This window comes from Pimephales promelas, chromosome 12 (genome assembly GCF_988280905.1).
Source record: "Pimephales promelas chromosome 12, fPimPro1.hap1.1, whole genome shotgun sequence".
Classification (NCBI taxonomy): Eukaryota; Metazoa; Chordata; class Actinopteri; order Cypriniformes; family Leuciscidae; genus Pimephales; species Pimephales promelas.
In genome coordinates this window covers 3841459-3913547 of record NC_142780.1, presented here as the reverse complement: position 1 = coordinate 3913547, position 72089 = coordinate 3841459, and the positions used below count along the sequence as shown (strand labels likewise).

The window sequence follows — 72089 nt, the reverse complement described above, 5'->3', positions numbered from 1 at the left end:
TTAAAAGATGCATGATGTCCTTTCTTCTTCATAGCAGCATGTTTTAGGGTGTAGCTGCTGACTCATGGAGCAAAGGAGGGGGTAAACTCTTGTGTCGTCTCTACCCGCCTGCACTTGTACTTTCAGATTTTCAGACAACTATGTCCAACTTCGGCGCCAGTCTTTTTGGAGCTACTCATTTTCTCTCTGTGCACCATTTCAGCTGGATCAGCACATCCTCTGCATCTCTGTCATAAAGTTTTTTGTGTCCCATGGAGAAATCCCCCAAAAAATCCAAAAGTTGCTCACATTAACAACTGTGTGAAATATATTTAAAAACCTTCTGCACAGCTGTATTGTCTAAGTTTAGGGTCAGTTCTGGAAGGATTGTGAAGGACATCTACAACACGCATTGATTTCTGTAAAAATGTGGGTAATATTTACAAATATAGTATTCATAAGGATATTTATATGATCTATCATTTTGGTAGTAGGGCACTTAGGCCTCGTTCAGACTGTCAGTCCAAGTCCGATTATTTGTAAATCCGAGTGAAAACTGATCTAAAATAATTGACGTCCACATTGTTTATCAAAAATGTTCAAATCCTTTATACATATATATATATATATATATATATATATATATATTCTTATATGTGGAGAGTTTTCATCTGTTTGTATATAGTTCAGTGAGCCTTGATTTGTATCTGATATGTTAACGTAAAATAAAAAATATTGATCACAAAAAAAAATGTTCAAATCTGATTTTTTATGTCGATGCAGCTTTTTCGTTTTCGAATATCTCCATTGGTTTCTATGGCAATGACATTGCGTTGGTAGGCATACACCAAAAACAACAACCGCAACATGGAGGCGTTTGCAATAAAGATGCTGTCTCATTTACAACATCACAATGTGAACTACTGTGTCTTGAGGCATCGGAAGAAACGTAGGAGAATGGCTTTATTCTGTGCTGTCGTTTCCGCCAGTTTCAAAATATTTCTCAGATATATTGTCATTTTCTGCTCGTCCGGCACTTTGCAACAACACAGCATTGTTTCTACAGCGACTTTCATGTTACCAATAACATGGATGTAGCTTGAAATGGATTTGTAAAAAGTCAACTTTCTGAAGTCTTAGTCTTACGCCTCGCTTCCAGATGTGAAATCTATAAATTGCAAATAATCTTGAAATTGTACGCAGCTGAATGGTTTCAGATTGCCGCCTTGTAAACACTGCCTAATAAATATCATATAAAAGACCACCAGTCTTGGAACTCACGAGCCATTAACAAATTCAGCAATATTGTTCAGTTTGAAATTCTTTCAGACAACTGTGTTTGACTAGTTGGGAAAACATTTGACTGATTCTGTTGGTGTAACATGGTATTTGTATTTGTGACTTAGACAGTCATGTGATCTTTAAAATATGTAGTTGCTTTTTTACAGTGTGAGTAAGAAAACCTGTTTAATTAAAAATAGACTTAGAATAATGAGGTTAAATTTGGCGGTATGTCACAACAGAAGGAACTCTCTTTATAAGAGAGCAGGGCTGATGACATCGCACCCAAAAGTTGCTTGTCAGAATAATACATGCATGCACACACTAAATGAGGTTTCGGGAACAGCGCCTGGGTTCATTATTTATGACATATTTCACTCCTTTCTTTGCGGGTGCTTGCTTCACTGAAGATTTCCATGGGTGGAAACATTAGTGTGCATGTACTAACGTCAAGTAATTCTAATCAGTGATCACCCTTTACACCCCCCCCCCCCCCCCCAATCCAGATGACGGTGATTAGACCTAAGACTTCTCTAAGCTACGATTAAAACATTCCAAATGTTCATAGTTCAAATGTCGATTTGTGGCTGTTCACATCATTCACATCTGATCGCCTTCTGCTTGAATAAACGCTAATCTGGCTCCATCTCAGAGTAAGAGTAAAGGTTATCAGAGGAAACCTTAACATGGAAAGTGAACCAAGTCCCAGAAGCTCTGAGAATGTCCAAAGGAATTTAAAGGGATAATGACATAAGAAATGTTCCTTAATCTTTTGACATATAGAGGTATTTGTACCATTAAAACATCATACAAGTTTCAGAGCTTAAAACATCCCACTCATTGTAAACAAAGCTTTAAAAACGGCTCGTTTTGATATTGTGGGATTTGTGACGTCACATAGGGAAATACAGTACATTGTCAGTGTCTTGCTCTGGAGGCAGTCATATGCTAAACAGTTTTGCATCATCATTACTGTACAGGCTTCAGAAGGATACCATCATCAGGAATAGATGACTGATTTATTTTGAATGGCATCCCGAATCGCATCAGATGATTATATGTTTGTTAGAGCTTTTTGTTTTGTAAAAGAGGCAGTGTGACTTGTTGAAAGATGAAGCAGCCAACCGCATTGGATCTGACTGCAGCCGTATCACAAGTTAACAATTATATAATGCTTTGTCTGTAAATTATGTTTTTTTTATGGATAATGTTTCCAAAACACTTACTCAAGTGCAAAAGTGAGTGGGCGTTGATACTGTTTCCTGTGCAAATCATAACAGCGTCCGTTTACTGACAAGCCTTAAAGAAACCGCCCCTTAAACATGGGTTATTTTAGATACAGCGTCAGAATAAAAGTTGGAAAAAAATACAGAATATACACAGAGGAGGGAGAGGGCTTAGGTGGAGGATAGGTGGAGCAAGAGAGAGATGTAACCAATCAGGAGCAGGTAGAAAAGTCCATGGGGAAGTGGAGCCAGGAGCAGGAAAAGTCCTGACGCAGGACCCAAATCGGAACTAAGACAATGGCCCACGGCGGACTCAAGGGGGGGAGAAGCCATGGTGGAGATTTGACTGATGACACTAGGGGGACGACTAAAGGAGATGGAGCCGATGGAAGAGGAGACCATGTTGCAGGTGGATAGCTGACAAGATAGGGCGACAACGATGGTCCTAGAGACCGAGGCGTAGCAGCAGTAATGAGTGTCTGAAGTGGAGCCAGGATGCCAGAGGACGGAGGTTGAGCCGGTAGAACTGAGGATCAAGGTAGAGCCAGAGGGAAGGCACAGGCTGATGGAGCTGAAGGGGTGGAGGGACAAAGCATAGCTGAAGGCCTGAGAGTCCATGGTGCAGGTAGAGCAACGTCTGACCATGGAGGAGCCAGAGGGATGAGGGAGTCTGGTGGAGCTGTAAGGATGATGGTCCCAGGTGGAGCCGAGGGAGGTTTCAACCAAGGCGGAGCTAACAGTTTGACGGGCCGAAGTGCAGTAACAGGATTGACTACAGGAGGTGGAGCCAGTGGATCGTCTTGACTGGGCTGAGCTGGAGACTGGAAGACCCACAACAGATCCACAGAACAGAGTGGCATTAGTGGAGAAGTCGAGGGAAGGGAACCAGTGGAGGTGGGGTGGAGGAACTGGCTGGTTTTGGAAGAGGAGGCAGGAGAGGGATGCTGAGTGGGGACTGTGGGGGCACAAGAGACTTCCTCCTGAAAATATACTCTTCCAAATCAAAATAAGTGGTGGGAGTGCGGGCGGGGTCTTCCTCCATTCCCTTAAACTCCAGTAGTATTTCCACGGATACTATGTGCTGGATCACGCACCTGGTCAGACTCAAAGATGGGCTCAGGCTCCAGGGTGATAGTTGGTTCTGTTCTTTTATTGGTGTTGGCATTTTCATCAAGGCAGAATCAAGCTTTAAATCTGCGGTGGGCTCTGGCATCATCTCAGTGCAGCGGGGAGATGGCTGGCTGTGCTCTGGGTCTGCAGTGGGGCTGGTGATGTCCTCCGCTGGGCCGATGGTGAATGCAGATCTTTTATTCCCCAGCACCCACTCCACAAACCCTCTCGATGACCACTCCCTGGGAGGTGTCCTTTGGATGTGTGTTTTGAGGTGATGTAAAAATCGCAGAGCAAGTGGTCCTCATATTGGGTTGGGAGCAGATAATAAAATGACCTCGTGTAGTCCTCCAGGGAACAGTCCTTCTGCTCAAGGCAGAGTGGTTGGCTAGGACCATTTGTGAGGGGGAGAAGGATAAAAATAAAAGAAAAAGCAACAAAAATCCACCCTTACAGTAGGTCTGGTATTTTGTCATGCTGGCTATAATGAATGCACACAATGTAGATAGATAGACAGACAGACAGGCATCTCTACAGTAAGTACATAAGCAGAAACCCTTACCCCTAAAATCCACTGGATCTGTTTACGACGTGTAACGTCAGCGCCACATTTTTGATGCGTCTCTAGCTCAGCGTCAAAGTCCACTGGAAGCATCTCAGATGCGTTTCAGCAGCGGAGCATTGGTGACTTCTTCAGTCTCCACAGGGTGTTTTAGTTTGAAAATCTACCAGATCCTCTATGCCTTTCTGTGTCTGACTTCCTGCCCGGTACGATGTGTTCTGTGTTGCTTGACGTGGCAAAAGGCGAAAATAGACCTGCTACCTATTCTCTTTGGAGCGGAGAGACGCTTCTGGGATGCTTCTGGGATGCTTCTGAGATGCGCTGCGTCCACAGCTGGTGGACTTAAGAGCATTGACTATATTGGCCGTGATTAACTCCGGCATACGCAACGCTGACTTTCCGCGCCGTAGACGGATCCAGTGGATTTTAGGGGTGAACATTTATTCAACAATTCCTTTAATTTTTTTTCACATTTTACCTTTTCCGAAATAATGCAACATTTAAAATATTGTTAATGGTTAGTTCCCGTAAAATTAAGAAAAGTTTATATGTATGTTGTACTTCAAAATACGTTTTCAAGGTATTAAATGCATGGAAATCCTTCAGTTCAAAGCTTGTGTTGCAAGTGAACAGATCCTGCTGTAATAGTTCCCAGGCATTATAATCTTTACTTGGTAACTTTTTTTTTTTCAACCATGTGTTTTATAAATTCCAAAGCCTCTGAGGAGCCAGATTGTTGCCATAGAGACGTAACATTTCTTTTGTCATAGTATGTTACTTGATGGAATGTTTTGAAAGATTGTCAAAATGTGTCTTGAAATACATAGTGTAGAGAAAACTCAACAACTGTGAAAACCTGATAAGAGCAAGATGATAAAAAAAGTCAAAATGTAACAAAACACAGTTGCATTTTCTACTCCACAATATCTGTCATAAAAGGTTGTTTTTTCCCCCCGACAATATTTATATTTGATTATAAAAAAACTTTTGATTCTTGCACCTATAATTCATTTCTGTAATATGCTGTTGACCCTATCTCCAACCCACCCTTAAACCTATATATATATATATATATTTACTCAAGTACATCGAAGTTACTGCCAACTATTATAAGTTTTATATAAGTACTAAATAAGTTACTATTTAAGTTTTAATGACTCACAAAAAAGTTACACAATTTGTACATACAATATTATTATACTATATTTTAATAAAGGCTTACAATGCGATTTTAATTTCAAAAGTTTGTTCTACTAAACAGACAATGAGAAACACAACAACAGTAGTACAAAAGACTTATCTCTTGTCTCTTATTCTTCTTCTGTAATGTCTTCTGTTGCACTCTTTCTCCACATTAAAATCTGTGAATCTGCGAGACTCTGTACTCAGTTGGACAGATAAGAATATCAGAGTTACATCAAGTCTATAGGAGTCTTTCAGATCCGATAGCAGCATCGCTGACTCTGCGCCCACACTTCACCTTATCTCTGAGGACTCCATCCATCCGTCCAAGCAAAGAGCAGACATTTAGTCACAGTCTCCCTGATTCATGCACAGCACACCCCACTAATGTCTCACGGACTATGATAACCAGCAAATGCAGACAGACTCAGGTAATGACACAGATAGAGAGTACAGAAGTTTTCAGGTTACTTTCCTCTCAACACATGTAACATATTGTTCCATACCATGCAGGTTACAGCGGGTTTGTTGTTTTCTCTGGCTATCAGACATGATAAGCCACTGTTGACACAGCATAATTGTTTTTTTTTTTCATTCGCACTGTTCTTTGTCCCGATTTAAAGGGTCTTTATGTAATGGAAGTCTCCATCAGCTCAGCTGTTCAAAGTGACATAAACAAAGTGGACCAGAGCTTTGCATGAACACACTCCAAAATTATACATAACTCCAACCATAAATCTTGGAATGCTTAAACCTGTCTTGTCGTACAAAAAGTGAAATTGAGTGAGTTACAAATTGCCGTGAGATTTTGTTGGAATGTTGAGTGACATTTGTGTGACAGTAAAGACAAAATATAATTCTTTGTAACATGAAGCAGATTAAAAATAAGCTTCTTTACTGGGATTTAAGTTCCATGAATGGATAATTGACTAAATCTCCAAAGTAAACGAAAAATATGTGGCTAATGTGGCTACTGGTCTTTTTTTTTTTTTTTTTTTGCTTTGAGCGTGAATCAAGTTATGAATACTGAAGAATTTCAGTTTTAGAGATGTTGGTTATTCATCATTTTGAATGTTAATCAATCAAGCATAGTATATTTAATACATTTGAACCCTTTGCTATTTGTGAATTTATGATACATTCATCAAAAACATTTCTTAGTTGCAATATATAATCAACGGATTAGTCCTGTTAACTGAATAAATATCTTCAAAGTCATTAAAGTAATGGTTTATGCTTTCAGATCCTGTTTGATTAGATTTTAAATCCATACTAATATGTGAACCTGCAATACAATTTAATCCACAAACAGATGACTGGTATATCATTTCACCGGCAGCGAACTGCGTCATTCACACACATTGTAAAATGAGTAGGTAGTGTTTTTCAAAGGGTTACATCAGGATAAAAAAGACATGTTGCTTCTTGACTTTCTATTGATATTTTCCCAGGAGAACTGTTGTAAGACACTCAGGAAACTCTTTCTTGAAGGAACTGCCATAATTCATTGGAACAGAGATCAAAAGAATTCAAATCATGTTTTCTTGGGTATGTTGATACTATCAGAAAGAGAGAGAGAGAGAGAGAGACACTGAATGTCTGCTGAACATACAACTGAAGTGTAGTTTAAACACGTCAAAGTGGTCCAAATACAAAGCTAGAATCATTTGTAATGTTTTATATTAAGATAACACCTGAGCAGTGAAATATATCATTATCTCAGGAGTCACCATGTTTTGTAGGGCACAATGTCCCCTGGGCACAATGTCTTGTAGGCCAAATGTATAGTTTGTCCAATTTTAATTTGGCATATAACAGTTATACTGATTTAAACAAAATTTGTTTTGGCAGTAAAGCTCATAAATTATTGTTGTTTCCCATATGATTTTGTAAAAATATGTTGAGACATCTGTCCCTCTATGGGGGTTCGGAGGCATGCTCCCCCGCAAAATTTTTTTTGTACATTTTAAGGTTAAATGCATCAATCTGGTGCACTTTAAGAGCTCAAAATTGAGAGCTCAAAATTAAGAGCTTTAACCGGCTTCAACCCATGAACTGTGACATTGAACAAAGGAAAAGCCTTGACTTGTACCTGGACATTAAAGAGGGATCAACCATCTTTTTAGTTATGATATAATCCTCTGTTTTAGGATGCCAAACGATTATTATAATAATGTAATAATGATTTATATAATTATTCCTATTACGAAAAATCCATATAGGCCTAGCCAATAAATGTACTGTATAAATGAAAATTAATATTTCAAAAGTATATTTTACTTACACTACTGTATAGGAAAATTACAATAGTTTTGTCCTAATTTCTTCACTTGCAAGAAATAAACCCTTGAGCTTTTATTTTGGAGAAAACACATCACCATGCTCACGCAGCACAAACAGAATGGCTACTTAATTACAGTCTTGTGCTGTTTTATAAAGGCACAATGTCATATCACGGTTTCGGTGTTGGGAAAAGGGAGAAGAGAGAGTTCGGCAAAAGGTGGATTCGAACTCGGGTCGAACGCGTCAAAACACTGCTTTTATGCACCTCACGCCCTCGCCCTACGCCACTGTAAATATTTAGAGAAGGGTAGCTTTTTTGCTAACAAGACAGGCACGTAGTGTAAAATGTACGCTCTCAACTCACGTTCAACTCAAAGTCATAGGCAGCGCAGCGTCTCTCTGTGCATCGCAAAAGCCCGTGTTGACAGTTTGTTTAATATAAATTGGGAGATTACCAGATACAGTATTTTGCTCGTGTCCTGTGGTTGTTGTAGCCTAGGCAACTGTATCACGTGCCGTTTGAACTGACGCGCTACTGCGATCAGTCACATTTAAAAGCGCCAGAATGTTCCATATCAAGAGAACATCATATCAACTCTGGCAGGCGTGATGCAAACAGTCTCTGGATCAGCAGGCATGTCGTGAACAGTCTTTGGATTGGCAGGCGTGTCGCGAACAGTCTCTGGATCGACAGGCGTAATGCGAACAATCTCTGGATCGGAAGGCGTGTCGGCTATAGGGTTACGGGCAGGAACAGACACCAGCTTGGGAACAGACACCTGCCATGGCTCTGGATAGGCAGGTGTGTCGCAAACAGTCTCTGGATTGGCAGGCGTGACGCAAACAGTCTCTGGATCGGCAGGCGTGATGCGAACAGTCTTTGGATCGGCAGGCGTGATGTGAACAGTCTCTGGATCAGCAGGCATGATGCGAACAGTCTCTGGATCGGCAGGCGTGATGCGAACAGTCTTTGGATCGGCAGGCATGATGTGAACAGTCTCTGGATCGGCAGGCGTGATGCGAACAGTCTTTGGATCGGCAGGCATGATGTGAACAGTCTCTGGATCGGCAGGCGTGATGCGAACAGTCTCTGGATCGGCAGGCATGATGCGAACAGTCTCTGGATCGGCAGGCGTGATGTGAACAGTCTCTGGATCGGCAGGCGTGACGCGAACAGTCTCTGGATCGGCAGGCATGATGCGAACAGTCTCTGGATCGGCAGGCGTGACGCAAACAGTCTCTGGATCGGCAGGCATGATGCGAACAGTCTCTGGATCGGCAGGCGTGATGCGAACAGTCTCTGGATCGGCAGGCATGATGCGAACAGTCTCTGGATCGGCAGGCGTGACGCAAACAGTCTCTGGATCGGCAGGCATGATGCGAACAGTCTCTGGATCGGCAGGCGTGATGTGAACAGTCTCTGGATCGGCAGGCGTGATGCGAACAGTCTCTGGATCGGCAGGCATGATGCGAACAGTCTCTGGATCGGCAGGCGTGACGCAAACAGTCTCTGGATCGGCAGGCGTGATGCGAACAGTCTTTGGATCGGCAGGCGTGATGTGAACAGTCTCTGAATTGGTAGACGTGACGCAAACAGTCTCTGGATCGGCAGGCGTGACGCGAACAGTCTTTGGATCGGCAGGCGTGATGCGAACAGTCTCTGGATTGGCAGGTATGTCGTGAACAGTCTCTGGATCGGCAGGCGTGACGCAAAAAGTCTCTGGATCGGCAGGCGTGATGCGAATAGTCTCTGGATTGGCAGGTATGTCGCGAACAGTCTCTGGATCGGCAGGCGTGACGCAAAAAGTCTCTGGATCGGCAGGCGTGACGCGAATAGTCTCTGGATTGGCAGGCGTGATGCGAATAGTCTCTGGATTGGCAGGTATGTCGCGAACAGTCTCTGGATCGGCAGGCGTGACGCGAACAGTCTCTGGATCAGCAGGCGTGATATGAACAGTCTCTGGATCGGCAGGCGTGACGCGAACAGTCTCTGGATCAGCAGGCGTGTCGTGAACAGTCTCTGCATCGGTAGGCGTGATGCGAACAGTCTCTGGATCGGCAGACGTGACAAAGGGTAAGGGGGTGGGGCTAATTAGAAACACTTGGAGAGACTTATAAACAAGAAAAATTACAAAGGACTACAAAACATGGCACAGAACTGGAAATAAAAAAAAGTCCACACAAGACAAGGAGAACACAAGACAGGAATCATGACAATGACGGACATTTTGCTTCCTGTACTGACGTCCACGCTGTGTTTGTATCCTTTATCACAGACGCAGTGGATTAAATGCAATATTGCAATAAATCAAACATACAGACATTTCAGATTTATTTTTAGGTACTGCTTAATAAAGTACCTGTAATTCAAGAATAAAGTTCAACATAATCTATTCTAAACCAATAAAGTGGGTCTATATTTTTAATAGTTTAATTTCGAAAAATATGACAATTATGATTACATGAAAAGAGTTTTTACTGTTATATAAACACCGAGTGAGCATTAGCGAAACTGAGGGTGTCAGAGTAAACATGAAGCACATGTGATCGCTGTCATCAGTAATCCTGGCTAATCCGGAAACAGCTGTGTCGTCATCAGAGCTCATGGAGCCGCTGTGGAGAAACTACACCATCGGAATTATATGCACACGTCTCAGTGCCATCTTAACATTTCTGGCATACACTGTTTCAATTAGTCTGCAGTGCATGAAGTCAAACACACCTAATATCTGGCGAATGAAAACACCTGAAAAATCTGGTTTCCACCGGCTGAATGACAATCGCCTGGGGTCAGGATATTCAGGTAAAGAGATGACTCAGCTCACACATTATCATCGTTATGCAGAAATCCTTTTTATGGAGGAATGGCCAAAGAGAAGAGCGGTTAGCCCCACCCATACATAAACCAGGTCTTAATTTTCAAAGAAATTAAAAGGGCTTGCGAGTCAGATCACATTTACTCAACTTTAATAAGCACGTGTGAACCTTCTTAGACAACTGGATGCAGCCTACCTAACTGTGAGTCAGAAGGTCAGAATAAGATTGATCTCATTCTTTGAAATGAATGTTATATTGTCCTATTGTTATATTACAAAATACTTGTAATTAGGTGTGTGTGTGTGGATGGCCTAAAGGACTGTTCCAGGTTTCAGCAATCAGATATCAATATAACATGTAAGGTAAATGTCTAAAGGTATTGGGAGTAGAAATATATTTTCACAATTCTTCTATTTTTTCATTAAAGTGTCTGTGTTATAGTCATCTGTGATGTATTTAAACATGGGATAGGCATAATTAGTGGTATCAAAGAGTGCTGGAACCAAAAGTGGAGAACAGTATGTGCTGATCTCTTGTTAATGGTTAGACAGGATCAGCACGACCTGCATTCTTATTTCAAAGGGATTTATTAATTTCCCGACAGACATAGTTTTACTAATGAGACAATCAATCATGGCAAACAAAGGGTGACGAAATCTGAAATGTCAGGCAATGGAATAGCAAGACTGAATGCTAAATAACTGTTCAATAAGGTCACAACACCGCCACACGATAAGGAATGTCTGTAAATCGAACTGCTATGAAGATTAATGTGGAACAAAATAGAGCAAATGTTACTGGCAAGGAAAAAAATCAATAAGCTTAAGCTCGGATGGGGCTAGAAGTTTGTAGTAAAGGGAAACAGGCGGCTTTTTTCATGTACTATTTTTTTACAAATTCTACCTTTCTAAATTTCCACAGATCTCTGAACAGAGGTTCATTCCAACCCCACTTGTGAGTCAAATCCAAACAGGAAAAACTGCACAAACCTCAGAATCATCTGAATTATGAAGTGTAATAATTACATCTGAACAATACAAAATATGAATTCATGTTGATTTAAATTCAGCCCCCCAAAAATAAAAATCTGTCATCATTTACTCACCATCATGTCATTCCAAAACCATAAGTTTTTCGTTCAACTGATTCTTTTATCAATTTTGTCCATTCACTGAACGTCCATGCAACTAAGCTTCAAAAAGTTAATAAAGATATGGTAAAAGTTATCTATATGCTTGAGTGGTTTAATCCAATGGCTTTATTTGATGCACTGATCTAATTAAACAGAAAATGAACTAAATGGAGGTTCAATCATAATGAGTTTAAGGGGGGGTTGATTGCGATTTCACTTTTTTCATTTTATATAGTGTGTAATGTTGCTGTTGGTGCATGAACAGTATGTGCAAAAAGTTGCAGCACTGAAAGTTCAGTGTAAGCAGAGATATCGTCTTTTAAAAAATCAGGAAGTATATTGCCTACAAAAACGACTCGATTGGGACTACAGCTGGGTTTTAGGCGTCACTAACCTACACATTTGGATCAACCCCTCCCTCCGGAAATGCAAAAAAGGGCATGCGCATATTTCTGCGGCTCGTTGAGTGTGTTGTTCACCCAGCTGTCAGGTCTTCTGTGTTCAGGCTTCCCACTGCTGTACTTCATCAACAATGAATACAATTTATGTTCGATTATGTTCCTGAAAATGACGATCGTAATTTAGCTCTCTGTGCTGCGCATTTACGGAAGACAGCTCCACGAATTCAACACCGGATTCAACAAGAAACTTTTACTAAAACATGAAGCAGTTCCAACTTTAAATCCAGAGGCAGCAGTTGTTGGGCCACAACCTGTAAGTAGGCTAAGACTTCATCATTTTAAATGTATTTGCATGTATAATTCCAGACGTAGCCTTGTGTTTTGTTTTTGTTTTTTCAAATGCCAACGCTGGCTTTATAGCCACTAGGCTACTAGTTATGCTATTTTGTGTCTATGACAAACACGTACAAACATTATGGACCTGAATTTTGTATAAGTACTAATGTTTTAAACTTATTTTTCATGTATATGCTTTATGACGTTATTTTCGATTTGATCAAGAACGTAAACTAATGCCACTGCTGTTTGCTGTTGTTGCCAGTCAGATGCTATTGTGTTAAACAAATGTGTATAAAGTTAAAAAATGTAGCAAATTATCATTCAGAAACGTTTAGTAAGAGCCGTGTGTGGTGAGGTTCTGCTTGACTCTCTTCATCGCCGCTTTCTCGGTCTGATTCTGCCTCAAACTGACACTGCAGTTCGACACCATTATTTACATGAATGGACTGGAACGCAGGCACGTTTCGCCCATAAAGGTAATGGGCGTTAACCTTCCAGACAACCTGAGCGACAGTTTAGCCAATCACCACACACCAGGCCAAACTAACCAATCTGAGCCCAATGCCTGTTTCTGAAGAAGTGGTTTCATAGACTCAGGAAGTCAACCAGTCGTTCAAGGGAAAGAGGAGAGCGCGGCTTACAATAAGGTGAAATTTATGAAAAATAAGACTTTTTAAAAGAAAAACCATGAATACATGTTATATTGCACCCCATAAACAGAATCATGCAAAGAAAAAAGCAGTAACCCAGTAAGATTCTTTACTCTTGGCTACTTATTATTTTCCATATTTGCTAAAAAAGTTTGTTTAAAAAAAAATCTGCTGCACTGTTGTCCTAAAAAAAATACTATCAAGCCAAATACCAATTATCTAATTTAAATGTAAGTCTGAACTAATGACAGCATAGCTCAGCATGAAATAATGGCATTGCTTTAAGATTCCCACGGGTATTGACGTACCAAGACATCTGTTAGATAGCTTCTCTGTTGTAATAAGTTCCAAGATTTGATGCTTGCCTGACATACATGACAAAAACCTCTTAAATCTTAAAAAACAAAGATTAAATATTTTGACTAGTAGAAGTTTAGAGGGTGAATGTTTGAATCTTAAAGGAGAGCAAAAGATAATAAATACACAAAACAACTGCACTTCACATTTTTCTGTGACGTCTTTGTAAATGACCTTTCACTAGTCAGATCAAGCACAGCTGGAATAGTATGTAGTATGCACACAGCTTTTTTGACTTTTTTGCAGAAAGAGCATTGAATTCGTTCTCCCTCTCACACACATACACCCTTTCTTTACGTCCACTAATTCTGCACCAGCACATCTCACCCTTCTCATGGAAATGTGAGAGGATCCAGGAGGAGAACTGTGCACTCATTGACACTCTATCACGGTTCTCCTCTATTTCATCTAAATTAAGACTAGCACAGTGGAAAACGTCTTATTATAAATATAGTGTGCCTTCACCTGGCAACACTTAAAGAGCACTGGTCATAAGACCTTGTGTCTGTTAACTAGGTCTTTCAGGGGGTTCTCAGGACTGTTTTGCTGATCAAATATTATATAATCAAATGTTATACCATGGTGCACAAAGCGTAACCTGACTAATTCCATGGACTGAATGAATTATATGACACAAAAATCTGTATTTTATGACAAAACATAGTTAGACTTTGTTGCATTTGTTACACAAAGATTAGGGGTTTGCAGTGAAGCAGCATCTTTATCTGTATGATTTATTTATGTAATTTTTGCCTAAAGAGAACTAATAGGCAACAAACCAAGAGAGAGAGAGTAGAATGTGATCAGGAAACCAGGTACCCAAGCTAGGACTCAAACTCCGGTCGCCCGAATCACAGCTGCATGTAATGAGGAGGTTGAAGCCTTGTTATGGCGCTTTTCCACTACACAGTACCAGCTCGACTCAACTCGGCACGGCTTTGTTTGGTTTAAAAGTTGTACCTGTACCTGCTTTCGGGTACTTTTTTTGTATCACCTCTGCCGAGGTTCTGAGTGAGCTAAGGCGGTACTAAAACGTGACGCGAAAACAATGCCGACTGCTGATTGGTCAGAGAGAATCGTCACTATTCACTGCGTCATCATTGCACGCACCAGATGGAGTTTCCAGAATAACCCCACCATTTTTAAATAGTTTGGCCTGAGATAGTTACTAAACTTACTATTATTATTATTGCAACTCGAAAGAATACGCCATGGTCAGACGAAGAAGTGCAGACTTTCCTTTGTTTGGTTGTCAAAGAGAGGATCCAGCGAGAGCTTGATAGGGCAACGAGGAACGAAAGGCGTCACTATGACGACCGGGTACTATTCGTGGCAGTATTGTCTGGAGCAAAACGCGAGTCGAGGCGAGTCGAGTCAAGCTGGTACTGGTAATGGAAAAGCGCCATAAGCATCCATGTGCCAAAGTTTAATAATAACAGTCCAAAAAGGAACGTGAAGCCAGGCAAAGGGTCAAAATCTCATTGAATGGCCTAAAAAGCAAACAGACAAAGGGAAAATGCAAAGGCAGGTGTTGAGTAGGCAGGCAGATGATCAATCACACTAAACAATCCAAACAGCCAGCAAAATCAAAAAAGTAATTCAATAGACAGAAATCAAAGCAAGCAGGCAAATGATCATTCACAAGGCGCAGACAATAGATAGAGAACGCAGCTTGAGGTCCCTTGTGAAGAGCCAGACTCTCTTTCCAGGTTGGTAGAGATGTCGTCTGTTGGCCTGAAACTCTCTGTAGATGGGCGTTGTCCCACACTTTCTCACTATGCCTGATCCAGTCGTCCACCGCAGGGACTGACGAGGGATCGCCAGACCACGGGAACAAGGAGTGTTGGTATCTCAAGATGCATTACAAGGGAGTCATGCCAGTGGATGAGCGAGTCGGGGAGTTTAGGTGTTCTACTTGTCCATTAGATTCTGGGTGAGGGCTTTCCAGACCTGAGATGTGAATTGGGTTCCTTTGTTAGTGATGTTATCTGGTACACCATAGACCTGAAAGACATGACGGAATAGGGCTTGTGCTGTCTCCATGGCTGTGAGAAGACATTTCAAGGGAACCAGCTAACAGGATTTAGAAAAGCGATCAATGATTACCAGAATAGCTTTGAAACCATTTGAGAGGGGCAGGTCAGTGACGAAGTCTATGGACAAATGTGACCAAGGAAATTGTGGAATTGGCAGTGGTTGGAGGAGGCCCAAGACTCCTTGGGGTCTTGGTTTGTGCACAGACATGGCAGGACTTAACATCTTTAGGCCACCAGAAGGAGTTTTGTGACTGACGGAGGGTACGGGAAATTCTAGGTTGACTGATGGAGAGAGAATAGAGTCAGGTGAGATCATTTCAGCATGATGTCTGGACAGGGCATCAGCCTTACTGTTCTTGCTGCCTGGTCTGTAGGTAATATGAAAGCGAGTGAAGAACAGGGATAAACGAGCTTGACGAGGGTTCAGGGATTTGGTACACTCAATGTGCTCCAGGTTTGTGTGATCTGTGATGACCTAAATGGATGAATAGGCCCCTCAAGCAAATATCTCCACTGTTCAATGGCTGCCTTCATTGACAACAATTTCCAAGTTCTTAATTTTCCAAATTATAGTTATGCTTGGCTGAAGAAAATGCAAAGATGTTTTTTTTAACATGGAACATCGCACTTCTCAGCCTTGACAAAAATCGCAGTGGCATTGGAAACTCCACAAGACATGACCAGCTATTCGTAGTGGTGAGGAAGTTTGTCTTCCATTCATCCCCTTCGTGAATTCGGATCAAGTTATAAGCACTTCTGAGATCAAGTTTTGTGTAGATCTTGGCTTCAAGTAGTTGTTCTAGGGATCCAGGAACCAGTGGAAGGGTGTAACGGAATTTGACTGTGACGTTCTTCAATTTCCTGTCATCGATAAATGGGCATAAGCCTCCATCCTTCTTCTCTACGGAGAAATGCTCTGCAGCAGATGCTGAAGTGGAAGGGTGGGTAAACGCAGAGTTCATGGTCTGTTCTATATACTCCTCCATAGCTAGAGTTTCACTACGTGACACAGGATACACTTTGCTTTTAGGGGGCATGGCATTGCGCAATAGGTCAATGGCAGTTTGCGTAGCCTTTGTTTTACTAAACACTTCGGTGAGGTCATTATAACAGGCTGAAATCTTTGTGGTTTGCTTGGTGTCTGGGATTTCAATGCTTGTAGTGAAACACGGCTGTACTATGGTGGAGTGCATGCAATGGACTAGGCAAAATTGAGACCAATGAGTCAGCTCACCATGATGCCAGGAGATAACTGGGTCGTGGACGGATAACATATGCCTCTGACACCGGCGCAATCAAGCAGCTGAGATTTCCCTTAGCATCAAGCCATTACAGCGTCTTGTTGCCTTCTCAGGAACCCGAGTTACATACGTAACCTGAGATGTTCGATTCCCAGGGTATGAAATGAATATATATATATATATATATATATATATATATAAAGTTTGAACACAGTGTATGTTTCTTTGGGTAAATGTGAATATCTCTGTAAATGGGATATGATGCAGGTGTAACCTTCTCTCTTTTTTCCTTTACTTAAAAGGAGGTAATTCCCTCAGCAATCTTTCCCAACTCCCATGCTGTTCCCCCTCCGTCAAAAGAAAATATCACCACCATATTAGATTCTCATGATGTATCTCTCCATGTTATCAATTTACTTGCTCTCCATAAATGGCAGATCTTCTTTTGGCTGACCTCTTAGAACATAGGCATGCCCTTGCAAAGGCCATGCCTATGTTCTGATCCAATGGCAGCCACGTATACTTTGAGTGTGGACGGGGTAAGACCAGCCGAGAAGCGATCTTGGAAGAGCTCCAGCACTGAATCCACCCGGGCAGTTAACTAGGTCCACCTCACACTCTCTACACCAAATGGAAACACCTCAGAGGGATCTGCCAAGGCTGGCCTGACAGGATGATGTCTAAAAACCATACCAGGGCAGGCCAGGACAGGGCTACTAGAAGTAAGCTGATATAAGCTAATATATTGAAAAAAAATGGCCTGGTGACCTTCGTTTTATGTGCTCATCTAATCCTACCTTGTCTTCTATGTGGCATTAGCGGGTGTTGTGGCCCATCAAGGCCTTGTCTCTGTGGTCTATAATGGCTGTGTGGCTCATCAAGGCTTCATCTCCGTGGTCGATTATGACCGTCATACAATGAGGCCTGTCTATATATGGCCCTAGGTGGCCTGCTCCATATGGTCCAATGTCTCTGTGTGTCCTTAGGAGTGGAACTGGTAGTCATTGGATAAAATCCCCTGATAAATTAATGAATGAATAAATACAGGAGAAAAGAAAAAGCTAAAGGCCTATGAGGTATCCACATCCATGGTTTATCATGCTATTTTATGATAAATGCTTTTGTTATTTTTCAGAATCCTCGACCGGTGGGTATACTTTCCGTTACCATTTTTTGGGGGTGGGCGGGCCCCATCCTGGTGTATCCATAGTCCACCAACTTTTCGGGGTCGGCTGCGCCCCTGCCTTCATCTTCAGGAAATGCAGATCATGTAGATAAATGAATGCTTTGTAAATTATTCTATCTCCCGAGTTTTTCTGGTAGAACTTATCTCACAAGAGCTTATAATGATAGCAACAGATTATTTTGAAAAGGAGTGATGCATACTTTATTAAGGAGACATCCTTGTTAATTCCTATGGTTACATATTCATTCTCTGTCTGAAATGCCTGCGGCGGCAGTGAGTTTTTGTACTGGGGAACGCCTCTCCGTTGTCCAATATGCAACGTGGCTCCTGTCTGTTTATTTGTAGACGTCAGAGATTCTCAGTGTGGTCAAGTGACTGCTGACTTCATGGACCGTGTGAGTTCTCCGTAGCTCTGAGAAGGTGACCTTGCCCTCATTGTCTATAAACATCTCCTGGAGGTCAGCCAGCAGTCAGACCACACCAAGGAACATTTCCCGACTGGACTGCCACCACGGCACCCTGCTCTCTCAACTGTTGACTGAAACCTTAAGGATCTACTTTATCCATCTGTAAAGAGCATACAGATTTGAACATTTACAGAAGCAAATGTCAAATATCAAGAGCCTTCCATGACATTATCCCTTAATGGGTTTAGGTGTACCAATACGTCATGAGTTGAAGAATGTTTTCCATCATCTTGTGACTGAGCCAACACCAAATATAACCTGGAAAGTAATTAACACCTTGTAAAGCAGTAAATATGGATTCATCAGATGTCACCAGAAAGGGTTCATAATTTATTGCTATCCATTCAATCATTCAGTGTTCAGTGTTTTATTTACTTCATGCCATACTAATGTTGAAGTGTAAACAATGCCCTTAGAGTGCTATATTTATGTCAGCAGTGAGAGATGGTTACATAATAAGAGTGCATGACAACAGACATTCTCTTCCTTACCCTCACTTTGGGTCTGTTTACATCTGGCCACTTTATGGGTTTTCTGTGACTGGATAGCTATCCGATCGTGAAAAAAACAGGTGTAAACACCCTCTGAAATTACGGATTTGAATCCGATCGCTCGCACCACTTCAGGAGGTGCATTCCAGACTTTAGGTGACGTGCACTACATTAAATCTGCGTATAGCGTGGGAATTGAAGAACGGATTAATATCAGTTTTGCAAAAACACATTTATGTGACCAGGTGTAAATGAAATCGTTTTGAAAAATCAGATAGCTATCCGATCGAAGAAAACACATGAAATGGACAGGTGTAAACAGGCCCTTTGTGAGTTGAGATTCCTGTGTTTGATCCAGCACCATGACATCTGAAAGTATCACGACAACCTGCTACTTTTAGCATAACCAGCCTCATGACTGAACTCACTTGTCCTGGAATTCATCCAGAATATCCCTGCAGACTGTTTCACAAGGCCCCTTGTAAACACCATCCACTGGAACTTTCTCAAATTCTTAAAAAAAGTGTACAAGATTAAATCAGTCAAAATCTTGGGAGTAATTAGACTACACGAGATGTGTTGTAGCTCAAATATCAAATGGACCTTCCGACTTAGGTTGGACTTGTTCTTTGGCATCCATGACTGCAGAAGCCCTGAAGACTTCAGAAAGCGGCTCATCTATTTTTCTATTAATATACTAAGATGGCCTGATGACAAACTGCCGGTAGCAGTGTTGTTACCAGTTTTTGCTGGTTAAGCTAGTCAGGAAACCTGCATCCAAACACAGCAAAGAATCTAAATATAGTAACCAGAACAGCAATCCAAATATCCTAATAAAGTAGTGAGAGATAAACAAGAACATGTCAAAATTCACAATTACTTTCTGATGTTGAAGACTGTACTTTACATAGATTTTTATTATATAAAGCACTAAATAAATAAAGGTGACTTGACTCTCCCATCTTGAATAGAAATGCTTCACTGAGCTTGTTTTCATGGTTTGGGATTGTTTTATCCATGAAAATTACAAATGATGTTGCATAAAAGTATGGTATCTATGCTGACTACATTTAAAACCATTTTCATGTTAATATTGTGCTAGAATATTAGGAAACCTAGGTAGGAAACGTATTAGGTTTGATAATCACTTGGGATTAAGCTAGAAATTGCTGTGTGTGGATGTTGATGTGACATAACCTCCCTCACTTATGTTGACTCATGACATGAGTGACAATGTAAGCTTGTATGCTGTCAACATCTTGTGGATTGTGGAGAAAGCCATCAAAATGACCCATCAAAAATGAAACATGGCGTTACCCTGACTAAGGTCAATACATTTCTTACAGTTTGACAAGCAACAGCTTGACCTCTACTGCTACATTGTACCCAGTCATCAATGGCATCAAACAGTGGAGAGTGGTATCTTAAAATGCATTGAAATATAATTATAGTGAATGGACTGGTTTGGGCATTCTAGGTATTTTCTGCTTGGGGAAGGTATACGCCTGCATGCCTTTAAAAAGATATCAATAGTAATTAGATTTGTAACCCTTAGGGATACCAATAGATCAATAATGAACAATGAAAGAGGCCTGTGTGGAAAGCATGTATTTACACAGGCTACTACTTCTTAATCCACAATTATCCCCTAACCTTTTCCCTAACCTTACCAAACCTAGTTTAGAATCTAGCATTTTTGATGAATGTTTTTAAGCTCATAATCACATGTATACCCATTTTCATTCTCCCGTCATCATGGCTGGTCCGAATACAGCAGGTTACCTGACGCTGCTGACTCAGAAAGCGTTGCTTAGGGTGATAAACAGCTGTAAGTGAATGTTATATTGATAGATCACTTCCATTAGCGATGTTTGCTATGGGCCACACATCACCAAGCAGAGGCAGCATGGGGAGATTTTGCGTATGGAAGCAAATTGAGTTGTCTTAAGTACACAATACCATCTGTGCGGGGAATATAAAAAAAGGTTGAATACCAACCTTGCTCACTATCAGGCTGCATCCCAATTATCATTAAATAATGATTTATACAATTCTTGTTCCTACTCATGTATCATTTAATCACTGTTGCTTTCGCATATATCCACCACGTTTTTGGAAAGGAAATTGTGTTTTCATCCACGCAAATTACTAGGTATGGTTTCATCCTCATATTTATATCAAAAATATATGTTTTGCAAAAAAATGCATGCCCTCAATTGAAGCAGAACATTTTTGATTCAATAAGAAATGGAAAAAGATTTAACCAATATATTTCTGGATTTCACATTCTCATTGAACACATTTTAAAATATTGTTTTAAATATTTCATTGGGCCAAAGTCTCGTCAATTTTTAGTATAATTACCTACCAGAACTGTCTCCTAAGATTGCATTACCAAACATCAGGTATTCTATTGCAAGATAACAAGATAGTGTTTGCAATTGTTTTTGCAATTGTTTTTTTTGGGGGAAAAAAACGAGTCAGGCTTTTTTTTATTACTGATAATTCTTGCCATGAGGTTTACCAGGAAGTGAATATTTTTGTCACTTGAAAGTATGGGAACGGTTCTCTATTCGCAAATGCTTTATGTGATAATCCAATTTTTTGCACAAGTTTAATTCGCAACTTCTGATCGAAACAAAGCTGCTAACTAAATCATAGCACAAAAGACTGCGGGTAACATTTTTCGAGAAACGACGTACAGAAATAGCAGTGTGTTCAGATGGTAAATCTGAGTGGTGCTTACATGCGCAAAACTCGCCATCACAATGTTAGGGTTTGAGCAAAAGTAATAGCTTGCCTAAGCAAACACAACTAATTACTGTAATTGTTTTAGTCCATGAAAGAGCATGTTCTTGTAATATTCATGAATCAATCTTGGGCTTGCATGATTTTCCTCATTACATTTCTGTCTCTCATTCTTTATTTAAAATGGGTGGCACTATATCCGTAACCATGCAGTTATGTCTAAATGCGTCTATGCATATTTGCGTGGGCGGCTTTTGTTGATTACAAGAAAATGGCCTTAACATAAAATAGGCAAATTCATGCTTCTCAGAGGTTAATGAATGGTTGAAAAGCGAAGCTGTCATCTGCAATGCTTGGCCAACCCTCAGTCGCACCAAATTTGCTCACTTTCCCTTCATATAATGTTCCTGTAAAAGCACAGTCAGCAATTATAGAAAATCGCCCGCGTGATTATGACCTTTAACAGAGGCATGTTGCATAGTAGCCAACAGATTAAGAAGATTTGCCTAGTTATCCATCTCCTGCATCACAATTTGGTCTGCTGTCAAAACCTCAATGATTTGAGCCTGGCCTAGACGGGTTTTGTAATATTCATGGTGCGGCATCTTTTTTGAGTCCCAGTAGACACTGAGTTGTACACACCACAATAAGTTGGTTAACCAAACTATTTAGCAATGCTGCTGCTCCAATAGAGCACAACAGTGAGTGTTCTCTTTAACAGCGGCCTTAGTTCTGGAATTGTTTTGCTATGAGGATTTCAAAAAATGTTCCGATTTTAACCAAACCAACTGGCAACAAGTCGAATCAGAACACAAAATAGTTTTCATACATTGCATTTCGTAATTCAGCATCTATTACTGTATGTTATAATAATAATCTAGAATAAAAAAACATATTTTATGATTGAATGAACTGCTCATCCCAAGTAGCCTTGTGATTAACGCCGTCGAAACTACCAACAGTGACGGCCCGTGTCTTCTGTGAGGCTTTCCCCAATACTTTCTAGTATCTAGATGGATGACTTGTCCCCCTAATGCTTCATAGTTTTATTGTAGACAACTGTTGTTTAATTCATATTGCGTTGAAGTACATCTAAGAATGTTCACTAACATTGCTTGATGCTAAATTAGGGCAACAGTACATTATTTAACATTATTTTTGATAAACGAGTTTGAACAGTTCAACGAGTTGAACGAGTCCAAACTTTTTTATTTATATTTTAAATGAGTGATCGTTTCGATAGATAAGACCCTTATTCATCGTCTGGTGTGCTGCACTGAAACTCTCATTTGGACCTTGAATCGTTTGGTATCCAGTGAAGTCCATTACATGGATAAAAATCCTGGAATGTTTTCATCAAAAACCTTAATTTCTTTTCAACTGACGAAAGAAAGACATGGACATCTTGGATGACATGGGGGTGAGTAAATTATCAGCAAAAGTTTTATTTTTTTTAAAGTGATCTACTCCTTTAAATGCTTACTGTAGTTTTATTGTCAAAGCTCTGTAGTTTTAAAACATATAGGCCTGGTTTCACAGACAGGGTTTAGATTAAGCCTGGATTAGGCCTTAGTTCAATTAGGAATTTAAATAGCTTTTATAAACATGCTTTAGAAAAATAAACATTACTCGTTGAATCTTGAGACAAAGACAGTGACATATTTTAAGATATGTCAGTGTAAGTTGCTTTAAGTTAAAACAGATCAAACACTCATTTTAGTCTGAGACTCTTGACTGTGAAACTGGGGGATAATCCAATTCCTCAAGCCTGATAAATCATATTTGATAACATCATGTGAAAAAATATGTATGGATAATCCAACACAGTCTCATGAAGATGCGTATCTATACCACGAATGTCATTTCTCGTGGCATTTATACGCCAAAAATGTTTTTTACGTGCTTACGCACTAAAAAACCCTGGGGAAGGTTTAGGGGAGAGGGGGGTGGGGAGTTAATGCGTATTACACGCCAAAATGTGCGTATCATATGCACGCGAAAAACTGTTTTTAGCATATAAATGCCGCACGAGAAATGACATTTGTGCTATAAATACGAACTTTCATGAGATCGAGATTCATAATCCAGTCCAGTTAGTGTTCATTTTGAAATATTACAAACAATATAAAAGTTATTCTGATGTTTAATGTATAGAAATCAATAAAGATTTCACAGTTAAAAGACACATGAACCACAAAGTGAAGGGGACGTTTACGTGGAATTATACAAAATACTATACTATACTTATATATATATATATACATATATATATATATACTTTATAAAATTGTACGAGGAATTATAATAAATACTACTTTTACTTGTTAAAAATTTAATTTTATCTTGAATTAGTCATTTAAAAAATCAATGTAATTAATTTGGATTAATTTGTAATGAAATGTCTGGAGAAGGCATGTTGCAATGGACGCTTCCAGTGGAGACAGGTTTATTCATAAGAACTGAGTGACACTTTCGACATGTTGCAACGTATCGCTCCAGTCCGCCGTGATTGACAGAGCATTATTTCACTGAAAATCTGTCAGTTACACACTTTTTAAAATTAAAGTTGAAATTACAGACTTCTGGCCTCTACTGTAGCATATATAAATAAAGAATCGTAAATTATTTAAGTCTGGAGCTTGTTAGATCTGTCTTGAAAGGTTAAAATGTTGCTAGATAAAAATTTCTCTTGGAAGAAAATGCATTAACTCTTCAAGAACTCTTTTAGGGGCTCTAGAAACAGCATACAAGTTTCAAAAATAAAAACAGTAGTCGTGGTCTTTTCTAAGCAGTGCATATTGCAGAATTAGCATCCTAATGGTTTCCTATTAGGTTAACATATCCTAGACCATGACATAGTAGGTGGGCTAAGTGGACACAGATGACACAGGTCAAAGGCTTGAAATGCCCTCATTTAAACCTGTGACCCAAGTGTTTCTCTCTGGTTTAACACATACACAGACACACACACACACACACACACAGGCTCAACCACCCCTGCCCACACAAGCTCAGTCATTTTCAAAGTAGCTGTTAAAATCAGTTGGCAGAGACCTCACACCATGTCACAGAAGACCTCACACACCCCCTCTGGAGCTGTCACACTGAAATACACACAGTGACCTTAACAGGTGTCCACTATAGTCCAGGACTTATGTGAGATTCAAATCTGGGCCTGGCTAAATGTCAACATGACATGCTGTTCTCTTCTGAGTGACACAGGGTTTTAAACAAGAAAATGGAAAAGGAACTGAAAAGATCTATAACACCCGGGGAAGTAATTAATTCATTTTTTTTTTAAATTAAGAAATTAAATTAAAAATTAAATTAATTAAATTATTTTGTATCAACATATCCAAACAACACTTGTTTTATATGTACAGTGTTATATAATTCTTTCAATTGTGTACTTACATTATCCTAAAAATTCAGAGAAATTGTCAGTTTCTACAGTGTCCGTGTCGCCTGTCAATGACGTAATATCCGCGTTATCTCTGATTTCCGCTTGCACTGCCATAGTAACCATGGCAACAGACGTGGACGACTGCGTAATATCTAGCGGCACGCTTTTGTTGTTTCGTTCAAACGTTATGGACCAATGCATGGAAAGCAGACTTTGGGACAAAAGGAGAAATAAAACGAGGATCAATGTCGGCGTGGTGTTTTCGAGATGCCGAGAGCTTCGCGACAAACTTCGACTTGACTGAGACTATGCTCTTGCATGTACTTTATTAGAAAGGTGAGCGAATGTACATAAAATGAATCAATGTTATATATACAACATGATGAAATGTTGGAATATGATCAGTATGTTATTCTAATGTTGATCTAGCTTACTGCTCTTATGCAGCTATTATTAACATTAGATCCATTGGCATGATGACAAGTTCCATGATTCCACGCTCATTTACTCATAAATCTACGCCTTTGTTATTGTAATGGTGCGTTCACACCGGATGCGAATAGCGCGTCAGGCGCGAATGATTTCAATGTTAAGTCAATGTCAACCTTACGCGTGCAAAATTGGTGCGGTAGACGCGAATACGCCTCATTCACGCGCGAATTGAGCGTCTGCCGCGTTACGCGTGAATGATTTAGCTAGTGCTATTTGTGCATTCACGCGTTTGACGCAAATTCGCGTCTGCCGCCCGAGTTGAAAAATCTGAACTTTGGCAACAATTCGCGCCGCGTTAACCAATCAGGAGCCTGCTGCTTGCTCACATAGTGAAGGATCTGTTCAAAAACATGTTAAAAAAATATCGAATGAAGTAAAATTTAATTTACGAAATTTTAAACAAATTCGTCAATTTATACCATTTGGGGCTGCTAAAGTGTTTTTACATTCGATGATTCTATCGCATATGGAATATTGCTGTACAAGCTGGACTTTGACCGGTATGAAAACATTTAAATCAATAGAATTACTCTATAAACATGCCTTAAAAGTCCTGGATAAAAAGCCAATGTCCTTCCATATTTGTAAGATTTTACAAAAACACAACATATTAAGCATAGAGAATTTAATTTTTTTTAAATATGCCGGTTTTGTTTACAAAGTGTTACATGGATTAGCCCCACCCCCCTTGTTGGACTTTTTTTAAACTAAACACTAATAGTGGTGCCAGGACACGGGCCTCTGTTAGAGGTGACTGTGAAGTTCCGTTCAGAAGAACAGCCTTTGGACAGAATTCTCTGTCTGTGAAGGCCTGTAAGTTATGGAACAGTATCCCCATCTCTGTCAGGGAATGTTCCACATTTCCTATATTCAAAACCAGACTCAAAGTGTGGTTTATAGCAAACCAGTCTTGTGACCACTAAGTGTTTTCTGTGTTTTTTGTTGTGATTCCGGCTTGTAATTTTTACTTAGTTTTTTTAGTTTATTTTGTTTTTGTTGTTATTTTGTTTGTTGTAATCTTTGTATTTTTTGTTATTTGTCTAGGGACTACGGATGTAAATTAGCCCTGTGGCTATAATCCGGCATGTTTACGTCTGTTTTGTTGTCTCAATTCAGAAGTTCATTAATGTGCATTGTCCCTATCAAATAAATAAATAAATAAATAAATAGATCTAGATTCATCAATAAATTATTTTGTAATATGACTAAATGCCGGGTGTGGTTCTAATGCACAACAAAGCAAATATTTTATCACTTACATTTTTATTTCAATATACGAGACATGTTCATTTTGTATTGAATGTTATTTATTCCATATTTAGATTATATGAAATATTATTATAATGTTAAGACAACCAACATAGATGTGCATGCGTTCGTGTCTGGACATGAGAGAGAAAAAAAATCACAGGACAGGTTAATAACTTTTGGAGGCTGGCTCTATTTATCATCAAAACAAAAACAAATGACAGATTAGGTGGATGAGGGCGAGTATGATCCTCGCTCCGATGCGGGACAACAGGTTATCAAACTGGGCGCGGGACAGGCGGAAGTACCGCTGACAGCGGGAGTCATCCATGCGCAGCTCCTGGAGCGAGCAAATGGTGAAACTCGCCAAACGGTTCACCTCGGAAGGGTCTGGTGGACACAAATATGACGACGATGATCCCCACGCCGCTATTTTGCTCTCCAAAGCAAATACAGAGCGGTGACTCTCTCGATGAATGCTCGATCAACAAAAAAAAAATGGCCGCCATATTTAGGGTAGGGTAGGGTAGTCTCATATTACGCTAAAAGGATTTATGGCGCCTTGGGTTCGTGTGAATATTAACGATAAAGGGTGCCATGTGCGTAGTATAGCGCCGTTTTGTCATATAGACTGTTATAAGGGAATCGAGCGCGGCAAGGCTGCTCGCCTCAAACACTGCAAGTACACACAATCTAAAGACACGGGAGGCTGACCAGTTGACTGTTTGTTGACTTTTATTTGCGACAGTGCGCTTGTGGGCTCTAGGGACGCTAGACGTGAAAGTTACAGGTCGAGCGCCACTAGTGGCCAAAAGTTCCGCAGTGTGGCTTTAAATGATTTGGTTGAATGAATAATTCAATGACTCATTAAAGGCACAATATGTAGGTTTTTCTCGCCACAAGAGGGTGCAGTTTCCAACAATAACAAAGGCGTAGGTTGATGACGCAGTGATGAGCTGAATGATGGGACTTGCTGTCAAGCTGATGGAGCTTGTAATGTTTATGGATGAGTACAAACATTCATGTTTTTTAACATTACAGTGGTATGAAGCAGGGCGCGATTGCTAAAAAGACAGATGTCACACGCGAGTCCCGCGGATATAAAGGAATAAGGAAATTTAATTATACCGAATTACTTGATTATTCACACAGGTCAGTTTATTAGATATATCAAACTTGTGAGGTAACGCAGCGCTGCTTCACTTGGTCTAACATTACGCTATCACACTAAACGACATTTAAATGTGTGTTGAAAGTTATAATGTTACACTACGTGTTAGTTCGTTTGCTACGAAACTTGCAGTAACGTTCAGCTAGATCACCATTAGAATAACATACTGACCATATTCTAACATTTCATCATGTTGAGCTAACATTATATAACATTGATTTGTTTTATGCACATTTGCTCAACCCGTCTAATAAAGCTGTCAAGTCGTGACTCTGAAGCTCTGTCGAGTCCAAGTTAGTCGCGGACGTGGAGCTCTCGGCATCTCAAAAAACGCCACACTGATATTGATCTTTATTTTAGTTCTCCTTGTTTGTCTCAAAGTCTGCTTGCCATGGTCTATGTTTGAAAGAAACGAGTGCCGCTAAACGTTACGCACTACGCAGTCAGTCGCCATGGTTACGTCACAGCTATGAATGGAAACCGAGGATATCGCGGATATTGCGTCATTGACAGGCAACATTTTTTTCTGGGACGGCCACTTATTTAAAATTGTAATTTCTCTGAAATAAAAAAAATCTTTTGAGACTTTTGGGATGTTGTAAGTACACAACTACAGGAAATACTGTATATCACACTGTGCAAATGATTTTTGGATATTTTATTATAAAATTCTTACATTTTGTACCTTTAAGACAATGACTTGCCACCACCTACTCGCTCTTTTAGTTTCTAAAGTAAAATAAGTATAATTTTATGTCTATGTTAAAACATTAATCCCATAGCATTTTCCATGCAAAGTCATTTGGCCATCGTGGTGAATGTATAATCTGTGCAGCTAATATGCGGCAATAGCTCCGCTTTAGGGCATGTAGCAAATGTTTTTTTTTGTTTTTTTTTTTGTTTTTTTCAGTTGACAATCAATATTATCAGCATATACTCATGATGACTGCAGGTGGAAAAATGTAAGATTTGTTTCTAAATGTGCAAAGTAAGCATTTCGCAGTAGGGGACGAGAAAATATATCGTGGCCTACAATCTGACTTTTTCTTTATCCATGATAGAAATTTCTTCTTATGCAGTTGATGAAATATTATAGTCAAAATGCAGAATCCCTAACGGCAAACATGAGATGAATACGATTCTGTTTTAATGATCACATACATTAAACACTAGTCACAACTGTTTTGTTTTCGTTTTTTTAATTTTTTTTATTTTTATTGAATGGTTATTAGCCTGCAAACTGGTGAAACGGTTTATTTCAAAAAGCTGATTTTTGGTCATTGTTATTATATTGTTGTTCTCATAAACATGCTTATTGTGTCTTCATTGGTAACATGTAACAGATGTCTAAACATTGCTGTTTTTCAGTCAGTGATTTTGACCATTCCACTCCATTTGATGAAACCAAAATCATCTGCGATGTTCCTGGCCCAATGAAGGGTCTGCAATCCTGTTGTGAGGTCTTATTCAAGACAGATGACTTCATGCCATTATGTTATAGCTCCCCCATGTGGTAGGGATTTTGATTTTAGCAAGACCTTAGCATTGGGGCCGGGGCGTTAAATAGTTTTTAGTGAATGGATGCCTCTGCATCTACAAATAAAATGAGTCAATATAAAAGATGCTATAACAAGCAAATAAAAACAAATGCTGTCCTTATACTTGTTAAGTGATTCAAATATTTGCACCTATAGCCGCGATATCTTAATGTCTGTGCCAAAACAGATATTCAACAAAAATTAAAAACTGAGCCAACCAACCTAGGTCTCTTCTACATATAGCACATTCATTCATCCTTGAACTATAGGAACAAAACAGTTTTCTTTGTTGTTGTTGTTGTTTCTTTGGTTTTTTGCTTTGCAAGAAAAAGTGGCATAACATTGGTGAATCTTGAAACAGTAAATTATATGTAAGATTTTAGTGTATAATGTTTAGTGTGACATTAATCAGCATTATTACCATTTAAAATATTCAAACTCCATAGCATTATACGCTGCATGCAGGCAGATTAGCTGCAGAGAGTGAGTGTTATCACAAGTTAAGACTAAACAAGACATTTATCCTTGTTCTGCAACAAATATGAAATCACTCATTTTTAGATGATATGGCTACTGCTGTGGATGATATGATTTCCATTTCTTTCAGCCAAAATAAGAGCCAAAATTACAAGCACATCTTTGGAGGATAACAAGAGATAGCAACCAATGAGAATAGTGTGATGTAGTGGGTAAAGATCTGAAGCATGATCCACTTTCATCATTGTGTCTTTGAGCAAGAGTTACTCAGGGAGGATTGTTAGGTGTAAGTTATTCAGGATAAAAGTGCCCGTTTAAAGTTTCTTTGTGATTCAGATTCAGTGATCTTGTGAAACATAAGGCAATCAAAGCACTTGTAAAAAATAATCGTGATTTTAACGGTAAAAGACTATAAAAATGCTACTGTCACGTGTCTGTCCTGTCGCGTTAGCACATGGGTGGTTTTGTTATGTTGAGCCATGTGCTCCTGTCATTGTTTGATCCTCCCCCTAGTTACCTGATTAGTGTTTGAGTTCTCCCACCTGTTCCCTCTTGATTTGTTCCCTATTTAAGTTCCTTCATGTTTGCAGTCTGTGTTGGATCTTTGTCTTATATCCCCCCTGTTCCCCGGTGTTATTCATGGTCAGTGTATGGTATTTCAGTTCAAGTTCAGTTTTATGTTTTGTTGAGTATGTTTTCCCCCCTCGTGGGTTTTTGCTTTGTGTTTTGTTTTATTTTGTTAATAAATCATCCCTTCACTTTTGTTAAGTGTATCGTGACAGCTACAGTGCAAAACTGTTAATTGGTTAAAAGAAAGTTTCTGTACTATATACAGTAAATAACTGTGATATAATTTAACGGTAAAATACCGTTAAATTTACAGTTTTCAGTGTATTACTATGGTACAAAATAGATAGAAATTTTACGAAAGGTGGAAAAATCGACATTTTATCAGATAATGAAATACGGTTTATTACTGTAAATTTTAAGTTAAGTCTGTAAAACCATTAACATTCCTACCGTATTTTTAACGGTAAAGTTCTAGCAACCACAGCTGTTTTTACCATAAAAATTACGGTTTTATTTTTTACAGTGTATACAAGGTATTCTGAGCAGATTTTAAAAAATAATTATTTACCACATGTTGTTTCATACCTGTGGTTATTCTGTAGTGGTGCTTTAATGGTCTCATTTTTATGGAGCTTGATAATCATGGTCACAATGAACTGTTGAATGGAAAAAGTTGAATGGTTTGCACAAAAATATTAAAGGGAGAGTTTACCCAAACATGAAAATCATGTCATTAATTACTCATCCTCGTGTCCGTAAGACTGTTGTTCATCTTCAGAACACAAATGAAGAAATGCTGAAATTTGAAATATTTCTGTCCCTCCATTGACAGCTATGCAACTGAAACTTTGGCGATTTAAGAAGTTGATATTGTTGAAGTTGATGTGAATTGAGCTGTTTAGTCCAATTTTTTCTGAATAATAATGAATAATTATTATATAGTTTCAGTGCAGACGATGAACAACACCAGACGATGAATAAAGGTTTTATCTAGGACCCTTCGAGTCATGACTCGGAAAAAGATTTGTTCATTTTGATCAACGGGTTTGAACAGGAGAGTCACGAACGCTCATCACAGAACAGAGCAAGGCGAGCATTTGTGCTTATAAAACTTAAACTTTTTTATTTATTTTTGAAATGAGCGATCGTTTCCCTAAGACCCTTATTCATCGTCTGGTGTCATGTAAAGCCCTTTGAAGCTGCACTGCAACTCTCATTTGGACCCATTGAAGACCTTTATATGGAGAAAATCCTGGAATTTTTTCATCAAAAACCTTAATTTCTTTTCGACTGAAGAAAAAAAGACATGGACATCTTAGATGACATGGGGGTGAGTAAATTATCAGCAAACGTTTTTTTTTTTTTAAAGTGAACCTTTAACATATTGAATTTAGTAAATGATGAAAGAAGTTTCTTTTTTTCGGTCAACTATCTCTTTAAGCAGCACAACTGTTTTCAAAGCAGATAATCAGAAATCTTTATTGAGCTGCAAATCATCATATTAGAGTGATTTCTGAAGGATCATGTGACACTGAAGACTGGAGAAATGTCTCCATCACAGAAATACATTACAAGCCAAAATATATTACAAAAGAAAATTGTAAATCAATCAATTCTTTGATTATTCCCAAATGTGTCTTGTTTACCCCATGTGTATTTACACCTTGAGTTCCTTGCAGAGTCTTGTCATTTATGGCAGTATGTTTGGTGTGCTCATTCTGTTCCTAGTTCTCTGGTTTTGTGTTTGATTTGTTTGTTTATTTTTTGTAAATATAGCTCCCTAAGTTTGGATCCCGCTCTCCCTTTGTTTCAAAGTTCACCCATATCATTACAGTTACGTTCTATTTCTATGGAATTTAGTTAGTTTATGCCGAGTTCAGACTGCACGATTTTCAAAGTAGTCGGGTGGCTGTTCTTTTCACACTGCATGACTATCTTAGCCAGCATGTGTTCACACTGCACGATGGATCGGCGACAGAAGGATTCACACTGCATGACTTGACAATAGGAAGAATCGCCGACAACTCTGTCTAGCACGCTGCACGCAAACTACGTCCGTTTCACAACAAACAGACTAGGGATGGGACGGTATGAAAATTTCATATCACGATTATAGTGTCCAAAATAATCGTGATTATCAATATTATCGCGGTTTTTGTTAAAAATTTATGAAAGTGCTCAAAAAGAACTGATGCTCACACGGAAAACATTTCATTTCATTTTATAATTGAAAATCAGCAAAAAACAAATAAAACAAGCCTCTCTATGCAGTTTTTTAAGCAAGATTCTATTCTATGGCATTTGCTTCTTTATAATGCCCGTCGTCAATAGCAACGCATTATTACACAGCGCACATCCATAACATTCACAACGGACGCGCGCTCTTGTTTCATTCAAATACAACTTGCCGTCTTGCGTCTCCGGTTTTTGATTGTATTGCAAAAATGAAATCAGAGTTGATTTATTGCTTACAGAGTTTGATAATATTGGTGTGATATATCTTGTCTGGACGATTGTTTTACAAAATGAATTCATAAACAGGTAAGATTTAAAACATTAGCTAATCTCATTATCAATTCAATATGTCCCCGTAATTATGTGGTAAAAATAAAATCGGTTTAATACGTGATGCATCTATACTTTACTATCCCTTAAAATATCACTCTTAATAATAGTCTTGTTTGAAGTTGTTCGTTCGTCTTTGGCTCAAAGCCACTTGCTACGAACTTTTCTTCGCGGAAGCTTCACGTCTATTTCAAGTGAGTGACATAAAATGTTTCAACTCAAAACAACATTTCGTGCCCAATTGTTTCCCAGACGTAGTTTTGGTATTGAGGTCAAAGTTAACTTGCCTTGCGTTCGGGTGATGATCACACAAGACGAGTCGGCAGATTTGAAGTGTTTCTATTGTAGTGACTTTTTGTTCAGCAGACAAGGTGACCATCCTCGATCAAGTTTCCCTCAGGACTTTTGTAAAACCCAAAATATGACCACACCTCAGATTTGGTCCTCTTAAAAGGCTGAAAAACCTCGTGAGCACGGTCACTGCCTTCCGCCATTCCTTCTCGAATAGTAATTTAAAAAAATATTGCGTGCTGCGCGCCTGCGTCAGACTGGCCGACAGGATTTAGTGAGTTATTAAAATCGCGATAATCAAACGGTTTTAATGATAATTAAATTTTAAACGATAATACTAACCGTCAGTACATTTTATCACGGTTTATAGTGAAACCGGTTATCGTCCCATCCCTAAAACAGACGCAAGATGTAAAAAAGGAAACACCGCAACATGACACGTGCAAGACCAGAGTTCTCACATGAGACTTTTTCTTTTTCGACCCGGTTGTGGTACAGCTCAGATGAAACGTCAAACAGACAAGGGTGCTCCTGCCACTTAATTTTCCTTACATTTCTTGGGTCCATATAGACCGGGAAGAAGCCTTTTTCTGAAACAATGCCATGCTTGTTGATTGTCTATAACTCCTCCCCGAACTCTCCGCTGCTCTGTATCTTGCTCTCTCTCATTGGCTGTCGGTAATCGCCGATGTAGTTTTCAGTCAGAACACTTTACACACAGCAGGATTTTGTATCTCACGCCATTTGTCTGCGGTTTCTCAACCTGTCGGCGAGCCAAAATCGTGGCTAAAATTGCGCAGTCCCGGTTTCCCTGTCCATTGGCTTCTATATTTCCTCCGTTCATTGTTTACTATGGTTTTTGATTAGTGCTCACATGTCTCGGCTGTGTCTAGTTACTCATCCTGTCATCTCATCAAGTCTGTGTATTTAAACCCTCAGTTCAATTGAGTTCTCATGGTGTCTTCAATGTTAAGATTGATGAGTGTTGCTCCTGGTTTCTTCTCCTGCGCAATGTTTTGTTTGGTTTATTTGGAATAATAATGTTTGGCTGCTGCTAATGGATCCTCTACTTGCTTCCTTGTGGAACCAACCCATGATAGTAGACCTCAGAAAGGATTTTTTTTTTATAGCAGCCAACCAGCTGTCATCTCAATCCAAAAATGGCCGCCCTATAGATTAATGTGTTGGGGAATTCTGTGGACTTCGTTGGAAGGTTGAGTTGAATGAGGTAGCATTAATGGACTGTTTTTATGCAGTTTTAGATGAGCCCCTATATTCTCTGATGCCATGGAATACAGGCAACTGAACCCTGGAACAATAGATCATCTAGGGGTGTGCCAGTGCCAGCAACAACGCCTGAGCCGATCCTCGCCCCGGAGCCGAACCTTGCGGGATGTCTGACCAGTGGTGTGAGCCGGCTTCGTCTGTCATCATGGGAGTTCTTGTGGAGTTGAAAAGGAGCCCCACCCACACTCCCACCCCTGAGGGTGAACTGCCACTGGCCTCTGCACTGTTTCATTATTTTGAAGACGGAGTTTCTTCCATCCCCTTTGTTTCCGCCCAGCTTGAAGTCTCCTGTGTCAGCCTCCCTCTCCTGCCTCTTCCAAAAACGGCCAGTTCCTCAGCTCCATCTCTGCTGGCTCCCTTCAGTCCCTCAGTTCATCCTCTGACATCTCTTCACAGTGTGGGTTTACTTCGGGTCTTCCGATCTTTAGCTTCGCCCAGTGAAGAGAATCTCCCGGCTCCACCTCCAGCTGCTGATCCCTTCACTCCACCTTGGCTCGTCAATCTGACAGCTTTACCTTAGTTCCTCACTCGCTCGACACCTCCATGGTTCCTCGGGTCTCTCTCGTCCCTTCAGCTCCACCTTGGTCAGAAGTCACCCTGCCTGCGCCATGGACTAACCAGCCGTCCATTGCACTTTGGTTCTGTTTGGCTCCGCCTCAGTCCCTGGGCAGCCTGACTCCACCTCGGACGCTCATTGCTGTGGCGCCGCCTCAGCTTCCAGGACCATTGGTGTCACGCGGTCCAGTTTACACTCAGTCTGTGCCCTGGACTCCACCTCCATCACCTCCATCTCTGTCCATCGCCCCCCTGGTATCGACAGCCAAGCCTCCACCATGGCTCCTCCCTCCAACGACTATTCCGTGGGCTATCGTACTAGATGTTCTCTGGGTCACCGCCTGGCTACTCCCACCAACATGGTTTCTCCTGTCACCATCGCCTCTTTTCTCCCTTTCTCTTCGCCGACCCCTCGTCATCCTCCAGAGCCCCAGCCCTCTCAGTTGACTTCTATTGTGCGAGGGCGCCATAAACTAGTGCTGTCTGGTTAATCATCTTGTTCAGTCTCTGTGTATTTAAACCCTCTATTCAGTTTAGTAATTCTTGTCTGGTTACTTCAATGTTAAGGTTGTTTTCTGTTGCTACTGTTGTCTTACTTGTGCCTTCCAAAGCCATGGTGTTTTGTTTGGCTTATTTAGTTTAATACATTTTGGCTGCTGCTAATGGATCCTCTACGCACTTCCTTGTGGAACCAACCCCTGGCAACCGTTCAAAAGTGTGGGGTTGGTAAGAATATTTTAGTTTTTGGAAGAAGCCTCTTGTTCTCCCCAGGGCAATTATTAGATTAAAAAAATATATTTAAATTTACTGTTTTCTATGTGATTATGTTGTATTTCCTGTGATTCAAAGCTGAATTATTCAGTGTCACATAATCCTTCAGAAATCATTCTAATTTGCTGCTCAAGAAATATAAGAAAGCAAAACAAAGACGTTTCACTGATCCCGAACATTTTAAATGGTAGGATAGCAATGTTTCGGACATGTTTAGTTCTACACAGAATGAAGAAGAGAACGGTCACACAAGGTCAAGTCCATGAGTGAAAACTTGTCTCATAACCTTGAATGTTCCTCCTTTAGTGTTTATTCTTCCAGGACTATCCTCTAAAGTTAGACTAGGCATCTGTTAATAAACCTGTTATCCAAGTGTACACAGAAAAAACTTAGATGGAAACTTCCAGAGTTAGCAACCAACACATTTGGAAATTGGAAAAAACATATGGAAAATTCAGAGAAGGATCGTACACGGAGGGCAACCAGTTGTCCTGGGCCTTGTGATAAAATGAACATTTATATTTCATAAATGCATGTTGATCTTATTGGGAACAATTAATCTATGTTTCTTTTTTTAAATTTAACCTTTCTATTTTTAGTCAATATGACATAAGTGGATCTTCCAGTAAAACACCAGACATTTGCAGGGCTTCTCCTATCATTTAGTCTGTTAAGCCTCACCCCTTTAAGCACACGCTCATCTGCGTCAATTTTGGAGAGCCACGCTCACATCTTAACTTACAATCATCAACTGCTGCATAGAACCAAGTTCTGTCTAAATTTATTTTTATTTTATTTTTTTTTTGATAACCTATCACACTCAGATATATCCTACACGGCCATTGGGAGCAGTTTTGTTTGGTTGTCCTGAGGAAAGTACAGCTTACAGGAAGCCTGACCGGAGATGCTGTCCACATTTGTCATTCCTCGATGGGTTGGGCAAAGCATACCGCTTTAATGTGAATGTCAGCCACTGCTGCGTTTATTTATAAAGGTGTTCATCACGGTTGGCTATTTCAGCCTCTAGTCTTGCACATTCTCATGCACAGCTGATCGTGTCCCTCGGCTGACAGTGTGAAGAACAGGCAGAACGGAATAGCTTGTTCCTCAAAGTGTTTTGTCTTTGGTTTTTTATGAGGGATGACAGCACATGTGATGAAGTAATATAATTAAGTGTTTTAGACCTCCATGCAGACGAAAGGGACAGTCAAGACACAGTCAAACCTGATATCTGACATCAGGAGTTTATTTGGATGTTTAGGTTACACTTTATTTTAAGGTGATGAAGTAACCTTGTACCTACTCAAATCAGTACTGAGTAACATAAATTAACTACTTGTACTTACTTTAGAGTTACGATTAGGGTTAGGTTTTTTATGGTTATTTACTGTAGTTATTACTATAGTAAGTCTATGTAACACACTCACCTGAAGGATTATTAGGAACACCATACTAATACTGTGTTTGACCCCCTTTCTCCTTCAGAACTGCTTTAATTCTACGTGGCATTGATTCAACAAGGTGTTGAAAGCATTCTTTAGAAATGTTGGCCATATTGATAGGATAGCATCTTGCAGTTGATGGAGATTTATGAGATGCATGTCCAGGACACGAAGCTCCCGTTCCACTAAATCCCAAAGATGCTCTATTGGGTTGAGATCTGGTGACTGTGGGGGCCATTTTAGTACAGTCAACTTATTGTCAGGTTCAAGAAACCAATTTGAAATGACTCGAGCTTTGTGACATGGTGCATTATCCTGCTGGAAGTAGCCATCAGAGGATGGGGACATGGTGGCCATAAAGGGTTGGACATGGTCAGAAACAATTCTCAGGTAGACCGTGGCATTTAAACGATGCCCAATTGGCACTAAGGGGCCTAAAGTGTGCCAATAAATCCCCCACACCATTAAACCACCACCACCAGGCTGCACAGTGGTAACAAGGCATGATGGATCCATGTTCTCATTCTGTTTACGCCAAATTCTGACTTACGTCCAATTTTGGTGAGCTCTTGCAAATTGTAGCCTCTTTTTGCCTATTTGTAGTGGAGATGAGTGGTACCCGGTGGGGTCTTCTGCTGTTGTAGTCCATCCGCCTCAAGGTTGTTCGTGTTGTGGCTTCACAAATGCTTTGCTGCCTACCTCGGTTGTAATTAGACCATTATAACATTTTAACGACAAATTAAATTTTAAATTTTTTTTTTACCACTTGTGAAAAGCGCAATACAAATAAATGTGAATTGAATAAATGTCTTTTGCAATGTGTAATTTAAAAATACATTTTTTTTCCTTAAGCCATTATGACAGTTGCCTTGTAACTGTTGTATCTCACAAACAAGTACAAACCTAAACATCTTAAACTCACTGAAAATGCTGTAGCTTCAATTTCAAACTTCTTGCAATGCTGGAGGGATGTGCATTTCTCTCTGTTTCCTGTGAAGTGACGTATCTCAGTCTTCTCTCATTCCCTATGCCGTTTGCAGTGCTCTTCATACTGAGCATTTATGGATTTGAACCTCTCTTACTATGGTGGTATACCATGTGAAGTCAACTTGGCACTTACTGTATGGTAGATTGGAACACATATTATGCTATAGCTGCTCTCTAAACATATGGTTTAACATAAGAAGTCATTTGAACACAGCAGAACAGCTGAAAAAAACAAACTTCCCAAAGCACAAAGTGTTATTGTACAATAAACCCATTTCTTAATAAATCCATTTACAGTTAGAAATCATAAATATTTATAATTACTTACAATGTTTATAAATTAAATAGGTTTAATGTTTGGTATATATGCTCTATGAATATTTAAAGGGGTGATGTACTGAGAAATCAAATTTTCCTTGAGCTTTTGACATCTAAGAGGTCATCATATTATAAGTATATCCTGTAAGATTCAGAATTGAAAACGTCCTTGTTAGTCCAATAAAAGCTTTTATTGACACCAGGCTCAGCAAACGACTCGTTTTTCAAAGTAGGGAAATATGACGTCAAAGAGGATAAAACACCACTCCCGCAGAAGAAGATCAACAACACAGCCGGTTTAGCCCCGCCCACCGTTTCACGCATTACGCGCATAGCTAAATAACATAGATGCCTACCTCGTGATGACAAACCGGAGCGAGTGAAACTCATTATAATATGCAAAACTGTTCTCCAAAACTGCGAGACACCCATAAAAACTGAGCGTTTTTGAGCTGGGCTCAAAACTAGGGTAGAAAATAGCCTGTTACTAATTCATTCATTTTTCATTTTTAATGTAAAAACCAAGCGAATGTCATAAGTTGACCTCAGACAACAATATAAAAAAATTAAAAAGCCAGTTCATGACCCCTTTAATTATACAGTATTAAATCTTTCTGTGAACCTGTAAATAATGCTTCATTTACATTAGGTCTGATTTCAGTATCCTCTTTACACAAATAAACGTTTACTTTACATAAAGTAAACTAGCCCTGTAAGTCTGCACCATACTGAACATCTGCACAGCAAAGGTCTGTTTCTGATATACTTGCAGATGCAGACAATAAATTTCAAACTGGTTTGAAATCTGGCCAACCAGATTGGCCATCAGGCACGCCCGATGTCTGACTAGCGAGAGAGCAGGGATGAGCGTCAGCCAATGAAATGACAAAAAGGTCCAAGATGATGGCAAAACAGGGGAGCCAAAACATTTAACATGCCATCAAATAGTCAGTTAGCTGACTCCATATAACTATCTCCACGTCTTTCCGGTAAATGTGTTTTGTGCAAAATCACTCGCCCACAAAACCTTCTTTTTTGGTGACGTGTTGTCATGAATCAGTTATTGTGCTGCTATGTGTGAAAGAACTGATTTTCAGGATCATAACAACACCGTGCAGCAACATGACCAAAAACAAGAAACTGTTTTTTTTTTTTTTTTTTTTTTGCAATTGTATAGCATGTGCTTGGCTTAAGAGCCCGCAGAGGTTATAGAGGACAAAATCGGTTAGTGACCTCCTTAGTCATAATATCCATAACAGACCTTCAGCGGATATCCTCTTGTTTTAAATATTAACCTTGCACAGCTGCCGTTATCTCAGGACCCTGGCAGGAATGTGTTTGGGAGGAGGCGGTGCTAATAGAAAAGAGATACGGTCCAGATGATCTTCAGTCACTGACCTCGCCAGTATTTCCCTAACAGCAATGTGGCAAAGCGGATCTCATAACAATATTTTTTTCCTTCTGTAATCCCTCACCCTACCTGCTGCTCCAGCCCGTTCTCATCCTTTAACGTCATATAGAACGCTATATGCAAAAACGGCGCTATACTACGCACATTTACGCACACTACGCACTATACTACGCACCCTTTATAGTTAATATAACACGCGAACCCAAGACGTTATAAATCCTTTAGCGTGAATATGACACGCACACCCTACCCCACACCTAACCTTAGCCCTCACAGCGCGTGTTATGTTAACGATAACGGGTGCCATGTGCGTAGTATAGCGCCGTTTTGTCATATAGCGTTCTATATGACGTTAAAGGATGAGAATGCGTTGGGACACCTGATGTTAACAAGCAGAATCATTGAAGGTGAAAATCCAGCGTTTCTGAGCTAGGCTCAAAACTAGGGTAGAAAATAGCTTAGGCTATTAGTTATTCATTTTGATGTTTTTGAATGCAAAAACCAAGCGAACTTCATAATTTCACCTCAGACAACAATATAATAAAATTTAAAAAGCCAGTTCATGACCCCTTTAAGTTTACTCTTTGTTATGCTGTGTCTCGACTAACCCAGAAGCAAGGTTCATCACAGCTGTTCTTTTTTCCCCAACCATTTGTACATGGAGGCTTCATTTTGACGGTCTTGAGTCAGTACATTATTTTAAAGCAGTGAATGCAATTGAAACAAGCCCTGCCTGAGCTACTGATACAGACAAATCAATCATCATCAAACTTGCAACACAATCCACACTGTGATTCCATAATTAATACAGAAAACATACACAATAAACTTTTAATTTGATTTCCAGAAGGTCCTTATCAAGGGGTGCACTTTGTGCTTTGTTATCTTGCAAGTATTCTTCTCTATATGGTTTTACCAGCGCCCCACAATGAAGCCTTGCGTGGCATTAACTTTCACCCACCCATTACTGGCAGCCGATTGACTGGATCTCTGCCAACCAAGCCACTGATAACGTGCAGCTGCCCATGTAGGCACTTGGACTCGGCCCCATAGAAATGAAATCACTGCAAAGAGAAAGTTCATTCATTCAAGAAACCTAAATGTTGTAGATTGTCTCATTCAAACAATTACAAATGTAAATTGATTCATTAAAAACCATGCAACATTCTTCACATGTCTTTAGATGTAAAACAGTGCCCAATGTGGTCATGCATAATAATGTATTGTAGGAAGTAATTGGTTACATAACTGACATTTGAGTCTGGTAATTGCTTAGGTTCTACGTGCCACCGGTCAGAGGTGCTTTTTCCCATACAACAATGTAGCCCGCTTCTTAACTACCATAGCACGATGCATTGTTGGAGAAATAGTAACTAGCTAGTCGAGATGTTTCCTGATATCATGTTAACATGGTCACACCCAACACATTCTCACCCCAAGGCGTCACCTTTGACCATGCTTCAATATTTGACGTTTTAGCGTCACTTACATGACGCGATCCTACGGCGTCATCTAACTGACGCTAAAGGAAAGCGTCAGTTAGAGGACCCGGTTAGGTTTAGGTGTGGGGTGGGGGTAGGGTACACGCGATCCTAGGGCGTCATCTAACTGACGCTAAAGGGCGCCTAAAGCGTCAGATATTGAAGCATGTCCAAATTAGTCAGTTAAGTGACGCCTTGGGGGTGAGAATGGGCTGTCACACCTCTGTCATGTTCATGTTAACCATGTTGGTTCAACAAAATATACAACTGTCGTTATTGATGTGGTGGAGTAATAACTTCCCCTAATGTATCAAAGATGCAATTAAATGTCAGATTATTATAGTTCACATACACAAGCTACTGAAAGTAATTTTCGAATCACATTAACATGCAGTATATAACTGCCGTACACTTTACTCCCATATACATAATAATTCATTACATTTATATAGCGTCTTTCTGGACACTCAAAGCGCTTCACATAGAGGGGGGAATCTCCTCAACCACCACCAATGTGTAGCATCCACCTGGATGATGCGACGGCAGCCATATTGAGCCAGAACGCCCACCACACACCAGCTTACGGGTGGAGAGGAGACAGAGTGATGAAGCCACTTGGAATATATATATGAGGATGATTAGGAGGCCATGATCGACAGAGGCCACTGGGAAAATTTGGCCAGGACGCCAGGGTTAAACCCCTACTCTTTCGAAAGACATCCTGGGATTTTTTATGACTACAGAGAGTCAGGGCCTCGGTTTAACGTCTCATCTGATGGACGGTGCTCTTTTGACAGTATAGGACCTGTTAGGACCCACACAGACCACAGGGTGAGCACCCCCTGCTTGCCTCACTAACACCACTTCCAGCAGCAACCTGGTTTTCTCAGAAGGTCTCCTATCCAGGTACTAACCAGGCTCAGTCCTGCTTAGCTTCAGTGGGTAACCAGTCTTGGGTACAGGGTGATATGGCTGCTGGTTATCCAGTCCAGTTTACTTCCAGTCATCCGCTTTCTCCATAACGTAATTTCACAGAGATGCTGCTGTAACGGTCATGTCATCTGAGGATTTCTCAAATATTTTTGTTCCCTGTTGTTTAGCTTTATTTGATGTTTGATTCAATGCAGGTTCCCTCTTATGGCATACTCGGAGGTTCCCTTACCCATTTATGCGCATGCAATTTCTAAAGAAATGCTGATCGAAGATCCCCGTGGAGCCGATGAGACAGAGGACAACGGTGGAGCCGGAGGGATGGTCGGCAGAGGTGTAACTGGGAGCCTGGAATCCTGTTGCGGATCCAGGGTGATGCCTGACCGAGGTGGAGATGGGGAATGAGGGAAACTGTTGGGATGACAGGCCGCGGTGCTCAGTGGCTGGAGGCGGAGAGGGGGACTAGAAGAATCAAGGCAGATCCGCAACACTGAATGTAGCCGACTGAGGATGAGCCGAGGGACTGACAGAAACCAGCAGTGGCATGGCTGGGGAGCTGGCTGACTGAGGGAGGCTGGGAGGGATTTCTGTAGACTTTGAGCTGGACGGAATCAGGAGATTCAGAATGGGGCAGAACCAGCGGGGACACAGAAACTCTAAGCTGGACAGACCATCAGGGGAGGGAAATTCATGGGAATAATCTCTACCAAATCCAATTCATAAACAACAAAGGCCAGTAGCAGTTCACCCAATCTCTGTTACCTTAAATTTTATTACGTTTATCTCTGTAAAGTTGCATAGATAAAGTTAGGTCCCTTAAGTCGTTAAAAAAAAATTGTGGGGGTCAAACAAATATTAGTGTCCAACAGATATGATAAGTCCTGTGAAAGCTGGGTCCAAAAAGGTGAAAGAGAGGGACAGTCCCAAAAGAAGTGCAAGTATCCTTGAGAACAAAGATTACACTTGGGAGAGGAGGATAGATTCATATAAAAACATTTCACAGGAGTCAAGTAAATCCTATGTAGTAATTTCCAGTGTATCATTTGATGATTGGGGTTCTTTGAAGACAGCTTAAACATTCTCCATATCTGATCCGAAAATATAACATGCACATCTTCATTAAGATCCTTGGCCCAAACAGTTGTTGTACCCAGCTAACAAAGTTAGGTTCTGAGAACGTTTTTCTAACGTTCCATTTTGGTTGTGGGAACGTTAATTTAAAATGTTCTAAAAACGTGGAAATGTCCAGTTTGCTTAACGTTGCTGGAACGGTGTCTTAATGTTTGCAGAACGTTGCTGGAACGTTAGCATAATGTTGCTGGAACGTTATGAGAACGTTTATCAAACACAAATAACCTGATAAAGACGTTCCGATAACGTTGTTCTAAGAACGTTTTTTATCAACGTAATGAGAACGTTCATCAAATACAAATAACGTGATAAAGACGTTCCAAGAACGTTGTTCTAAGAACGTTTTCTCTCAACGTTACAAGAACGTTAATAATGTTATATGAACGTTCCGAAAACATTATTTTAATAACGTTTTGTCCTAACATTTACACAACTTTTAAAGAACGTTAGTGAATGTTCTGGGAACGTTCCCTGTTAGCTGATAAGGGTTTGTATGAATGCTCAAGAAGATACCGATACCCACCGAAGAGGGAGAGCTCTCAGAAGGAAGAATTAATTTGCGCAGTCCAAGTAGAGAGAAGATGAGTTACAATAGGACCAAACTGAGATTTACACTGCCTCAGTGGAACCCCGGAAAAAAACAAACGCTTCAGTTCATAGGGATAAACCATAGATTCCTCAATGGCTCTCCATGACACAGAAACATTAGGGTCAAAGGTGGAGATTTTTATTTTACAAGTTTTCACTTTGGAGCTGTGAGTGTAAATGTTCACATACAAGTATGAATATTTATTGTACAAGTTTTCAAATTCACATCTACGTGCTCCAGTGATGCGCGGGTTGATCCGAAATGAGCGGGTGCCTGCGGTCACCCGCGGTTACCCGCAGTTACGGGTCATCCAAAAATGTTTTTAATGATATTCGGGTCGCGGTCGGTCGGGTCGTTTGAAAAAAGATGCCAATTAAACATTTGTATTAATATAGTACTAGACACAATTTTTTGATGAAATATACAGCCCTACACATTATTGGCTGAATAACTGGCACGAAGATAACACACAAGCTGAGTCTAAACAGTTCTCGGTTCTATACTACTGGTGATTCGAGAACCGCTGTCCCTGTGCGTTCGGTATACGCAGTATCAGCTGCTCGTGCTCATCACTTCTCTTAACAGTGGCACCAACATGTCTCGGTTCAGTGAACTGTTGGAGTTACTGGAGTAAAATATACAATTCAGGATATTGATTTATTTCGATTCGGAGGCGATTGTCAGGCATGTCTGAAAGTGAGTAACTTTAGTAACTTCTGGATCAGCACTGACGCAAGACGCGAACTGTTTAGAACGATTCAGTTCGATTTAGTGTACTGGTTCACTAAAAAGAACCGGTTCAAAAGAACGATTCGTTCACGAACCGGCCATGTCTATGATCACTACAGTCTGCAGAGAGATGGAGGCGGCAAGAGAAAAGGTGAAGACTGGGGACTGGAAGCTCGGCAAATACACAAATAGAAAGAGTAAAAGTGTGGGAGACATTTGCTGAAATAATGAAAGATGATGACCAAAGTGCTGGCTTTGCCTTTGTTATGTGTAGGCCTACGTCTTCTTGCGATGCTGTGTTGTTACACGTCTATGGCCCAATAACGCTCTGATGAGCATTTACTACTTTTAAAAAATGCAGTCAGGAAGCAGGTCGGGTGCAATATTTTTTTTACTTTTTTTTGCGGTCCGAGTTGCGGGCAGGTAGTTGAAAACGTCGGTCGGTTGCGGGTTGTTTATACATTGACCCGCGCATCACTGATTGAAGCTGTTCATGAGGCTTTGTTTTACAATGAATCATCAAAGTCAGATGCCCTCCATGAGTTCGCCAAGTGTGATTCCTTGCCAAGTTCCAGTGGGCTTTACGCAATGACAATCAGGTCCTTTATTCCACAAATGTCAGTTCTCATTCACAAAGACAACGCATATCACATGGCCAAATCAGGCTGCTTAACACACTGAGCCATTGAAAATGGTGTCATCTTCTACAGATTATTGGATTGCATTTATGATTACACTTTATTTTGATGGTCCTCTATTGACCATCTTGCAAAGTTACTTATAGTCAATATAATGTCTGTTGGGGACCATCATGATAAAGAGTTGACAGTCTACTAATGACAGTTAGTTGACATGCATGTGAAATGTTACTTGGTAAGCAGAATGTCAAAGGGAACCGTCAGATTTATACTTTACATTTCCATCTTCAGTGCTTTTAGACTGTGATCCAATTTGATTTCTTTGCCAGTTCATTTCATTGATATGATTGTCATAATAAAACATATTACGACTTGATATTTCAGCTTCACAATTCATTAAAGGTATTTAAATCTATTATCTTTTCCAGTTGATCCATGTGTTAATTAAACATAAGTGAATCTTTCTAGTAAAGATAATTACGATCATATTCAATGAGAAATTTCTCACTGGTATTTTCTCTTTTGTTTGGATGGGAATAGCCAGGCAATGTGGGAAAATGCTGCAGAAGTCATTGAGCCTTTAGGCCTGAACTGGGGAGCGGCTCTCTCTTTGTCTTTATGATATTCTTCAGTTCTTCATTTGTTAACAGGGTCAAATATGTTGTGCTTGGGGAAAGAGTTGTAAAAGAATGTCCAATACCAATGTTGTAATACATTACGTATTATTATTAACATAAGGCATTGGTCGTGTGATACGTTTGTACTGCGGCCAACACAAATACTTTTCTAACAAATCACTAACAATGTAACCAAGGGCACTTTCCTCACAACTTAGTCTTGCTGGATTATAAAAGCCAAAAACATCAATAACACATGCCTATTCTCTTCTTTGTTCTTCCTTGCCTCAAACATGGAAAATCAGGAAAGATCCTGCGGTGAAGCATCTGCTGGGAAAATATGTCCATGTATCAAAGAAATCAGGCTGCATGAAACCGTTATGAACGGACATGAACGGTGTAACCACATCAAGATCCTCTGTTTATCTAACTAACACATAGGGTTATTTTTTTTTTCAAGTTTTATTTCCCAGGGTTTGTTTGTTACTAAAACCATAAAAAAATATGGTTGAAGTATTACAATAACTAAAACTAATACATCAAATAATAAAAACTGGATAGACATATGTTTTAAATAATAATAAAAATGACAAAAACACAACAAATTGTAACCCAATTTAAAGTGAAAACATAAACTACACTGTAAAAATGAATATGCGTAATATTAATATCTAATAAAAAAAATTGTGTTCAACAGATTACAGGCAATATTATTAATTAAATTTAACGAATTAGAATTGAGTAATAATTAATCAAATTAATTCCTTAAAAGTTTACCATTTAAAATGAGTAAAACTTACAACAACCAAAAAAAAAAACATATTTAAGTCACCATTATGGTGATCAGTGATTGTTTTAGGTTTGTTTTAAAATGACGGTTTTCTCCTTCAATGATTCTGCTTGTTAACATCAGGTTTCTTCAATGTTGGCAATATAAAATAAAGAGTTCTCAATTAATCTTTAATGTCAGTCTGTAAGTGAGATATTTTTGTTAAATTTTTTGGTGTAAACTTTACTCAATTTAAACGGTTAACTTTTAAGGAATAATTTGATTGATTATTACTCTAATTTGTTCAATTTAATTAATAATATTGCTTGTAATCTGTTGCCACGATTCTATTGATTAGATAAAGCATATTCATTTTTACAATGTAAACTAAATTCAAAATATTAACACAATAATAGTACAATAACAGCTCATTTTTTAATCAAACCTCCTAACCTCAGGGGACAATTTTCACCATGAATGAATATGAAAATGGCATATCAGTGTTTACATAAATCATGAAAATCACGTTTACATTCTGCCATGACCAAACATTTAGCCCCATAATTTTTTTTTGTTTTGTTTTTCTGAAAAGTTAGCATACTTGCTTATCACGGAGCCAACATCATTAGATTGGTTCATTGAAACATTAATACATAACATGAGAAAATACAACAATAAACAGAACACGCATACCGTTATGACACGCTAGATTCACACAAACAAGCTTTGTTGCTATGTGAACAGTGATGCTGTTGTGTGAGGATTCTGAGCATGCTCAGATGATCAGAGCTCCCTCACTGGTCAGCATGTGCTCACCTCACACGTGCCTACGCAGACGGCAGACAGGAGATGTCCTTTAAAAAAAAACAGAGACAAACTGCATCTTGTGAGCATTTCGGTATTCGATTTTAACTCTTTTTAATCTGGAATGGACATATTTGTATTATTTCGTTTTGACAGGTATGTGTCATTTATGCCAAACACGTAAGACTTTGCCCTTACAGCACCTGAGAGCACAGACAACCGGAGATGAACACAACTCGTCTCGCTTCCAGTTCACCAGTGTAAATATGAGTTGGTCGCACAAAACAGGTTGTTGAACTGGAATGACTTCAAAGAAATTCAAGATTCACATAACAAAGGAATTTTAATAGTCCACTGCAAGCTTATAGATATGATAACAATTTTAAACAATTAACAATTCCATCTTATTTGTCACTTCTGTCTGTCTTCCTCATCTGTCTCTGCACTACACTTCCCAGCATTCCTCATGTTTACACACCTGCCTGTCATCATCGTTCTTGTTAATCACCATCTGTTACACCTGTCTTCACTAATCAATGTTCTTCAGTCTCTGTATTTAGGCCCTGTTTACACGAGAACGCTCGAGGGTGAAAACGTAAAAATATTTGATCGCATACTTTAGTGTACATGGCGACGGCGTTTTGGGGGCTTAAAAACGCAAAAAAAGAGAAACCACCCTCCAGAGTGGAAATCTTAAAAACGGTCCATCGCCGCGTTCCCGTGTAAAGGGTAAAAACGCAAAAGTCTGCTAGACAGTGAAGGTTGTACCAGAGAATGTCTAATTGAAGAGAATTGGCACTGGCTGGTTACTTCCGGTTTCTGGACTGGCTGCAGTAGCACGTCTCTGTCCATGCGGGGGCGCTCGCGGTCGAGTGCAGAATGAATGGGAGTCAATGGGGTTTCACCACCAGAAATCCACTTTTCTCAGGATGTAATTTTTTGTCTAGTAATTTTTAAAGTTGCATTCAAAAGGGAGGGCTAAGATAATACACTCAGCTGAAAATTGCATTTTTAAGTTCACTTATCTGTTCTAAAAATCCGTTCAAAACTGTGATGACGTCACACAATAGCAGAATGCTAGCGTGTTCCGGCCAACAACAGCCTAACCTGTAAGAAATCAAAAGGACAAAATTACTCGTTCATTCGACTTTTGGCCTATGATCTATATTGAACTTGCGGAATCAACAATAAAATCTATGTTGATTTAACGACAAGCAGGTGAAAGAGACACATTTAGCCGTTTAGCCCCATAGACTCCCATTCATTCTGCTCTCGCCCGCGATCACCTCCAGTGGAATTCTAATGGAACTGCAACCAGGATGATACACAACGGGGCTAATAGGATGTGCCAAGGCTCTCCGTTAGACGGGCCCTGGTTGTACGCATGCGCGCGGACTTGGTGTTGTTGTGTGGCAGTGCTTCACATTGCCACCTAGCCGCTTGGAGATACTACATACTACATAGTATACTACATAGAATTGGCATACTACATAGAATTTCACACACTTTTGCGTCACCATCTGCACGCGGATTTCCCACACAAAACGCTCGTCTAAACGCAGAATAAAAAGTGATAGTGCAACGCCACTTTTGCGTTTTCTCTTCAGAATCATTTCCGTGTTAAACAGAGCCTTAGTTTCCTTCAGTTGGTCGGTCGTCGTCTTTATACAGTTTTTTGAATAGAAGTCCTGGAGTGTTTCCCCTTCATTTCCTTAAGTTTAAGTTTGTTAATAAAGCATCTACATTGAGTTCCTTTTGTCCTTGTCTTCTGCATCCTGCACAATGCCTGACATTATTCTCCTCTTCTGTTCTGTTCTGTGACATCTGTTCTCCTCATTGATGCGTAATTGGAATTGAATAAGTCTTATCTATTAGGTCTAATTTTTTAGGGAATGTAATGTTTATTATAAACGATTTATCTGTGCACAATATAATATTTTTAAAATTAATTTGCTCTTGTAATCTTTCATCAGAGATAGACGGGCAGGGGTTGGGGCAACCTGTCACGCACATGAGATCCACCAATAACAAACCTCAACCATCCAATTAATTCCACATAGACAAAATCAAGCCCCGCCCTACAATTTGTCTAGTTTTAGTTGCCATTTTACTCGGATATACGTCACAATAGTGAAGCAAAGACTTTAACATACATGCACACGTTTAACTCAAATCTGAGGTTTACGAAGTGTGTAGAAAAGGCACACAATAACTGCAAATTTCCCTGTCTGAATTTTATATTTATATAAGTGTCATGAATGTGGCCCATTGTGATAAACTACCGTGAATTTGTGCCGAGCAGTAAATTTCTACTGTATCCATGGAGAGTATAAGGTCACACTCATATTTGTTTGTGAACAATTGTTTTTATTGAGTAGTCAGTTAAACGTGTATAAAAAAAGATACAACATATTAAAGTGTAACCCACACCCAGGTCACACTTATATTGATGATGATGTGGTTATGACGGGCTGGAAGTGGAATGACATGACTGATGTCCTGACCTACTCTGCTGTGGTAGTGTTTTCCACCCTCTAGTGGTCACTTTTGTTATAAATGTGTCACATCTTGAAAGAAAACAGAAACTAGATTTTAATATTTGACACTTGTTACCATACTACATTATTATGTAGAAGAAATACCCCCAAGCCGTGATATATTTGATTATATATTTGAATAACATGAAGTAATAATATGTTGGAATAGTTAATTGGGCCTTCAGAAAAAAAATCTTTAAAAAAAATGTCGAATTTATGGCACATATAGCATAATATAATATAAAGATAATAGACGCTTTCAGCAGTGACAACATAAACAAACAGTACTGCGCATGTGCATTAATCTGGCCCAAACTTAACTTCCGGCAGACTTGCGGAGACAATCCATAACAAGTAAATAATCTAGTAGCTGGTATTTCTTGCCAGTCAAAGAAAATAAATGTTACCTGGCCAAACTGAAATGTGACACTGCCAGACCCGTTGAACAAAATTGGAGACAAGATGTTTTACCGACGTGTCTGATTTACCGCAGTGTTAAAAAACTGTGGCGAGCGCGACGGCGGGGTTTGATAAGGTTAACATAGCTCTCCTTATTAGCTAGGCTTCTTACATGCTTGCTAACCTTTTTTTAAGGTGGGTCTCCACATTGACAGCATGTTGGATGGATCTGTGCAGCGCTGTTTATGATAACCATTCAATACACAGACTGGTCCGCTGTCAATGTGTTTGCGAGAGAGAGAGAGAGAGAGAGAGAGAGAGAGCATGCGAATATGCGCTGCACGCAACTTTGCAGTCAATTACAACTTTTCCCATCTTAAATTGTTAAAAACACGGAAATCAATATGTGGCGGTCAGCGCTGATAATGTGGTGGGCTGCCACAAATAAATGTATGGGAAACACTGTAGCTACCGGTTATCACTTAGATAAACATAGGCTATTTTAATACCGCTGTCTCCCTCATAGGAAACCTTGACATTTTTATTTTTTAAAATTGCGTTTGCTCCCTAGGTCAGGTTGCACCCCACAGCTCAACAACCTGCTCATCACCTTAACTTTCACTGCATTTGTGTAGTCAATGCCATATTATCCAGTAAACGCTAATAAACGAACAGAACGGAAGTTAACTTTGGGCCAGCTCATCACCATGGCAACGCGTCTGATGAAAGCGTCTATATGGAGTTCAAAAATGCTCAGTTTTACTGATGAAGCCAAAAATTTGCAATTTAGTGCAGTTTCTGATATTTATATGACCAAAAAGTAAGATGAAATTCTGATGTTTGTAATGTAAAGATCTTTATAACAGTATAGCGACTACTTTCATAAAATACACATGAATATCAGTTGTCACTTTATATCTGCCAATATTATGTCTTAGATGATATTTCAATGCTTATTTTTATGATGAAAATTAGAGATGAGTCATATTGCATACATACATTTTAACATGATTTTTCTGAACAAGATGTATGGATAATCAAGTAAACGTTGCTTGAACGTCATCTTGAAATATCACTAACAATATCAAAGTTATTCTTTCATTTGCTTTATAACAATCACGATCTTACAGCAACAATACACTCACCTAAAGGATTATTAGGAACACCTAATTTCTCATTACTGCAATTATCTAATTGTATAATCCGACTAATCTAATCCAATAATCCAACCAATCACATGGCAGTTGCTTCAATGCATTTAGGGGTGTGGTCCTGGTCAAGACAATCTCCTGAACTCCAAACTGAATGTCAGAATGGGAAAGAAAGGTGATTTAAGCAATTTTGAGCGTGTCATGGTTGTTGGTGTCTGAGTATTTCACAATCTGCTCAGTTACTGGGATTTTCACACACGACCATTTCTAAGGTTTACAAAGAATGGTGTGAAAAGGGAAAAACATCCAGTATGCGGCAGTCCTGTGGGCGAAAACGCCTTGTTGATGCGAGAGGTCACAGGAGAATGGGCCGACTGATTCAAGCTGATAGAAGAGCAACTTTGACTGAAATAACCACTCGTTACAACCGAGGTATGCAGCAAAACATTTGTGAAGCCACAACACACACAACCTTGAGGCGGATGGACTACAACAGCAGAAGACCCAACCGGGTACCACTCATCTCCACTACAAATAGGAAAAAGAGGCTACAGTTTGCAAGAGCTCACCAAAATTGGACAGTTGAAGCCTGTAAAAATGTTGCCTGGTCTGATGAGTCTCGATTTCTGTTGAGACATTCAGATGGTAGAGTCAGAATTTGGCGTAAACAGAATGAGAACATGGATCCATCATGCCTTGTTCCCACTGTGCAGGCTGGTGGTGGTGGTGTAATAGTGTGGGGGATGTTTTATTGGCACACTTTAGGCCCCTTAGTGCCAATTGGGCATCGTTTAAATGCCACGGCCTACCTGAGCATTGTTTCTGACCATGTCCATCCCTTTATGGCCACCATGTCCCCATCCTCTGATGGCTACTTCCAGCAGGATAATGCACCATGTCACAAAGCTTGTGGTTTCTTAAACATGACAATGAGTTGACTGTACTAAAATGGCCGCCACAGTCACCAGATCTCAACCCAATAGAGCATCTTTGGGATGTGGTGGAACGGGAGCTTCGTGCCCTGGATGTACATCTCACAAATCTCCATCAACTGCAAAATGCTATCCTATCAATATGGGCCAACATTTCTAAAGAATGCTTTCAGCACCTTGTTGAATCAATGCCACGTTGAATTAAGGCAGTTTTGAAGGTGTTCAATACTAATACACAGTATTAGTATGGCGTTCCTAATAATCATTTAGGTGAGTGTATATTTGTAACACAACATGAAAAAAATGTATAAACTATTTATTATCATTTGAAGCACTGCATTCACTGTTATGTAGTCCATAGAGGCCGATTCTTGCAATTCTATTAGTAAAAAAGAACATCATGGCATTTCAATAAAGATTTGTCATGGCAAAAATGTATGCCACACATATCTGAAGCCCTATTTTAACAAATTCCCACTTTCCAAACACCAAAAGGCCAAAGATCATCCCAGCAGTGGTTGATATTGTTCCTCCCCATGAGGATGATTTCACAGCTAAAGCTGCAGCTCCTCCCATGGACACCCCAGCCGCTCCAGCCGCCCCGCACAAAGCCCCCGCCGTACCACCGACTCCCAGCATCAGCGCCAACGCGTCCACTATCATCAAAACAACCACTGCAATTACAGACGCCCACACTACCACCTTTCCTCCAGCCTCTCGTGCCATCGGACCACCGACTGTTGCACCTAAACCAACCTGACACACTTCAGACACGAATAATCCTGCAGAGATCGCCTGTACGGAGGATGTGTGTGTCATCTGGATGCTAACATTCTCCTTGCTTATGTTTAGTCCTGCCCTACGCATTTTCACAGACATGCCTGCCACCTCCTGTCCGGCTTGAACAGTCAGCACAGCAATGGCAAATGTGGCAAACATTGCCATGCATCCCGTAACCATCCAAAATCTCAAACGCCGTGACCTCATGAGCCAAAACGACATGCTCAGCACCAACACTAACAGGATAACAAAAACAAATCTGTAATCTCCAAACCCAACGATTCCAAAGCCAGTGGTCACAAATGCAGTAACCGTCATGGGAATGCCAGATAATGCAAGAAACTCCGTGTATTTGTCCATCGCTTTGAGCAGCCGTTGTCGAGAAGTCCTCTGGCGCATTTCCAGTTCCACACCCTTCATGTGCTGTCTCTTTATCTCTTCTCTCTCTCTTTGCTGGGCCTTCAAAGCCTCTAGATCTTCCTCTCTCAGTTCCTCCATCTTGCAGGCAATAATCCGCTGCTCCATTTCCATTGCTACCCGCTGTCTTAGATCTACTTCCATAGCAGAGAGTTTCTCTTGTTCTTTCTTGTTAATTTCAGTAAAAATTCCACAGAATTCCCATTCCTTGCATGTAAACTTCACATAGATGTACATTAATAGTTTTATGGCTGTGAAAATACCCATTGCCCAAAGCAGGCTGACCATCCCATAGCTCATGCTCAGTTTTTCAGTGACGGCCCCGAGTGCTGCACCGCTTGAGGTTGTGGCGATGCCCGCGACCAGTCCTGCGGATGCCCATCCCTCACTCTTTCTCACTCTTAAAAGAAACAAGGCCACGGAAGCGGCTCCGACGACCCCCGCCACCACCGCTGTCATTGATGTGATGAGCGCAGTAGTTCCTAGTAGCGAGCCAAGTCCCAGAGCCCCAACACTCTTAATGCCAGATACGACGGGTTTCAGATGGGTTCCTGAGATGATCCCTGTCATAATCTTATTCACTGGCACCTCCATGGCTCCCAGCGTACTTCCAGCCACTGATCCAACCACAAAGCTAATGGCATACTCCATTACTGGGATCTTGGTCTCTGGAAAAAAGTTGAGAACCAGCTGTTACAAGTTATCAACATCATGTTAAAAACAGAAAACATTAATATTGACTTTTTACCAAAAAGCTGAAGGGTACTAGTGGCCCTAGTGTCACTTAATGGAATAATCACAGTATTTTTGTCCCCACCACTTTTTGCCAGGGTCGATTTTGTCCCCACCACTTTTGAAACATCTCGCGGCACAGATGTACCAATACAAATAAAACATTTCCAGTTAACAGCATTCGTTTCATTTGTTTGTTAAATAAGGCTATCTAGCACTAAAAAGCGTTGTCTTCTCTCGCTTCAATCCGTTGCGGAGATTCGTTCCGGTGAAATCACAATTCAAAATGCACACAAACGTGTCCCTGTTTCTCATGGGTTCTAATCCGCTCTCGTGTATTTTTTCCCCTCTCATCAAAACATATACAACCACTGATAAACATTATTGGTTTTGATGAGGGGGGGAAAAAAACTATATACGAGTGCGGATTAGAACCTTGAACCTCCCGAGTCCCGACACGCTAGGCAAAAATTCTACCTCTGGACCATCACTGTACATAAACAAAGGGCGTATATACTCTATATAATCACTATACTGGGATGTTGTGCTCATTTTTAATTAATGTACATCAGGAAGCTACAGGACATCGTCTTTCAAAACATGACGTACTCGAAAGAGAAAAAAAATAGAATGAATGCGTCATTGTACCCAGCACTTTTGAAAATGCCCTTCCGACCCAGACAGCAAACTGACATTGAATCAACGTGGAAACGACGTCTCTCATGACATTGAAACAGCGTTGATTTTGCTCATCGAATTAACGTTGAACCAACGTCAGACGCGGCATTCTTCAAAGCTAAATGAAAATCGAAAATTGGTTTGCTTTCATAACGTTGAAACAACACATTGATTTCAAGTTGATTTTCCGTTAGTTTTGACGCGTCTGACGTTGGTTCAACGTTAATTCGATGAGCAAAACAATGTCAGATCAACGTTGTTTCTATGTCATATTTCCACGTTGATTCAATGTCAGTTTGCTATCTGGGGAGTACATCTCTGTCCCCAGCACATTTCAAACCAAACTGACGCCCATGCATGAATCCATTGTTTTGTCTTATCCTGAATCACGTACACTTATAGATTTTTATATTTTGAAAATTTTAGACTGGTTTGGGTCGTAGCTACTGCTGTGCAGTAACCTAGTACTTGTGTGACTCGTAATAATGAGAGAGAAGGAGCTCCAGCTACAATATTCTTCCACAAGACGCATGCAGTTCTGTTTATTAAAGGAGAACTTTAATAAAAATGAACCTTTGGTCTAATAAAACATAGGTACCTAGTCAACCGTTCTCTGAGATTTGTTTTCAAGATAATCGAATGTAAAATTTTATCTCTTAAAACTGTTTAGCGTATAACGCTACTATGGGGGCATAGCCATCTTAGAAAATAGTCTCGGTAAGTCAAACCACGAACGTCGTTCTGAGTGAGCTGAACTGTATGAATGGCGTTTGGGGATCGACTTATCGAGACTATTTTCTAAGATGGCTCCTGTCTGTATACACGAAGTGAATCTTCTTATTAAACGGTCGGTACACTTACAAAGTTCTCAATGCTTCGTTTTGCATGTAGGGACCCTCATGATGTTACTGCGTTAGTGTGGGGCTATTTTGAGCCTTGTTAACTAGTGATTTCTTTTTACTTAGTAAATGCCCCCAGTACTAGTATTATACGCTAAACAGTTTTTAGAGATAAAACTCTTTACATTCGATTATCATGAAAACAAATCTCAGAGAACGGTTGACTAGGTACCAATGCGTTATTAGACCAAAGGTTCATTTTGCGCCGGAGTTCTCCTTTAACCTCTAGAGCACCAAAGGTTACGCTTTAAAGTCACAATGAAACTGAGGTAGCGACAGATATTTTCTTCCATACCATACTGTGAAGTACATCTGATTTTGTGATTGATTGAACTTATTGGACAAAAGAAAATGCAAGCGTTGCTTGGTTATATCTATCGGCTGTTGATTGGCTGGAGGCAGATCTGATTGCAAGCTTGCAGTTGATTGTAAGAAAGGGGTGGGGTTTAAACCGACTTGATGATTGGAGAAGTCCTGCATACATCTCCAGAGAGAAGTCTGATATTTCACGGGAAGATCCAGTTATGACATTTAGATTAAGAATTACGAGGTCAAAAATAGTAAAAAATTAACCCATTTACTTACAGATGAATAGTTTATAAAAAAAAATCAATAGCATGCATGCATCTAGAAAATAAAAAGGGTGAATTATCATTTTATGGTGACTAAGTTTTTGTATTAAATTTAATTTTATCAGCTAAATGGAGTGTTAGTAAAGACTTCACACTTCAACTCAGTTCAAAAGTACATTTTTCTTAAATATATTACACAGAGGAAATGTGTTAACTGAAACATGTCGAGCCAGTTTAACCAGATGCCATAGAACATGATGGTGTGTGTGTGTGTATTGTGTCAACATGCGGGTTGTAGTTTAATATGAATGTGACAACATAGGTTTTAACTTCAATCAATAAAACTGTTTTCCGTATTGAAGTAACAATATCTCTTATACTTTTCTAACCTGCTGCCCACCGCACTCGAAATACACTTTATTAACACTTTAATTATGTGTCATTCATTACACAGAATTGTCAAGTCATTGTCAGTGATTGTCAGTTTAGATTAAATGTTTGTAAATCCGAATTGCACAAAAAAAATGTCTAACTTTTGCACCTAGTCTTTTTTTAAATGGTCATCTTATATTCTCTACCTGTAGATGGGTATGTGACACATACTGTAAAATGTCCATTAACTTTTTTATTTTATGATTTTTGCAATATTTAGATATTAGTCCATGTATTCTCAATTAATATGCAGTTTTATATTAAATACAGGCATAATAAACTAATAATTAACACGATGGTACACAAAACTAGTTTAAGGTGGAAATTAGCATATTACACTAGAGGACATTTCAGCTTTCTAAAAGAATGTTTACTATACCCAAATATCTATTTCAGAATTGAACAATGGTAAGGAAAAACAACACTGCAGATATTATAATGTCATCTATCTAACCTGTCATAATCTAAAGTCTTCTATAACAGCTCTGACCTCCAAGTTTTATAACTATTTTCCACCATTGTTAAATGTTAATCGGGTTTTGTCTTACTCTGCTGTGATGGCACCATGGTGATTCGGGCAAACAGGTAAAGTCCTTCCGCTTGAGTGTGTGGATATCACTCGCCCCTGCTCTCTCCTTTCCTTTAGTGCAGCTGAGACAGCAGCTCTGTATGTGTGTGTGTGTGTGTGTGCGTGTGTGTGTGTGTGTGTGTGTGTGTGTGTGTGTGTGTGTGTGTGTGTGTGTGTGTGTGTGTGTGGTAATACCAGTCATTTTTGGCCTTCTGGGGACATTTTTTTTTGGTCCCCATGAAAACAATAAAAATAAAAAAAATTATATATATATATATATATATATATATATATATATATAATTATTCTATTATTATATATTATCATTAATGTGTAGAGTAAGGGGAGAATATAGTTGTATACATGTGTGTGTGGTCTAGTAAACCCTACATTTTGGGGACAAAAAGATACCAACAACCAAAATCCTTTGTCCTTGTGGGGAAATGTGTTTGGTCCCCATGAGGAAGACAGGTTATAAATCATTCTAATTGATGTTTTTTTTAATGTAAAAATGCAGATGGGTAGGTTTAGGGGTAGTGTAAGGTGGTAGAATTATGCAGTTTGTACAGTAATTAGCTAATGTATCTATGAAATTCCCCATAAAACAAAGTTGCCTGCTGTTTGCATGATGAATATGTCCTTGATTCCTGGTTCCTCTCAGGAGTCCTGATTTTATCTAACTATCTTAAGGAGTTTTTCCTTGCAACGTCGCCTTTGTTTTTGTTTTGATGGGGGTTTGTGATGTTCTGTCATGTTTGGGATAACGTACATGAAGAACACGTTGAATCTAAATAGAGGCGGAACCTTTCCTGTACGCCTCTTGTGTCACACGGACTGTTTAGAGAGTACGCGTAAATATCAGTAAAGATGGCGACGCTCGTGAAGAAGCCACATGTCGTTGTTGAAGATGGAAATGGTGAGAAATCGTACTTTTACGGCCAAATTATAATGTTGCACACATAGCATGTCTTTTTTCATGGTTACGTATTATTAATCGTAAGTGATTCAAACTGTGTTTAACCTTCCACACAAGGAGTGATTCAAGCTCGTGTACAGTAGATTGGACAGTATTTAGAATATACAATCATCCTCTTTGCAATATTTAGTGACTCGTTGGACAGCTGACTTGTCTTTGCTAAAAAGTTTTTTTTTATCTCAATGGTTTAAATTTCAACTGGCTAGAATTACACAGTTTAGTGTCATTCTACCTTTACGTAAATAAGTTACATGTGTGTGCAAATTCTCTCTCAACTAACTTCATGGGATGCTGTTTACATGCAATTCATATAGGCTATTTGAATTATATAACACATTTCAAGCATTCAAGCCTTTTGATCAAGATTTTCTGAAGATTCAGTCATTTGTGATTAACATGTCACTGCTTGTGTCTAACATTTGGTACATTTTAAAATTAAGCAGACACTGCTTGAACATATATGGTGATGCAATAACCTTGTATGAAATTTATGTTGCATTGATTTTCTTTTTTTTTTTTCCTCTGTGATCTGGATGTTCAGAGGAAGAGTGTGGAGTTTCTGATGACAGCTTCAGTAATGATGGAGAGAGTGGACCAAGAAGTGATCAGGAGGGATCAGATGGGGGAAGTGATGTAGAAGACAGCGGTGATCAGGATGGAAAGAGTGAAGAAGAACAGAATGGAGATGCTGAGGAAAATCCCAACGCTGGATGGGCCGAGGCCATGGCCAAAATCCTGGGGAAAAAAACGCCAGACAGCAAACCCAGCATCCTCCTGAAGAACAAGGAGCTGGACAAGATCAAGGAGAAGGAGAAGAAAGAGCGTCTTGAAAAAAAGAAACAGGTGAACTGAACATTTTGTATAATTTGACCTTTGGCAAAACTGAGCTTCACCAAAAATCACATGAGTTTAAAAAAAAGTGTGAAAAGCATTTTTTTTTTTTAAATTAATATTAAGATATCAAAGGCTGGAATGAACCGTGACATTGCAAACGGATTTTTATTTGCTTATTTTTGTTAAAGAAATATTACATTTGAAGAGCTCTTTTCCAAAAAGCGATAAACGCCATTTTTTTTAAAAAAAAATGAGTTTGTCGTGTCATTCTGCTGTGGACAGAACGGTTCACTGCTCCATCAACGTTTCATGCCAAATCGCTATATTTCCTTGTTTAAAATGTACTGCAAGATACAGTTTCTTTCCAAGCTGCGATAAGCGAAAGCCCTGTTTTTAGCCTAAACACGATAAATCCTCAAATTCAATGAGCGCTCTACACAATCCAGCATGGCGGCACTCTGAACAGAGGTTTTTTATGTTCATTTATTCCTCAAAATGAGTCCTAGTTTTCTAGTCGACTAGTAGTAGATCATTTAAGCCATTTGTATTATCAGTAATCACATATATTGATTTAATTAAATGGGAGAGAAACCATATGAGCGTTTTTAATTGCCTATTCCGCATTTCAACGTATGCATAAAGCTTGCCACAAAGAACCGGCAAAAAGTAATGATTATGCATGAAAGATTTGAATTGTTTATTAATAAACTAGTGTTTTCTGTCAGTGTCAGCAACAAAGATAAAGTTGATGATGCTTACTCGCCATCTTCGCAGTGAACGCGCATAGGCCTATAGAAACGCATACTTCGAATTAGCCTACATACGCAGAGAGTTGCCAATTTATTTTAGTTTTTAATTGTTTTGTTTAAAAGTAGATATTTAAAGCTTTCTGTAGCCTAGTTCTCAGGCCTGTGTGAGGCAAGCATCGCTGTGTTTCGGTTCATATTATGAGACGCGCTCCGGTTCACCTGCGCGCCTCTGTGTCCTGATTATATTGTCTGATATTTACTTCTAATGTATTAATCCAGTCAATTTGTCGATGAAACATTTATTAAAATGAAGATACAATTTATATGAAACGAAATTTACAAGCTTTCTACAAAACAAAACTTAATAAGTGGTCAAAATCATGTCTGACGCACATGAATTTTGAATTTTGATCCTATCTTACTCATCTCATGCGGTTCCCTTTTCATAGCCTACTCAACATAGATGAAATAATAAAAATAAGTAATGTAATATTATTAAAAACAAATGTGAAACGTATATTTTATGTTTATTTATTTATTTATTTTTTACTTATATTTAAGCGTCATGCTGCTCCGCTTTGCTCACATGTTATGTAGCCTGTGTGTGTGTGTGCATGTGCTTGAGGGGTGCCCATCCTTTTTTTGAATATCGTTATCATATATTGATCATTTTTAATAATTCGTTTTTTTTTTTTCATGCAGGTTTGACTCTTTACTAAAAATGACTTTACTAAAAATGATACAAAAAATGGATGGATTTATAGTGTTTTGGAAAAAAATAAAATTAACTTTTAAATTATCATTAACAATATTGTTGTTTGATTTAATAATTATTGTTCAAAATGTTCAGACTGAACCAATAAAACATTTAAACAGGATAATTTGAATATTCACAAAATGTGTGGGTCTAGGTAAAAAATGTAGTTTTCCTGAAAACTATTGAAATGGATTTATAGCGTTTTGGAAAAGAGCTCTTCATTTAGACAAATGCTTAAAGGGATAGTTCACCCCAAAATTTAAATGTTGCCATTTACTCACCCTTATTTTGTTCCAACCAAGCATGTATGAATTTTTCTTCTGTTGAACACAAAAGATGTTTTAAGGAATGTTGGTAATCATACGTATGTTGTTCCTACTATGGAAATCAATGGCAACATTTTGAAATCAAGTAAATGACAACATTTTAATTTTGGGGTGAACTATCCCTTTAACACAGTCAAGTGAAATGTAGGGCTGGGTAAAAAAAAAAATCTATTTTTCGATTAATCATTTTTTAAAGTGTGGTCGATTCAAAATCGATTCTCAATGGCCACAAATCGATTTTTCCATATTCAGGGCTCACGGTGCTGCGTCGTCTCTCTCTACACAAGGCAAGTGCTGCAGGCGTCGGTACACACTTGCGTTCAGGAGTGGGGACATGACAGAATATTCACTTGCACAGTCGGGGCAGCATTGCAACTAACGTTTATCATTTTCACGTCGTCTTAAGTTTTACCAGTTTAAACATTCAATCAATTTTAAACCAACCCGTGCTCGCGCACTCTTAGAGATGTCTTTCACTGCGTGCACATACAGTAAAGCCTAAATCCACCTCACAAACAGCTCTCCAGTAACAAAAGTTTTTTCCCTGGATTATCATATCGCTTTAACAGTTAAAAACACGCAAAACTATGTCAAAACTGGTCTTGGTGAGTAACCTCGTAAAGACAGTCGGTTATGTCTTAAATAAGCATTAAACGCGTCTGACAGACAGTATAATGAGACCGTAATGGATCCGTGCGCTAGTTCTAAAAGTGAACGCAGCCATTTGTCTTGTGTCTGTCATTAATTCTGTTGTCATAACATAATATAGCATTAATTGTAAGCAATCAGAATTAATAGCTTATGTATTTAATTCAGTCAGGACTAAAAGACTATCCAGTGTTATTTAACATTAGATTACTTTACTCAGTTTCTGTAGTATTTCTGACCTCCCTAAAAACGTTTTTTCTCTTCATTTGTGTCTTTATTCTTTTGTATTTATTTGTGCTACTTTTTCAATTTAATTCAAAGATTGAAATCAAGCTTCCATGTGTTGCATAAACTCTTAACAAAAAAATGACCCCATTTTGTAAAAACAAACATTTAGGTAAGATCAATGTAATAAAAAAAAATGTCTAAATATATATTTATTTATCTATATCTATCTTAAACATACAATAACCTGATTCTGTCTGATCAAGGCGTGTGACTGTTCTGAATTTTCAGCATCAATTTTGCATCTTGCATCAAAATCCTTTAGTGTATAGTGTAAAACAGAAAGAGTTTTATATACAGGTTTGTGCCTCTTAATTTCTTTTTTATTAATTAACCACTAGTAAACTTATGTCCACGGTTCTTTTTTTATAAACAGAGGATTTGTATTACATCTATATTCATTATAGTTGAATCGAGAATCGAAATCGAATCGAATTGAGAGCTTGCGAATCGAAATTGAACATCTGAATCGATACCCAGCCCTAGTGAAATAAGTGTAAACTGAGTGTACAAAACTGTTAATCACTATGGTACTAAAAACACTTAAGCTACAGTAACTTCTAAGAATCAGCACGTAAATGAAAATAAATGTAATTCGTTTATCTTGGAGCAAATGTAGATGTTGTTTAATGATGTTCAATTGTGAATAATGGCTGCATAGTTTTTTGCTCAGTATGAACTTCTAAACATTTGAAGGAAGGGGCTGAAAAACACTTGTTTTCTTCATTTCATTGCATTGGAGAGATGTTAAAAGGCACATCACACCAGAACATGTTTTTTATATACGTATATAATGCACAGATTGATAAGAAACGAACGTGGGAGAATATGTGCCGAGAGAAGCCTGATGTGGTTCGAGACCGAGAGCATGAGAGGAACCTACAAAGAATTGCTACCAGGTGAAACCTCGTTCAGTTCCCTTTTACTAACACTATCTTGATTAACCGAGCAATTGCTGACCTCTTGTGCTGTTTTCAGTTTAATGTAGTTCATCTTTTCTTTGTGTGATGCCTTCAGAGGTGTGGTGCAGCTGTTCAATGCGCTGAAGAAACATCAGAAGAATGTGGATGAAAAGATGAAGGAAGTTGGGGGTTCAGAGAGAAAGAAATCCAAAGTCCTGTCCTCCGTGTCTAAGAAGGACTTCATTGATGTACTTCGAGGAGCAGATATGGCTCATGCATCGACCGTGAAGAAGGAGAAAGTGGTGAGATTACTTTACTTTAGGGCTGTCGCGGTTATTGAATTTACCTTGCGGTATGCGGAATTACTGCCATTTATTTATTTATTTGATTTATAGGTTTTTGTTGCTATATAAATTAGGGTTGTGCCGATAGACGATAGTATCGTGTATCGACGATAGTCTGACATATCGCCGATGGCAGATGCCTTTGACGATATCAATACGATAATTGGCTCGTTTTACCATAATGTATTAAATTATTATTATTAGGCCTATTATTATTATTATTATTATAAAGCTAGTATTGTTATTAAATGAATATTAGGAACTACAATTAATTTGCCTTGCCTAAATTTACAACGACATCACCTCATAACAATTGCAACAACACACGCACTAATGAGGACTCCTCTAAGAGAATGTTTTTAAAACAGACTAAAAAACATCCCACATCAAAATTCAATCGCAAGGTGATCCATTCACAAATTATCAAGTGTGCTCGTTTTAACAGACGCAAAATTCAATTTCCTACAGATCCAAGATGAAACCGGCATCGTTGTTCGTCAGTATTTGTTTCCGTAACACATTAACAAAATGTTTAATGACACTAACACTAAAAACAATACAATTACTAAATAGTATTAATAATAATATCACTAAAATAGTATTATAGTTACCGTTATCATCGTCGTCTCTGAGGGAACGCGGCGTTAATGCAGATGCCGAAAGCAGTCCGTTTTTACTTTCACTTTCAGAGATTGAGCGCGTTTACATGCGACGACGTTCTTAACCTGATTATGTTGAATAAACTTGACAATGCATGTGGTCATGTAAACCTTTCCTTTATCAGAGTCAAGTCATAAGTATAAGTATAAACCGATCGACTCAGCTAGACGTTTGGCCCTTCTATCGGCATTTTAAACACATTAACCCACGTACTTCGTGCTTACTGTGCGCATGTGAAGTGCGCAGAGAGCGCACTGGTAGGGGGGCACATATCGCAAACTCCGACTCTTTCTGACCCAAGAAATTATTAAAACGTGTTTTCATCTCGTGCAGAAATAGACCAAAATGCTGCATGTAATGGCATGAGAATAGGCTAATGTGTCCGTAAATTTCCCGTTGACAAACAAAAGGATTAGGATCTCTTTTTTTTACTTCACTATACCAGGAAATAACCTGATCCTATTAATAAACACTCCAGCTTTGCTAGCAAAATAGAAAAAAAGATTCTCGTATATAAAACAAAGTAGGCTAATAAAACAAGCAAATTAATGAGTAGGCTAAATAATCAAGTTAATAATCAAATAAGTTAGCCCCGCCCCCTCACGATAATATCGTGTATCGCCGATCTCACAGGCTGACGATAGGACGATATGAAAATGGAGCATATCGCCCAACACTAATATAAATAAAGTTTACGATGTGGAAAAAAACGAGGACATTTTCAGTAACCAATGTAACCGAAACTAAACAGCGTTTGAAAGACTAAACGTCGCATTGAAAGACTTTCACTCAGCGCGCATATTGTTATGACAACGGACTTTGAGCGAGTCATTGAACCGTTTATTCAACGAAGACGTTTAAAAAAGCTGATTCATTAAAAGAGATGTAAAGAAACAAGATGTTAATTATTTTTAACTTTGAAGCCCCGTTCACACCGCCAGCGATTTTGTCGCTGTGTGTCGCTAGGCTCTGTACTGTGATGTCGCTTGTGGGCGTTCGTAGTGCTGTCGCTCTTATGTTATTGGTAGACTGCACGTCTGGCCATATCTATACAAAAGACCATCACAAGTGATATATAATTTTAATTTGACTGGGAATAAATGACTTTTAAGGCTAAAAAGAAACCATATGCTGTTGGGAGAGTGTTTTTATATCTCCACCGCTGTGTTCAGTGGATTAAATCATTTACTAGATAAACGATCGATCAATGAACAAATTAAACTAGGGATGCACGGAAATGAAAATTCTTGACCGAAAACCGAAAAAGAGGAAACCAAGGCCGAAAACTGAAACACCGAAAAGAATTATTAGTATCATTGTATTTATGGCTATGACTGTGTACAAACTTTACTAAAATCAAGGCATTGCAATTGCATATTAATATCATATTTTCAATGAATAAATCAATTACAAATTATGCAAATATTTATTTAGCACAATGCACAGTATAAAATAAAATTCAAACTAAAATGTTTAACTTGACCCCACTCATACACTAAATAATAATCTACTGGCCTGCAGAAAGGTTTTAAAATTAAACGTTCTCTCAAAAACAAAGCCGAGCGCAAACTTCTCATCACTAGCACCCAGTTTGCAGGTCTAAATTAGTTACATTTTAAAAATTTGGCATACAATAACATAAAAAGCCTTTTTAAATGAACAATGGTCCATGTTTAATACAAATGTACATGAAACTTAATGAAACATGTTTAGTGAATGTATTTAAATATTTAAGAGAGCATTAATTTAGTTCTATACATACATATACATAGTTCCCAATCCCATATACATATTTTTTGTAATGTCACAAGTAATAATCTCAGGGTTTACTGGGTTTTACATGATTATTTTTGTATTGGTGGTGGAATAGCCTACTAAAAAATAAGCATTGTCATGTGTTTATCTTTCTTCTTCTCACCGATTCCTGATGGTTAGATGACAGTTACTTGAGTCGTCCCCTGTCGTTTCAAGGAATAGTAAAACGGAGAGCGCGTCAAGTATAAAAGCCTCGACCGTTTGGAGCGGTGCGCGCGCTGTCTGTGAAGACTCGCGCTGCCTTGTTTACTTTCGCCTGCCTCCGCAGCGCGAGTCTCCACAGACAGCGCGCGCACCGCTCTTGACCCGCTCGCAACCGGAATCGTCGTCATGGCGGCGCGCATTGTTTAGAGCAGATATAGGTGGATAAACAAGCCTTCCGTCTCCTCGCGGGTTCAGATACACTGAAATACGTCCGCACCGCAAACATGTTGCTTCAGACAAGCACGTGCAGGTCGCAGTTTCTGTTTGCGTCATCACAACATTTCGGCCGTATTGTTTCGGTGATAAAAGTCTTTCGGCCGAAAACCGAAAATGCACTTTTGGGCCATTTTCGGCCGAAAATTTTCGGCGGCCGAATATTCGGTGCATCCCTAAATTAAACTTACTCATACTGTCACAAATTATAAAAAACGTCATTCGAATTTGACAAATAATCAATTTTCTTGTCCCTAATAGTCAATGTAATGCAGGGGAAATTGTAAAATGAACTGCAGAAGTGCTAACGTGCATCATATAGTTACAACACTCGAACTATAACGTTAAATGTATGAATTAAACTCACTGTCGACAGTTTCTTTTCCATGCATCATTTATTATCCATGTATGTGGTTACAGTCAAATCATATAAAACAGTGAAATCGTCCTCAAACTCTTCTGTCTTGCCTGCACTGCACTCGAGACGGTGACGTGAGCTGAGCTCCACAGAAAGACTTCTTTCCTATTGGTTGTCGCTCGCGAAAATCGCTTCTCATTTGCATAAAGTTGAAAATTCTCAACTTTTGTCGCTTGTCGCTTGACACGCCCACATTCTGTCGCCAACGGTCACTGTCGCTCGTGTCGCCGGATGTCGCCAGCGCTCCATTGAAATGAATGGGATCTTGTCGCTGCGTGTCGCTGGCGGTGTGAACGGGGCTTGAGGTTCATCTTTTCAAGGCTCAGCTGAGCAGCAATGCGTCGCATAGGCAACGCTGAAGCGGATGCTTCACTTATTAGAGACCCATAGAATTGATTCAATGCGTGACTCACTGATTTTATTCCCCCGTGGCTTCCTTGTGCTGTGGGATGCTGACCAGCGCTGCTGCTGACGCGCATTTATGGGGAAAATACCCGTGAAGAGAACGTTAAAATGATGATGCGACAAATATTTCGCTTCCCTTTGACACGACAAGCTTTTCACGACTTCAAAGACAGAGGCAGGTAATCGCACGCGCTCTGCCGATCTCTCTCATTCACTGTCTGTGTGAAGCCTGTAGGCTACACATCACCATGATAAACAGTCTTGTTATCATTATGAACTTGTTTAACATTCAATACACATGCATTAAGTTCAAAACAAGAAGGGTATAGCCTTATAAAAAAAACGTGAATATCGCGGTTACGTGCAATCCTCTGCGGTTGACTTGTCAGAAGCGCGGTACTACAATATTGCGGTTACCGCGACAGCCCTACTTTACTTTCCACACACACACAAAATAATAGGAGAAAAATAAATCAGAAGACATAGATAAATATGTGCAATTAATCGCAAATTAACTATGATATGAATGCGATTAATCGCGATTAAATATTTTAATAGTTTGACAGCACTATATATATTAGGTGAAATAATAGATATTATGTCTTGACATTTAACTGAAATGAGATTAAGCTGAAGTACTAACAATTCCAAAACTGAAATAAAAGTAAATTCAAGATAAATGTAAAATGTTTTACATGAATTTGATCATGGTTTGTCTAATCTATTATTTGATTTTGATGAGTCTCCGGGTCGGATTTTTTGTGAACTCCATCGAATGTGACGTGCATGCGCGCTCCCGAGGCTCTCTCCTTTATATACAGTCTATGTGACGGCAAAACGTCTGATAACACCAAAACACTCCTGCCTCCAGCACAACACACACTCCAACACAAACTCCACATACATATAAAACACAAAAGAAAACTGTATCTGCTGATGCTCGTCCGACCAAACGTGAATCAGATCGACTTCGGACGAAAACACGGATCAACATCGGCAGAGCGTTTGAATTATGGAGAGACCTCCGCTGTTTTTATTGTGATGAATTACAAGTTTTCAGATATGCTGAAATGATGTAAACTAATGAAATAGCAGAGTAAACTACAACACACATGAGACATGAAATGAACACAAAAGACTGTTTCAGGATAACAAAAAGTCGGTAATTTAGGATGTAACTTTTATTTTATGTACCAGATCTACTGTGTAACGTCACTCATCCGCTACTATCATATTGTGTATAACACACACTTCCAGACACGTTCAGTCATGTGACTTCCTACGATCTTACGGTTACACTGAAATTGTTCAGTTTAGTTCACTAACCGTTTTCGTTGTTATATTATACATTCCCCGATGTTGAAATTGCTGATACACCAATAGTTAGTGAAGTGCCTTATGCTAGATAACACCATAAATGTAGCGTTATCATGTTACGATCGTGGAGCGTTAGTTCAGTCAAGCTGATAACAGTAGTCTATTATTGTAGCGTTGCAGTTGGGAGTGTACATGAGTGTCCAGCATGTTGTGTGATTCTTTCTCCAGTGTGTGTAAAGTCTCAGTGTGTACCGTGAGTGATCGCTCTTGGAAAAATTGGTTGCAATCTGAAACATCACCGATAGAGGGCGCTAAAAAATACATATAGCACCTTTAAAAGAAGAAGAACGTCATTTTTATTATTTTGTCAGTCTGAATTATTCTTTTTGGTAATTGAAAGCTTTACATTACTGAACCCAGTCCGTGCGCACCTGCCGGGCCTACAAATCAAATGCTTTGGTACATTCACACAAATGTTGCACAACATTAAACACTAATTATTATTATGTTGTTGTTTTTTACAGTGGGTCATAATGTATCATATCTTTCAGTTTGTCAGTGCGTTTTGTGGTGTTAGGAATTGTTTTTCTGCGCATTTGTGTGCCGTACGCCAACGTCCGTATCGATAAATCTCAAAGTCACCGTGGTTTTGGGTGAACGCTGGGAATTTGGTGTACGCACTTTTGATAAATGAGGGCCAGTGTGTCCACTTGCTGACACTGTTTACATTTCAGGCCTTTTTGAGTTCATTCATGTGTGTGAATTATGAGACTGGCTCTTCTAACTCGTTCTGTTGATTGATCGTAGCGGCCTGTAGAGGTGAAGGTGGAGAATCCGTCCTGGAGCGTGTTAAAGGATGATTTCATGATGGGCGCATCCATGAAGGACTGGGATAAAGAGAGTGATGAAGAGGACAGACAAGAGCCTTCTGACGCCGACAGCAGTGAATCGGACTGATCCATGTGCCATCGTGTAGTGCTTCATACAAGTGGATTTCCAGACCCTGCGCACAGAGAGAAGGCTCGACATTACCCAGAGTTCTCGGAGGGTGGAGTAATGAGACTGGAGTAGGGACAGACACTCATCTGGGATGTTGCCATGATCTCCTGGGTCTTTTTTTTGAGTGCGTTGATGAGTGCTGCAGGTTTAGCCAAACTGTTTCTGTATATAGTCATTTATATCTGTGTTTTGATAATAAATAATTTGTCGTGATTTCTGTTGTCTTTTATGTTGGTGCAGTACGAGAATCATGGCTGTAAGTTTCATATTAGACCAATCCAAATATTGCGAATTAAGAAACAAATCCACTTTATTAAGTGTTGCTAATGGCATGTTTTGGTATAAATGTGTAATACTGCGTTCAAAAGTAAAATTTTCATTCTTTCGACAGGCAAGAATCCACTTGCACGTAACGTTGTTCAGCACAATGATTATCCTTGCTGCTAGCGAACATGGGATTTTCTTTAACGATGAGTTTTTTTTTGGTTTGAGGATGAGATGTCATGCAACTTGTCCATTATTTGCCTAGCTTTTATTTTCTAAAGACGAGGTAGTTGCTGATATCTACCGCCTCGATGGCAGGAAAATCTTTCAATTAGAGCCAGACCGATATATCGGCAGGCTGATATTAGGCATTTTCCACACTATCGGTATCGGCAGTTATAATGGCCGACAAATGAATATTTCAAAAATAAAATAAAAACGGACGAAACACCATTGAACCATGTCATGAGTGTTGGAGTTGTATAGTTTGTCCACCAGAGGGCACTCTACACCGTTCCTGTTGGGCACAATACATACATTGCTTGAATAACAATTAAAAGAACATCCCCATCAGTTTTCTTAACTCAAATAAGCAGGACAAAATTTGTGACTATCACGTCCAGTTTTGCTGAGAGTGAAGCGGAATTAGCTAGTAATAATTACGTTACGTTGTTACAGTGTAGTTGACTGACTGTCCTTTTGACAATGTGACTCTTTAATAGCGCGTGACGGTTATAGCAATGAGACGTCCCATCTCTCCTTGGCCTGTTATATTGAAAATGTATGTTTTTCAATTTGCAGTATGACGTTATCCATTTGCTAAATTATGGCTCATCATAGACTAGCTAACCACAAAGCTAGCTAATGCCACTATCTTCAGTCTGTTCTGTTGTGACAATGCATTTTAAAAAGAAATTTGTTTCTTTTATTATTATATTATTTTTACTAAAACTCATAAATAACTATAACTAATGTTAGGAAAATCTGTTAATGTTTTGTTGCGTGTTTCTGAAAAAAAAAAAAATCGGCCGATATATCGGAATATCGGATTTTAAAACCCAAAAATATTTGTGTCGGTATCGGCCTTCAAAATCCTTTATCGGTCGGGCTCTACTTTCAATTCATTTGGAAAATCGCTCCTCCTCACAACGTAAGGATCACGTCCAACATATGTTTGATTTTTTTGTTTATTTCTTTCTCTTGTAATAGCGTGTAAATTAGTACAGTACTGACTTTCCTCCATCTCATCCATTGCGCTCTTCACTCCCTGCCCTCCATCTGAATTCCGCCCGTCATCATAATCACGCGACTGAAACCCAGCTATTGAGAAGCACCCAAAGTTTCTAGTAAAGGTCAGAAGACCTTGATTACTTTGGTTCTGGTGTTTTTAATAAGGGTTGTATCTAAATCCTGATTTAGAATCATTTTAATCTGATTGTTACATTAGGTGTGAAATATGTTGTTCATCACACACCTCACAAATTCTCGAAATACTTCTTGGATCACTGTGACCTTAGTCAGGGGGTTTAATTCTGCTTATGGAGGGTCTACGTTCTGCACATTCAGCTCCAACTTTCCCCAACACACCAGCTTAGAAGCTTCTAGTGATCTTGATTAGCTGGTTCAAGAGTTTGATTAGCCTTCAAATGCTCTTCGTTTCCTGTTTACACTAAACGACCCCAACAATTGATTGAGTAATTGTACAAAAAATATACATTTTTAATCATACAAATAATATATAATTTTTTTTGTTTACTTCTCAACTATCCATTAATGCTGTGTGTTTGGAGGTATAAAGTACTTTTGTATCCATATACCACACAATTCCTCAACTACACCATTAGCTTGCAAATGAAATAGTATATTTTATGATACATTGCATTTATGCTCTAGTTCTAAAAATTTTCAGATCTATACCGGATTTTTTTATTTTTTTGGCACATGAAGAAAATATATTTAGTTTTTTTTTTCACATTTCCCATTAATTTCAATGTGGGGTCATATTGACCCCGAAGACCAGAAGTGTAAACCTTTTTTTTTTACATACCTTCAGAACAACCGAATCAAGCCCAGTTTTTTTGTGTGTGTATAGAAAGATAATGTAGGAAAAGTCACAAAATCGTATTCCACTGAGATGAAGGGAACCTTTTTTATAAAGTAAAAGTCGATTGGGG

The 72089-nt window shown here is 39.3% G+C and overlaps 2 protein-coding genes across 2 annotated transcripts; one reads left to right on the top strand and one right to left on the bottom strand.

Annotated features, from left to right (window-relative positions):
- Positions 1-51362: 51362 nt before the first annotated feature.
- LOC120462688 (uncharacterized) lies at positions 51363-57904 on the bottom strand. Its single transcript, XM_039651321.2, has 2 exons — positions 57780-57904; positions 51363-54586 (listed from the first exon to the last, which is right to left on the bottom strand). Exons 1-2 carry the CDS (start codon positions 57796-57798, stop codon positions 53130-53132), a joined length of 1476 nt encoding a protein of 491 aa, XP_039507255.1. The 5' UTR covers positions 57799-57904; the 3' UTR covers positions 51363-53129.
- A 675-nt stretch (positions 57905-58579) lies between these two features.
- On the top strand, positions 58580-69864 carry rrp15 (ribosomal RNA processing 15 homolog). The gene is made up of 5 exons (XM_039651360.2): positions 58580-58715; positions 59317-59618; positions 63176-63273; positions 63392-63578; positions 69460-69864. The coding sequence occupies exons 1-5, from the start codon at positions 58667-58669 to the stop codon at positions 69607-69609; spliced, it is 786 nt and encodes a 261-aa protein (XP_039507294.2). The 5' UTR covers positions 58580-58666; the 3' UTR covers positions 69610-69864.
- The last annotated feature ends 2225 nt before the right edge of the window (positions 69865-72089 follow it).

Coding starts and splice junctions, on each gene's coding strand:
- rrp15 (XM_039651360.2), top strand. CDS start 58,667: ATGGCGACGCTCGTGAAGAAGCCACATGTCGTTGTTGAAGATGGAAAT. Junction 58,716..59,316: donor CGTTGTTGAAGATGGAAATG/GTGAGAAATCGT, acceptor CTGGATGTTCAG/AGGAAGAGTGTGGAGTTTCT. Junction 63,579..69,459: donor CCGTGAAGAAGGAGAAAGTG/GTGAGATTACTT, acceptor GATTGATCGTAG/CGGCCTGTAGAGGTGAAGGT.